This window comes from Aythya marila, assembly GCF_965140915.1.
Source record: "Aythya marila genome assembly, chromosome: 6".
NCBI classification, from domain to species: Eukaryota; Metazoa; Chordata; class Aves; order Anseriformes; family Anatidae; genus Aythya; species Aythya marila.
Genome location: NC_139047.1, coordinates 32,371,087 through 32,443,175, shown reverse-complemented (window position 1 = coordinate 32,443,175; position 72,089 = coordinate 32,371,087). Strand labels below are relative to the sequence as shown.

The 72,089-nt window shown below is 41.4% G+C and overlaps 1 long non-coding RNA gene across 2 annotated transcripts; it reads right to left on the bottom strand.

The window, feature by feature from the left end:
• Positions 1–17,111: 17,111 nt before the first annotated feature.
• LOC309879360 lies at positions 17,112–58,915 on the bottom strand. 2 transcript variants are annotated; one of them, XR_014317724.1, is made up of 4 exons: positions 58,787–58,915; positions 25,591–25,774; positions 22,466–23,622; positions 17,112–17,141 (listed from the first exon to the last, which is right to left on the bottom strand). It is a non-coding gene; the product is annotated as an uncharacterized lncRNA (long non-coding RNA). The 2 variants fall into 2 exon arrangements; XR_014317725.1 differs by lacking the exon at positions 17,112–17,141 and adding an exon at positions 21,316–21,730.
• Between the last annotated feature and the right edge of the window lie 13,174 nt (positions 58,916–72,089).

Below are 72,089 nucleotides of genomic sequence, written 5' to 3'. Positions count from 1 at the left end.
GCTTAGCTCTAGTAAAGCTGATCCCAGAGGGCCCTGTCCATTGCATCAGCTTGCTGCTTGCTTACTTTCTGCTTCCACGTTTTTGCTTGCTTGCAGGCAGTCACCCAAGAGCAAAGTCAAACAAACTAGGCTACCAGAAGGCCAGCCAGAGGCTGTTCTTGCAAAAGAAGCTTCACCCATCTTACCCAGAAAAGGGTGGGGAAAAAAACAAATTCTCCATTGAACTGCTGGCAACAGGGCACCATGAATATTCCCAACTCCCTTATGAAAACAAACTAAAAATCATTTGTGGTGGGTGGGGAGACCTGTTATAGATGCAAAGGTTTTGCTTCTAGTTTCAATCTAGATTTCAGCCTCCAGTGTTTCAGGGCTATGAAACAGCCAAAGCTGGAGGCTTTTTTTTTTTTTTTTTTAAAGGTAACAGGAAAGCAGCAAAATGAACCTTTCATGAATTAAGGAAAGCCAGATGTAAAAATGTCCTGCTCAAGCACGGTTCAGTGTTTTTAATGAATTCTCACAACCTTCATATAATGATCACAAATTGTCTTAATTGTATTTCTCTCATGTGAAGGAGCCTACTCCTCTTCTGGTCCGTGTAGGTATTAGCAGGAGAATAAATGGAGCATAGGAGAGACTGTCTACCTGCCATGAAGTGCCACAGTGGTCCCCAGCAGCCTGTGCAGGAAAGCCCTGCTCAGCTGATGTCTTGCAAATCAGAAGCATGCAGAATGCATCTGTGAAGCAAGGGGATCAGAGCATGTTTATTGTATGCTGAACTGCCTGAAAACATTAGCTGCCAAACACTAGCAAGTCTTCTATTGAGTCTGTGGTTTTTTTGAAGTTTACAACTTGACCACATTTATATAGGTTTTTGTTTTTATGTTGACGGTGCAAGTGCCATCTTTGAGAGTAGGGCAATTGTTCTGTCAAATTTTACATTCCTATTCTAAGCAAAGGCATTTTCAAGGTTTTTCAATGGAACTGTTATTTCTTTTTTCACTTGGGCAAAAGGATGCCTTTGTCACTTTGGAACTGTTCTAGCAGAAACTTCAAAGGAAATTATTCTGAAGCAGATGCTGTATAATGGAAAATTTCAGGTTGAGCCATTTTAGTGTGGTAGCTTTAAAACCAGTGGTAAAGCAGAGGCCTCTGCAAGAGGAAAAGAAGTTGGATGCAGTCTGTGTTGCCTGCATGTTCAGGAAAATGAGTTGATAAGGCTTTCCAGGAAGCTGCATTCAAATATTCTCCCTTTCTTTGTGGGAGCAACACCAATTTCACCCCAAATCTGAACTCGTATGCAAAGTTGAGAGCTCAAGGACCCTGGAGCACGTTTAAATGAAGATTTGCTGCCTGCAAATGTGGATTTAAAAAAAAAAAAAAAAAAAAGTCTTGTCTTTGTATTCCACTCCTGGGAGGGACCAAAGGTTGTTAAGGATGAGAAGACCCAGAGACTCTTTCCAGCTTGGCTGTGGCTTGGTGACTGCTGGCAAGTCCCATGAAAACAGCCTGAGCATGCACCATCAGCAGCCCACAGCTCTGCTCTGTCCTGTCATCTCTGTTTGGGAATCTCTGGTGGCTTTGCTTCCTCAGCAACATTAAAAGCTCCACAGAGACTGCAACTTCAATGGCTCCAGCCAACAACCCTCCAGTGCTCCTCTGGGTTCCCGAACACATGGCTGATTGAGGCAGAAAATGAAACTGAGCTTTCCTACATGTATATGAAAAAGGAAGGACGTGCATTTGAGGCAAGCCGGAGATGTTTTTGCCTTTTATTGCCTCTGACTGCTTGAATCAAACCCTTTAGACTAACATTATTCTTTCCAATATATTTGAGTATGCTACTGCCGTGAGTCATTTGTGACAACGGGCGCTCGTGAGGGCCACGTGCATGAGAGCCCTTCGCTGACTGGCTCCCCATGGCCCAGCCCGAAGAAAGAGCCATGATTTTCTTTGTCTTTATTCTCATGGAAACAGAAAGTGGATTTGAGGTGAAACATCTGGTTTGTTTTGGGGAAATTTTATTTATCTGTTCTTTTCCCTTTGGCTTTTTAATGTTTTATTCTGTTTTCTAAACTCTTCCCCCTTTCTGGAATAAGGGCCTTATTTGAAGCCCATTGGATTTTTCCATCAATGCCAGCAAGGCCTTGGATTGGACCCTAAATACAGATATGGATTTCTTTCCATGCTTTTGTATCTGTCCTCTTGTGATCCCCAGTGCAAATGCCTTCTGCATTTGCTGCAGAGTTTGGCATATCCCTGTATGCTACATTTGAAGGTGTTTCCTGTTTCATTGTTAATGTGTTCCCTTCATGCCAACAGCCTCATAAGTATTATACAGACAATCTGGGGAGCTGGGAAAGGAGGTGAAGTCTTTTCCTTGGTGAACAAAGACAAAATCATGGTGGACTGAGGTATGAGAGCTACAGTGATTCAAACACATTGCAGCAATGCCAGGGACATTTCATTTGCATGCAGGAAATAAAAATGAGCCTGCATTTTATTAAAATCCCTACCAGACCATTACGAGCTCAAAGTATGTGAGAAATTCTCTTCCAAGTCTGCATGTGATCTACTGCTTGAACGAGTTCCCAAAGGAAGTGCTAATGGTCCAAGTGACCAGGACACCAGTGTTACAGACTGAGCTTCTTCCTTCCTAAACAGCAGGCCTTGGACAGAAGTTTTAGGGTTTAATACCAGCACTACTGGCTGACAGTCTCTGGCACACAATGTGCCTACAGACCTAGGACTGAAGAAATTTCTCTTTTGCTGCATACAATGACATCCTACATGTATTAGCAGAAATAAATCATACGCATCTTATTCAGAAAGGCTTCCTACCTCCACTAACTCCATGGAAAGATGCTGATTCGATTCAGACACTAGCCTCTAGCCAAATTTGGATTAAATTTGCATTTAACCAATTTAATGGATGGTCTTATACACTTATCACTGACCATATATGTATTTCTTTAGGAAAGAGTGTGTAATATTCAAGGGTTTCACTGGATGTGTCTGGAACCCAATGTTGCTAAGCTTGTTTTGCATCTTACTCAAGTTTTCCATCAGCTCCTATGCCCCATGTTCTAACACCTCATCGTGCCTGCTTTGAGGCAGGGTCTGCAGCTGAGCAGTTCACCTCTTCCCTCTCTTCTTTCCTTCTGAACTTACGGAACTGCAGAACAGTCAGTGTTAAAGACTTGCTACTTACTATTTGACTTTAATTATGCTGTTTCTCTCACTACCTAAGAATTGAGCTTAGGCTGAAACCTAGCATTTACACAAATTACTGTTACCACAGGTGAAGTGAAAACAGTAAGTTTTCTGTGTTCTCCTATAGGTCTGGTTCTCGTTGTCTCTACCTGAACACCTAAACCATGTGTCCATACAGTTTTTTTTCCTCCTCCCTACCTTTAAAACAGACCTGTGGGAAATCTAATTTAGTAGAACTGGCTGTCAAAATCAGACGGTTTCTAAATCGATTGTTAAAATTCACTTCCATGTGGTTATGCACTCTATTTCAGTCATGTGAGTTCAGTCATGTGGTCTCCTTTCCTACTTAATAAGAGTAGTTCTGAAGCCTTGAGCTCCACTCCACCAGCTCCAGCTTTTAGCCTTGTTCTAATATCCCACCCTCTCCTTGTGAGCTAGTAGGTCCTCTGCTGACATTGGAGATGCATCTAGATTCTCCTCACCCATCTGTGTAGTGCCTATTTTTTGTACCCAAGGAAACTTTTACCTGTGCTAGCTTTCTTTCAAAGGTCCAGCTTACATGGCTTCTCTGGAGGTTCATGTGTAATCAGAACAGTCCCATGTAGCCTTTAAAAAAAAAAAAAAATTGTTGATCTTAATTATTCTTTTTTTTGCATATGCATTCCTGAAAACAGCAGTGGGACAAATAGTAGGACTTGTAGCTTTTGCTACTGTTTTCCTCTATTGCCAGGCTACTGGTGTACAAAGAAACAAAATGAACTTCTTCAAAGCAAATTAATCTGGTGGGAATAAATACTTGCAGAGTATTCTGTTGACTTGACTGTCACTTGACTGTCACCATAACAGATGCCTGGAGAAAATTTCTAAAGCACATGGAAATCTAGCCATCAGGTCTATGTGGAAAGATGAAATACATTTTCACATCAGTTCCTGGTTTATTCACAATTTTTTTTGTGTAGTCTGCAGTTTCCCCACCTTCCTTGATTTTGACCCTGGTAGAGCAGATGACAGTACTTCAGCTCTGCATTGTGAAATCTCATAAACTACTGTGGAAGGTTATCGACAGAAAGCAACAGCTGGAGCTGCCTTGCAAGATGCAATGATACGAAAGCCCTTTCCATGGGTGATGCTACTTGGTTGCCAGGAACCAAGGCACTGTAGCCCTACAGCCCCTGAGGTGGAACATCTTCAGGAGTACTTATGAGAATCTGTTTTTAGGAAATTTGCAATTTCCATCTTGTTGCTGTTAACCATGACACGTATTTTAAACAACTCCTAGGCTTTCAGCCTCTCTGCTTTTGTTTCCTACATTCATAGGATCCTTATAGCAAGAACTGGGTGGTCATCCAGCTAGAAATACCAACGTGCTCTCACACCATCTGGCTGTTGCCTCAGAGCCTCCTGAGCTTATTGCCCAGAAGTGACCTCCAGAATGCTTATGTGCTAGTAGGGATTAAATGTTCAGACAAAGCGTGTCAGCAACAGACAAGACTGTACTGTATGAAACTGTTCTCCGAGGACATTCTTCCACTTGTCCCTTGAACAAGACCTGAAACAACATCTGGATGAGGATTTGTTATTGTCACATGACTTTAAATATGCTGACATTTTACTTCACTGACATGTTCTGATGCCCTTTCAAAAAGAAGTACCTACCAAATGAGGATTTAATTTAGATTTAAGATTGTATTTGTCCATTAATAAAGTACTATGTAATAACTCAAACCACATTTATTGAGGCTGTTGTGATTATGTAACAGGCTATTATGTTTCTAATAATTAGCTGGCACTATTCAATTACATATTAAAGAAGTTGTCTAGTTTACTTAAGAGCCAGGAGTTCTGAACATGGTTTTGTTGTCACCTCAGGCTCAGGAGGTGAGATCTATATTAGGTGATAGATGCCCACATTTTTGCTTTGTCTTCATTCCTGACATGTAATGATCATCCTGAAAAGGGGAGACCAGGTAATCTAGAGATCAGAGATTCAGGAATAGGGAGCTGAGCCACTGGCCCACATTAACACAGCAGGAAGTCTGAGATGGACCAGTGTGGCTATCCTGAACTTACTTCTCTCATTTTATGTAGCCTGGAACTACAGGTGGAAATCCTGCCTCAATGCTATTTTGTGGCCCAGGAGAATCTCCTAAGCACTTGGTTAGCATACCCCTGTAGTATGGGAGTCTGTCTTTCAAAAAAATTAAATAAAATCTATAACCTTGAAAGATTTTTTCCATCATAAGGTGGAAGGGGAACACTTATGAAATCTCAGTTATGTGGGATGGGAAAATTGTTTTTCTCTTTGCTCTAGAGCAGATTGATAAAAGACTCATGATAGCGATTGAATGCTGGGGAGATTTTTGATCCGTGCAGCTGTGCATAATCCTTATTATTTTTACAAGTCACTGGAGGCATTTGATAGGGTCAACATGGTAAGAAATCTGGACCTGAAAGTGAAACAAAGCCTCTGTCAGAGGGGCCAGCTTTTAATTGGAAACTAAATTTAATTTTAGAGGAAGAGGAAAATACCACACTTCTAATGAGATCCAGGGCACTTCAGAGAGCAGTCTGCAAAGAATATTTAAATAGAAAAGTCCTGTTCAGAAAGACCTGTAGTAAATGTCTTCTTGATATTTTAGGTGGATAAATACACTTGAGCTCATGCTTCACAACTGAGAAACCATATATGAAACATGCTGATGACTTAAAGTAAGACTTTTAGACTAATCCTAACTTTGACCAGAAGTTGATCTTTTTTTGTTTGAGCTGTTCAAGGAAATTAAGAAAATTGATTTTCTTTATAAAATGTTTGGAAGGGGATTTTTTTTATGTGAATTCAAGGACCAAACTTCATTTTAAGTGAAAACCTACAGTTTTCAAGAGTTACTTTTAATTTAAAGACAAATTGGGGGTGAGGTTAAATTCTGCACCTTGAAGTTGTTCAGCTTGTGCAAGACAGTGCAAATGCATGTACTTATAAACTTTGAGAGATGATAGTGATGTTTTTTTGTAGATAGTCTGACCAAATGATATGAAAATTTGCACTCAGATTTTGACCCTTAAATAGCAATTTGAGGAGGAATTAGTTTCCACACTTTATGCTTTCCTCACAGCCAGAAGATGAGATGAGTGGAGGAAAGGATTGTGGGTTCATGTCTCTTCCAGTATCTATGGCCCCTGGGACAATTCTGGGAGATGAGGAGGGGGATGCAATGACCCCAAACAGACCAAAGTTATGTTTTACTCTCACAAGGCCAAAGAGAAGCAGAGAAGAGGAGTTTTCCTGTTTCACTAAGTTTACTTACATTTTTTAAAGCTGATTTTTTTTTTTTTTTTTGGAAGACAAAGGAGGATATTATGATGCTCCTTCCCCCCTCATTGTCTTTTATTCTTAACCAATAATCTTAACCTGTTTACTCAACATGGCAGAGTCTTGAATTTGGGCACCTCATTAGAAAAATGATGGCACATGGAAGGTTGCAGGCTTCTCTGGAGTGTTTTTGTGTGGTAAATAAATTAAGTCAGGGCCAAAGAGACCCTTAACCAAGTATAAGAGGGAAAATTAGGTAACAAACATAAGAAAAAATCTCTTTTTTCTTGGGCTGTAAATGCAAGGGTGAATAAAACAGCCAAATCAGATGAAATCAGATATTTCAAGCCAGAGACCAGATCCCTAGGAAATAAGGGTAGTACCTGTCTCTATACCATACATCAGACCCTATTTTTTTATTTTTTTTAAACTGGAGTGTCCTTGAGTCTAATTTGAAGGGATTATCTCCATGTGAAGGAGCATGGTACAACCACAAACACTTAACAGAATTGTAGTCACATTTTTTGCAGCAGGGCTGACTTTCCCCCAGCTCTGAGCATAGAGGGAGAAGGTTAAATCTGGGGAAGGAGTGAGAAGGAAATGATAAATGATACACGAATAAACCTTTTTTTTTTTTTTTTTTTTTTCCTTCTTTCCATCATATATCAGTGGATAATTAACTTTTTTCAACTGATTAGATGCCCCATTGGTTGGAAAACTTGGAAGTAATCACACAATTATATCACAAAACCTCAGTCATGTGCATTCAGCCAAGTAGAGAAACCAAACTATTAGCAAAAATAAAGAGAAGAAAAGAGGGGGGGGGGGGGGGAATAAAGACTATTTATATTGCAATACTGGTCCTGAAAAATGGAAAGAAAAAACACAATGGAAAAATTTCTGCAAACAATTAAAGGAGGAGGAGAAAAACTCAGGATGGGGCTAGTGTTGCAGGATAAATATAGAATTTATAGCATAGTAAGAGCTGTTTTTGGTGGGTTTTAATTGAAACTACATTGGTTACCCCTGTGCTGCTGAGCCCAAGTGCTACACTCCGTGAGAAAAAGAGGGACTGAGTGATTTTCCTAGGAAGGGACTGATGCATCTCTGAACAAAACAATGATTGGCAATGCTCATTGCGAGCATTTGGGGCACTTCTGTAAACAGGGGTATGGACTTGTGCTCTGCTCCACGCCACAGTGTCTGGGCTCCTGACAGACCGTGTTCAGCCCCCATCTGCTCCAGAAGCCAGCAGACACAGAAGTAGTTTTGCTAAATGAAGCCACTTGCTTGAACTAATACTTTTCGTTCCTTTTTCTAATAGGAGGGTTTCTCATGTCTCTTGGTGACAGAGTGGAGGAAGCATTGTTTCTGTGTACCCCTAAACCATCCAGATAAAGACTTGGAAGCACAATGTTTTCATTGGTATGAAGATGGAGCAGTTTTGGTGTGAAATCTAGTCCCGCTGAAGCCTTAGTGGCATCTTTTTGATCTTGGAGGTTGAGGTTAGGGCTTGACCTCCAAGTTAGCAGCCTCTCTAGGCTCAGGGTCATCTGCAAGTGAAGATGGCAGTTATCTGTACAATATCTTCTATAATGAGCTGAGGACCACATCAGCTTCCTAGAATCCAGGATTTTGGCATAACTTATTAGAGAGCGGTGGAGCAAGTCACAGATGCAGATCTGAGAGGCAGATACAAATCCAAGTTACCTTTTTGTTTTTTTTTTTTCCCCCTTTAAATGGACTTCAAATGAATTTTAACTCCTGTTCCACTGAGGGACAAGTAGGAAGTGGTGGCCAGGAGGTGGAGCAGAGAAGTTAAATAGTAGCATATTATTGGCACACATGAATAGTGTAAAAAAGAAAGCAATAACAACAGAATACACTAATGTGACCCAGAGCATAAACTGAGTCTGAGCTAGCCATTTATCTAATTGCTTTGCCTTGTCCCAATTTTGATTGTGATGACTGGCCTCTTCCCAGAGAGGGACTCCATCCCACCCTTCCTTTTTGGATTTGAGATGCTCTAGTTTTGGTGTCTTAGTACCTTGCTATTAATGGAAGCAAAGTATCCTTTCCATCCCCTTGGCATCACAGATGTGAAATTCACTAAACTAGAAATATTTCTATTTATTTTTTTCCAAGACAAAAAGAAAATATTTGGCAATGCCATGCTTGTTTGGTGCTGAGGCTTGATTTTGTTCCCCAGAAAAGTGGGAGCTGTTCTTTGGACTCTGCAAAACCTCCTGGGGTGAGGGGAAATTGGTGGCTCTTTGGGAGCTTCCTGGAATGTGAAATGCCATTTAACACTGGCTTTGTCTTCAGATGCTTGGGATCTCTGAGTCTCAAAGACCCTGTGAGTGCCAGTGTAGAATGGATGATTAGATGGGGTTAAGAAAGGGAATTTATTAGGGGCAAATTCAGAGCAGAAACTGCAAAGGAACGGTTACATTCTTTGCCTTATTCTTTACATAAATTCTAAGAGACAGTGGAAAACAGTTACAAGGCTGGATCCAGGCCAGAGTCAAGGTTATGTTTTTGTTTTGCTTTCCACAAAACACCCAATGCCCCAATTTTCTGTTCTCTTGGGGAAGTGGGGGTTCAGTAAAGAGCTCTTCATTCATCCACTAGCTCAGTGCTCACTGTCCTACTGAGCCTCCTACAAATCTTAGGTGCCAACAGGAGCAGAGCTTTTTCATGAGAATTATCTGACCTGGTCTCTGGATGCTTGTAGGCCAAATCTGTCCCATGACATGGAGCATCAATGCTGATCTCTAATCTGCTCAGTCTGAGGAACTGGGACTCTTACCAGACAATTGATCTTACAATTGACTGGTAGAGAGCAAGGTGCACTGTGGGAATAATTAAGTGAAAACCTGATCTCAAGTACTCTAACTGCAAGATACAATGATGGCAATAGTCTTCAAGACTGAACAAGTTTTCCAGAGACATCAAAATGTCAGTGCTCTTCCCATATTTTGAATGCCCTGTCATTAACCTGTGCAACACTGTGAGACCAACTTCAAAATGATCTGTTGCAAGAAAAGGGAAAATGATAATTATCAAGACTTTCAGCCCAATACAATTCTTTAGTGGAAAGTGTACACCTTTCTTGAGTACCTCTCCTATCCCATGAAAATACCAGAAGGCTTCCAGGTTTGACAGGAATTTTTATGTACAAAATTGCATCATTTTTTATAGGAAAGGGAAGGAGGGTTTCTTTTTTGTCCACGTCTGTTGTGTTGAACTTGTCCTGTATTTCCTGTAGGCTGGTCATTAGCTTTGTCCCCCTAAGATCTGAAGGATCATCTTGAGATAAATTCTATCCAGGGAACTCATGAAAATCAATGAGGCATATTTTTTTACTTGCATTATAAACTTTGGCCTCCTCTTTTTTGGTCTAAAAGAGTTTCACCCCTGTGCAGAGATCTGTGTGCCATTCTAAAGAAAAAAATATAGGCTTCCTTATTGCCTTTTTCAAAATGGCAAGTATCCCTCAAAATTTGGTATTTTCACATTTCATCCAGAATAATCCTCCTTTAAAGGAGGCTGTCCTCCAATTCCTAGAAAAAAGGTATATAACATAAAGGACTGGAGGGACAGCGGTCTGATTCTGCCAGTGTGAGTGCTTATGACTTCACCCCTTTGTCCTCAGCATCTTCTAAGCTCTGATTGATATCATATCCAAAACCCAGGCTGGCAAATGAAGAGTCCTGTGAGAGAACTGGTAATCTTTATTGTCATATTTTACTAATCTCTCAATAGTCCAATTCTGCTGGCATCATTTAAATAGTTGATTTAAGTTTGAGGGCAGAGCAGCTCCTGAGGCTTTAGAAGTCCTTTAAGTTCACTTGCAGAAAAGGAACTTCCCAAGGGTAAATCATCCACAGTTAGTAATTTGTGCCCATTGTTGTATCTCTGAAAGTCTTCAGAGGGTTGATCTGAAATCAAGGTTATTTCACATAAATCCAGATTTGACAATGGAACAGATTAGTTTGGGGGATTCAAACTGATAATAAGCAGGATGAGAACTAGTTCTTGAGCTTGTTAGAATTCTCTGGAGTCTTTTTGGTGATCAAAATGGTCACTTCTGCAATATGGAAACAGATCTGTTGAGAGAAAAAATAATGCCTACAAAAAAGAACAAAAACCCCACAGCACTGCACACAATGTTGTTATTTTTCTTTACATATCCCAAATCTAGCTATGAAACCAGTCTGAACTGAAAATTTTGCACAAGAAGCCTGTACCACTAATCATTTGCAGCATAAAGCTAAAAAAAGGTTGTAGAGGAGTCCAAATTCTGCTCTGTTACAGACTTCGGTGGTTCTTTCATCCATTTACATTGCTTTTGGTGGGATCACTGCAGCACAACTGAGAACACTTCCTTTGACCTATACAATTTATATTAAAAAAAAAAAAAAAAGGTTATAAAACCAAACTGAGCACAATTCCACTTTTAAGAATTAAATCCTTCAATTACCCATGTACAAATCCTCAGTAAAGGTTTTGGCTTTACTGCTCAAGCCTTTATAACCCACAGAGGAGAGCCTTCACATAAAAAAAAAAAAAAAAAAAAAAAGAAAAAAAAAAAAGAAAAAAAAAGAACATTAATGAATGTGGACTTGCAGCAGTGAGAAAGTTGGAATTCCTACTCTTTGGGAACTTCCAGCGTGTCAAAGCTTATTATTCTAAGCTGAAGCAAGTACTTCCAAAGTAATAAATTTGCACAAAAACTGAAATTTCTTTTAATTCCTGCTCAGAAATGCCAATGTTTTCATTGTTCTTAAATAGAAATGGGAATGGAGAATTACCTATATTGAAATATAGGTAATAGGTTTCCTTTTTTTTATTAGGTTTGCCAAACATGCTCAATTTGCCTGAAATATAGTTAATACCAATCTTCACTTTTTGTGAGGGTCCATCTTCTGGCTTTGTAGATAAAAGGGCAGAACCCCCAGATTTTCATAATGGTTAAATTTTTCTGTCCAAGCTACACTTTCCATACAGCACTAGAATCACATGAGTATCCAGCGCAGCACAGAATTCAGGCCACATTAAATGCATGTTATTTCTTGGGAGCTGCAGTCCCCTAAATGACCACGCAGGGAACAGAGTTGTGAATTATAAGTCCCACAAAGCAATGCACAAACAAGGAAATGAAATTGAATGTCATGGTGAATTAAGACAAAAAAAAAAATTAATTATATTTTTTTATTTAAAAGAAAGGAAAACCAAGCCTTTCTGAACTTGAATTGCATTTCATTTAGATTGCAACACTTCATTTTGCATCATCTCTATTGTGATTTTGAAAATCCTTCACTTTGGGAAATTATTTTGGTGGACACTGCTAATCCCATTGGAAACCCGAAACAGTGGAAATCTCTTGATCACCTCTGCTGTTGGTAGATACCTTCTCTGCTGTGGCAAGAACAAGCACAACCCAGCAATTCTGGTGAATCAACATAGGTGAAAAGGAGCCAAAGGAAATTACATGTAGCTGTTATAGCCATCTTCACCAGTAAAAGTATTTAGGGCTGTTAGATTCTTAACGCATCTACCATAACTCTCACCTGCCAGCCTTGTGACTCTTCTGCTGACAAATAACTGCTATCCTAAACTTCTCTTACTCTACAGCACGTTATCAGGAGTTACACTGGCGTAAGGGGGTTTGCTCTCATTTAAAGGGGGAAGGGGCTAAAAACAAAAAGAGATTTCTGAGAAACAACATAACTTCCCAGTATACTTGCTCTGTTATAATGAGCTGCACTTCCAGTAGACATATTGCTATTTTACCCAGAATTTAAGCTTCGTGTTGCAGTTCAGTGAAGATCCTGGAGCCAGATTCTCAGCTGGTACAAAACAGAGTAGCTCCTGCTGGTTGTACTGTTTGAAATTAGGTAAGAGTACCCCCTTCCAAGGCATTCATTGCAGTTATGCATCGCACCCTCAAAGCACCTGATGTTGTCTTGAACACCAACCATAAGCTTCCTGTCCTGATCCAGCCCGCAAAGTCAAGAGCTCAGGAAGCAAATAAAACTGACTGCATTAAATGCATTTTGTAGGCCACGGGAAAGAAAAAAAAGTGTTCACGGAGCACATTTTATTTTCCATTGGTGCTTCTGGCAACCTCCTTCTACACATCATCATCATTGGAGAGACAAAACCCAGGCTCCCTGTTGCATACACAAGAAAGGGAGACTTCCCCCGTGCTCTGCTGCACTGTGAGCTGTAAATTTTTGAAGAGCTCTGCTATAATCTTTTACAGTCTGCAATCCCACCCTTCAGCTTAATGAAATGGAATGGTACAAATGCTCTCTGGACATTTCACTGCTGACAGTTACCCAAAGTTTGCTTCAGCTGTTACAATAAGGGTATTTTATTGTCTTTTCTTTTTTTCTCTTGTACAATTTCATGACTAACTATGTGTAAAATGGAAGGAATTTGACTATCCTTTCTTCATCCAGTTGGACACAAACTGGACTGGTTCCTTTAACTCACTTTTCAGCTGGCAGGAGCTTGCTTTCTGTTTTCTTTTAAATGTCAGAAAAGGTTAAATAGACTCTTCAAATCTGCAATAGATTTTGAAGACCTCTGGGGGTGTAACCTTCATGAGAGAAACAGTTTATATTAGTTCAAACAACGAAGTTAAGTTCAAAACCTGGAAGGCAAGAAAAACAAACCTAAAATGTGTCTCACGTAAAATATGGGGGGGGGGGAAGAGAGGGGGGTTGGTTGTTTTGTTTTGTTTTAAAACTGATCTGGTATAAGGAAAGAGGAGTGTTTGACTCTATAGCTTTCTTGATTTTGATTTTTATTTTTTAATTTGATTTATATTCAGTTACAGCTTGGAAATACATGCAAGACATGCGGATCAAGGAGGTAGGTATCAGCAAGTGATTCCCATCATTTTCCAGTGTTTGCTTAATATGCTACTTTACTGTAGGATTTTCAAAGGGACTGAGAACCTAGCTAGCCTGTCACATCTCTCCCCACTTGAAACAGAAAACAAATGCAAACACTGGGTCTAAAAAGCTTAAAGGAAAATTGGCAAGGACTTCAGCTTTCACAACTTGCTGAAAAATTCAGCATTCTTCATACCAGCGAAACTAGCTACCATCCCAACTCAGAGTTTGTTTGGCAGATATAATCTTTAATTTGGTAGAAGGGCAGGAGAGGAGAGTATAGAGAAGTGCTTGGATCCATATCTCAAGTTCCTTTTGCCTTGAAATCTGTAGATGGTACCTTGTAGAGGAGTGAATGAGGATATGCATAGGTTTTGAACAGTGGTGAGTATTACATGACTAAGGCCTTAGCTTTCGAACTCCAAACATAGTCCAAGCTACCATGCAAATACACTAATACCAAATGCCTTCAGATTGAAAAATAGCTTGCCTTTTATTACTGCCAGCTACATGCAAGGATCTTACAAATACAGGGTGACCATGTTTTTAAGCTTGTTTGAATGCATCTTCTCTTTTCCACTGACAATATTGTCCATAGGGAAAACAGAAAATTTTGTCTAGTGATGTGGAACATCCCAAGCCATTCTGTGGGATGCCAGTCAAATAATCAGAAGTCTTGTATTTTAGATATAAAGATAAGACACGACTTACGAGCAGGAGTGCTTTGAAAATGCATTCGTGCTGCTTCCAGGTCACAACTGGACTATCACCCAGTGCTGAGCTCAAGTGCCCAAATGCAGCTGGTCACCTCTCTGTTCCTCAGGAGGGACCTCATTCCCACGAGCCCCACACTTATGTTGCTCCATGCTTGCTCCTGCCTGTGCTGTCCTTAAAGAAGAGAAGCCCACACTGAGCTCCCAACAGACATTTGGGTAGAGAGCAGTGGAGGGGAGTGAGGAAGCATCTGAGCAGACAGAGATCACGTTACAGCAGCACTAAGCCCCTCACCTCAGCACTGTTTCTGGTGCCAGGATCCTTTCCCAGTGCTTCCTTGCCTTAAGAAAAATATGAAAAGTGGTTTAATTGGCCTCAGGCCTGTTATCATTTATGACAGCAGTGATCAGAAACAGGGTCCTTTAACAGCCCAGTATTTAACGCATGCATTCACTTATGAGTAGAATGCTCCCTGTCTGTATGATTAATGTCATCTCAACATGTTCTATTAACAAAAAATATGAAGCACTTTGATTTTTTTCTCCTGTGTGACTGACAACATAAACACATTGTCAAAAGCACTGAACAGATGGTTAGGTGCTTAGGAAAGTCTGCTAGATTTAAAGTCGCTGGCCTTCAGTGAGTACTTAAACCACCACAGGCAGTAACTGAATGAAGGCTGTCCTTCATTTCCTCAGAGAGGGATGGAGTGAAACAGGGTGACACCTTGCAGCTTTCATACAGAAGTAATTCTGCATTTGTATCATAGTCTCTAGTGACAAGTCAGCCTCTTATCTGAAGCTGATGGTCTAACATCTGTAGAGAATGGCACAAGGAACAGAGATGGCTATCTGGTGTGGCTTGGCAGCATGCAGAGAACAGAGCTCCACTACGTACAGGAAGGATTCTTGCAGAGTGCCAGTATTTGCTCTTGAATCATACAGAGCAGCCTTCTCCATTGTACTTTGCTGGGAAGGATGTTCTGCTTGTGTCTCCCTTTTGTCCACACAACAAGCTTTAAGTGATCACCTGCCACTATCCTTGGGGCTGTCTGTCTTGGCAATCAAAACACTTTCTCATCATTTCCTAGAGATCATCACAGTTTCATCCTCCCCAGTGTCTTGTTTCACTTTTGGGTCTTTCAACAGCTTGAGTAATGAGTGTTGATCATCAGCTTCACTCCCACAACATGAATGAATTATTTGTGCAGAGATCTCTTAGCATGATGACAAATCTGCAGGGGCCTTAGTCTTCCTTTCTGCTACCTGAGGGAGGTTTGGTTCTTCTTGTTCACAGATTCCGATGGCATAGATCATCTTGTGCTCTCTCCAGCAGCTGGTATGGGTTTCATTATATACAGGGCTAAAAGCTGGTAGAACTAGCATTATATTCAGGCTACAAACAGAAAAGGAATAAAATACCGGAAGGAACCTGCAACCTTCCTTTTCCCTCTTCTGTTCTTTACTATGTAAACCAAACTATCTTCATTTCTCAAGCTCTACAGTCACTTCATGAATTCACACATCCAAAAGGCAGTTTGCTCAGTTTCTTCTGAATGTTTTCCTGCAAATATTCTTGTCAGTTTCTCAGATTTTTAATTATAATTATTTTTTAATCTTGAATATCAAATGTCTGAGATCTTTCAGTGCTAATCCATTACCATCATTTGATTTATTGATCCTTTTTTTTTTTTTTTACAGTGAACCTTTCACCCCTAATGAGAAAATGTGGTAGCCTTTCATAGAGTGACTTGAATACTGTAGCATCTCTTCAGGTCCAGGCACCGTCTTAATGTCTCTCTTCCTTTGAACTCACTTCTGATGAACCAACAGAACCTATTTCAACATTTTTTTTTGCCCTCGTAGGGCTATTAATTTACCAAATTGGTATCAGTGATAAAAATAAATAAATAAATAAATAATTGGTATGTAAGATAGCTTGATTACAGAATTGTGGAAGAAATATCCTAAAAGCAAACCATTTTGGACAAAGGTCTCATCAAACAACCTCGATGTCTTTCTGTAGGGTACCCTACTGTTTAAGTCTGACTCCAAGGAATGAGATAAGTCAGCAGGAAAACTAGTACTGTTCCCAGTTGATCTCACACTGCCATCCAACATCCTCTGTTAGAACAAGGTGGTAAAGATTTGTGATATAATATTTGATACTTGACACAGCTGAGAACCAGGCATGGCTATGAAGAATTTGGTGTGGGCCCTCCAAACACAGGGATATTGATGTAAAAAAAACTTCCCCATCACAGAAAAGTGGTTGTGTCCCCAGTGAGAAGACAGAAATCCTTTAAAATCTTAAGCAAAACTTCTAAGTATGGTTTCTGAAAATGGCAATCACAATCTAGTTACTGTATAACAGTGTTAATTAAACACGGCTCATTAGAGAGCTCATTGGAGATGTTGTATGTTTGGATTACTGTCATTAGTTTTACTGAATTGTTAGTGCTCCATATTTTGATTTAAAACAAATGAGTATTGAACAATATATGCAGAAGGAACAAATTAAAAATTGACTGACAGATCTCAAAATTTCAATCCATGGGAAAAGACTTAATGACTGAATTTTTAGTGCTGCTCTTCTAGGACGAGGCTCATTTCAGATATGTAATTTCATCACTGATTTAGTAATAGATGTAAAATCCTTGCTGATGAAGGATACTGGGTGACACAAACATAGCTAGAGCAATGATTTATAGTGAAATTAATCACTTGGTATATTCAAATGAAAATATTTCAGTAAAAGTTTCTGCCTTAGGGAAAGCCAGTAAGTACATCATGCCTACAGAAAGACTATCCATCGGGACAAATGTTTTAGCTTAAGATAGAATTTAGCAAAAGGCTGTTCGCTCTGATTATGAAAACAAGTTAAACAGGGTGGTTGAGGTCATAGGGTATGTTGAAAGAGAAGTAATATGGTAACAGATGATATTACCTCTTCAGATGACATTTACTGATGCCAGCTTGTTGCATTCAGTTCTGAATCCACACCTGAGAAAGGACACAAAAAACAAGACTTTGCAGAATGAAACCACATGATTATTTTAGGTCTGGAGAAATCCCTGCACCATGGGAGAGTTAAGGAAATCAATCTGTTTAACTAATCATGAAGGCAACTGGGGAGATGAGAGGTGACTTGATTACTCTATAATTACCTTCCCAAGGAAAAAATAGCAGTTGCTAAAGAGGTCTTTAATTCAACAGAGAAATGCAGAACAAGAATCAGTAGCTTGGAGTTGAATTAAAAGTTGGCATATTATTTAATAGTGAGGGGGAAGGGAGAAATATAGTCTATTTGGAGTAATCTGCCTCCAGAAACAGTGAACCCTCTCTCATGCCTTGTCTTCTCCAAATAAGACTTGAGCATCTTTCTAGAAAACAGTTTCACTGAGCAGTATTAATGGATGTTACTAGATAGTGACTGGGGAAAAAAATGTAACTTGTATTCATGAAATATACAGGCAGTCAAATCAGATAGCTCTAATGGTCTGGCCTAGATTCAGAGAATGTAAAACTAAGAACTGCCTGGTACTGAACAGGACTATGTGAGATGTTTTAGTTTCACAGTAGTACAGTAACCTTCTGAATAAATTATATTTGACCTCTGCATCCTGGCTGTGGTTAATCCTCTTGGGAAAAATGCCTTAAAAGACAGTCATTGAAAGTTTAGCTGCCAGGGTATTGATTGACTTACTGGTAGTTGAATAGGCTAAGACAAACCTTACAAAGTGATCTAGCACGGCTAATGCTTATTTATATGATTTATTTATTTGTTTGTTTGTTTACTTATTTATTTCCTTCTTTCTTTCTTTTTTTATTTCCTTATTTCCAGGTGGAAGAAAATCTGAAATGAAAAGCTCAGCTGATTCTTCTGTAAGTCAGCGGGGCTCTGACATTCTGGATTGCAGATATTGCTTGATGCAAACTGAAGCTTTAATGACAGTAGTTAATAATGTCTTTATCTGCTGCTAATAAATCCAATCTCTTATAGAAATTACTTTTGTTGTTGTTGATCTATCTTCCTGTTTTTGTGACTGTGTGCTGGGCTGAGGAAAGCCAAGAGCAAATAACTGGCTATTTCAATAGTATCTATCCAGAGTATACTTTTGGGCTATCTTTGTTTTTTAGCTAAGTTTTTGGCTATAAATGTCTAAGATTTATCTTGCATGGAAAAAAAAAAAATGTAGAAAGTGAATGGCCTTCTCAATACTCTTGCAGTATCATGTTAGCCTGGCCCATGCTTTGTTGCTTTCCACAGATACCCCTTTTTCCAACATGCTACTGTCTTTAGAGAAGCCACATTTTAGATGCACTTTGTATTGAAAATGTTTTTACATTCTCTGAAAGTTCTTGGTGCTCATACCAAGATATGTGTGCACATCTCATCCCTAAAATCCACAAAGCGTTATTCATGACCTACTACTTTCCAAGGCATATGGGAGAAATAAAATGACTGGTTTCACTGATGTTGTTCCTTCCTAATCCATTCAGAACATTTTGAATTTGAGAGAGTTGTTGTTTTCTTGAGCAATTTAGTTTTTTCTGGTTGTTTTCCAAAAGCTAGGCAATTTTGGATAATCATCCATTTTCCAAACACACTAGTGCATGGTCAGACTGTGACCCGTCTCTCTGGAATAACTTGCAGGATGCGTTCTACTATTTTATCCAGCAGATGTGACACTGAGACATGTCTTCCATTTGCACTTGTTTATGCACTGTGATACACAGATAGAACTAGCCAACCAAATCTCTTTGTTTTAACTAGTCATAACAGTCATGAATGGATGGCTGGGCTACTAAGCACTTCTTACTTCAGGAGGCTTAGAGCTACGAACACTTTTAATACAAAAGTAAAAAGGTTTGTGATTTTTGAAAGTCTGATAGCTTACTGCCAAGGAGCATACTCCTGAACATCTGATTCCTTTTGTGACTGTCTAAACTTGTGATTCAGAGATGGACAAGATGAAGCCTGTTGATCCCTTCCTGTGTGATATTCATCCTGTCAAAGTTGTTTGAAAGTACAGTACATTCTATATACACTAGGAATTTACTCAACTCATGCATCTTTCGCTGTTGACAATACTATCCCCACCCAGCTCTTAAAATTAAATGATCTTTTGAAAAAGTGTTGTAGATCTTGGCATTCTTCTAAACAGACCACATCCAATTTTTGGCCAACTTCTTGTAATTATCATTGGCTCTTTTGTTTTTGTTTGGTACTTTAGATTTCTGGAGAATTTCCACAGTAATACAGAAAACATTTTTAGATTTATTTCTCTAGAAGGGTCAATGAGCCAAGGTAAAATAGGTGTAGTTGGTTTGTAAAGCAACTGAGAGATTTTGGCCCTGAAAGGCTGAGCAAGACTGAAAACACAACAGAAGTCTGCAGCATCAGGTTTAAAAAAATAAGAGCAGTCCATTGCGCTATTAAAGAATTTGGTGCCATGCTTTAAAAGGTAAAATCAAAGAATTCTGTGTGCCATATAAAGTTGAAAGGGAAGCAGTATCCAAAAGGGTTGGGTGACCAGTTTTGAAACACTGTTTGAATAAGATGGATGGATTGGAGCTTGCCGTACTTGGTTTGAGGCCAGGAATAATCTTTTCAAAGCTAGAAGTGCTTTTGATCTCTGCCTACTCCTCCTCATCGTTGTGAATCTCCAGGGATACAACCCTACCATGCAATACAAGGGAAAGAAAATGTGCTTCAGAGGAGGGAGAGGAAAAAGGAGAAGGAAGCCAAAGAAATAGTATCTGAGAACAACACCGCTGCCTGTAATGACACTGACCCGCTGGTGCCAGTGGAAGAGTTTTGTAATATTTTTCCAGGTCTGCTCTTGTTTTTGATACTGGACTGTGGAGCTGGCTCAGTGATTGTGTACCACCCTCCACCCACTTCCAAGGATTTTGAGAATTGTTTCAGTTTGTATGGACCTGTGACTTGGAAGTAGACACAAAATGTTTTATGGAGCAAAAGTCCCATCAGGAAAAACGGAGCCAAATTGATGGGAGAATTGGCTCCATAGACAAATTGAGGAGTGGGGTCATTTTGTCACTATCTTTATTTCAGCTAGGAGATAGCTATCTTGGAGGTGTAAAGCAACCTACAAACCTTGGAGGTTTGTAGAGTGCAACAGTCCCAGTGAGTGATTTGGGAAGAAACAAAGGGGAATAATCCATAAAATGATTACAATAGAGGGCTCAGGAGGCACATGGTATTGTTTATAATGGAATTTATGCAGCTTAGTTGGAATGACATCTCAACTCTTGTTTTAAAAAAAATAAGTATCTTGTCTTTCAAGGACCACATTAGACCTCTTCACTGCACAGTGCTTCTGAAACTACCCTAGCATTAATTTTGGGTCAGACTTAACTTGGAGAGAGTGCTGTATCCATGAGATTACTAAGACCACATCTCCAAGGCAGACCTCTCCGTGGAGGTCTGTCGTAGCCTGCAAAAGCGAGGAAATTAGAAGGCCTTTCTGGGAGCATACAGTCATACCTGGACACCTCTTCTCTACAATTCACTTGCCACTAAGACTGGGACAGAATCATGGCCTCCTGTTGGGTGGCATATCTTATGATGCATGGGAGATTTTAATAAGCTTTTTCTGTGAGTAATATAATCTCCTGGGACTGTGGATACAGGCTCAAGCCATGGAATAAATGTGGCTTTTTAGGCTTACAGTTGTCCTGAGCAACATTCTCCACTCAAAACCCCACCCTGCGCTTGCTGGCGGGAGAGTATAAACAGTCAGTTGGAAACTTCCTCTGGTTTCTTCCCATCCAATTCAGAAATTCCCAGTGTGGAGGTACCCAACAGCACCTCTGGCTGTGGCCACCACACAAATCACTTCTGAAAGGCACCATGGTCATGGCTACAAAGAAGCCTGCAGACCACTTCAGTCCCTGAAGCCCTACAAGGGAGCCAGCACCTCAGGGGCTATGGTGCCGAGCAAATTGCATAGATGCAGATTATCTGTGCTGACTGAGGTGGGTCTCTGCTTTCTGAATCGTTGAAGGGCTAGCCATGCCCCTGTCAGATCTCACATTCACATCTTGTTTCATTTGAAAGGCTATGCTCCTTTGTTCAGCACCCTGCTTTGCACACGCACTTACGTTGTATACATGAATTGCCTGCTGTTTCTTCTCTGGTCCTCTGCACACATCTAGCCTCAATTCCTGTCAATTCACCTTCACTTGCTGATTGTCACAACATTATTAATTCTCCAGAAATGCTGTACTCTGCTGTTTGACTTCCTTTTGTGTCCAGAAAAATATGCTAATCTTCTCTAGGGGAAAAAAAAAAAAAAAAAAAAGAGAGACAGAGAGGATAAGGAAGGGAAAGGAAAGGAAAGGAAAGGAAAGGAAAGGAAAGGAAAGGAAAGGAAAGGAAAGGAAAGGAAAGGAAAGGAAAGGAAAGGAAAGGAAAGGAAAGGAAAGGAAAGGAAAGGAAAGGAAAGGAAAGGAAAGGAAAGGAAAGGAAAGGAAAGGAAAGGAAAGGAAAGGAAAGGAAAGGAAAGGAAAGGAAAGGAAAGGAAAGGAAAGGAATTTGTTGATTTTTTGAGGGGAAGAAAGGATTTCTTGAAGGGAAGGGGGGGAGGGGGGAGAGAGAAAAGATTAAAGAAACCTTGTATTTGCCCTTGAAGGCTTTTCCCTTAAAGGTTTTATTAATTTGCTGACAATGTTAATTTACCAGCATCTCCATCAACACTCCACCCGCTCCACAGATCCTTTAGCCAACATTTAAAACCAAACTGAATTCTAGAGAAAACTCACAAGATGTATGGGGAAAAAAAATTCAGCTTGTCAAACTTTATACTGATCAGTGGTGGTACAAAACAAAATGTCAGAAAACAATCTTCCCTCTCACTTTTCTTGTCAAAAAACACACCCTCCTGCCCTGCTCCCACCACCACCACCACTCGCACCTTAAAAATAAATGCAATAAAAAGCAAAAGAAAATAAACCCCTTTTGGACCACTTTGGAGAATGAAAGCTTTGAAAGCAAAACAATTCCATAAAATGATCCAACAGCAATTCAAAATAAGCTGGTCACACAGAATAAGCTGGGTTACAGCATTTGGAAAAACCACTGCATACGTTCCTACCCAAGGTCTGGTAAAGGGCAGCCGCAAATTGTCTGATCACAAAGAAGGAATTTCTCCCTCATTGGTTTGTGGCAAGTGTACGTGAGGCTACGAGTGATGTTCAAATGAGACAATCTGAGCTAGGCTCTACTAAGTGATCCTGTTGCAGTCTCTAGATTTAGTAGCAGTGAAAATGGAGTATGGAGAAAGAAGGAGACAGTACTATACCTGAAGTGAGACAGGAGCCAGTGTAGACAGAAGATGCTCAGGGTCAGCATTGAGCAGTAGGAAAGTCCTAACAGATGTTTTTAAGTATCCTGATAATGTTGGATAGGAAGAGGATGCTCAGAAGTTAGCGTGGAGAGGTTTCCAATCCCCTACAGCTCTGAAGAACTAAGTCAATGGAAGAATTCATGAGAATTAACATTCTCCTTTTTGTGGGACCACTTGGGCTCAGTTATCGAAGGCACGGGGTATCTTCAATCCTCACTAACAATTCATCATGTCAAGGGAAGCTCAGTAGCAAACAGGAGACCCTCAGGTTCTTGCTGAAGTCACTGATATTGGCAGCATTCATTCTTTCAGGTTCATTCTCCAGGTGTAAAACAGTAAGAGAATTCTCCATGCTTTCTTACACATCTATGTGCAACCCTTAAAGCTTTCGTGAGCTTGTGTAAGATCAACTTATAAAGCAGAAATGGAATTAAGTGAAGCAAAAGCTGTGGAGCAGCATCTTCTGCATTGCATTTGGAATCCTCCACTGTTTTGACTGCTAAATGGGAGGAGGTGCTGTGATTAATCTGTGATTATGTGACTCACCATAATTATGTCTTGTTGAAATTGAATTTATTGAAGCATGAATCATTTCACCCAAAGTGGAATTTAATTGCTCTAGTGCAGTAGAAGCCATTTCGAGTTTAGAGAAGAGGTCGTTATATTGGGTGAAACCTTCACCTCCATTCAAACAACAAAAAGATTTTGCATTGTGTCTTACAAGATGGTGAAACATGTCTCTGAAATGGGAAGAGAAGCCGTCAACCCTTAAAGTTCTGTTTGAAGAGCTGGGAAATGTTCTACCAACCTGATGATGAAAAGCTGCTTTAGGCTAAGAAGGTATGTAAATATCGATTTGAGTCTGCGAGGCTGCCGTCGCTATTTGAATGCTGTATCATTCCCCTCAGCCACAGACCTCCCACTGCTTCACTGTTATTTCTGGGCACATGCTCGCCAGGGCTGGTGTATGCCCACAATAAACCTGTAATTTCATCAGTAAGAGTAGACTAGAGAAATACAGCAAAGATGAGCCTGGCATTCCTGCTTTGGACAACACATCCAGGAGGTTGGAGTATGTGGTAGTCCTGTGGCGTGTCTCTCAACCAGAAGCCCTGTATAACACAGAGAAACCTAAGGTCAACTTGGATTATTTCCCCCGTTTTAAAGGAAGAGATCCACAGTTTGTATTCAGTTGTTTGGATTTTTGGATGGAGAAGGCTTTTTTCAAATGGTAATTTTTATGGGTAGACTTTTTGTTCCTTTTTTTTTTTTTTTTTAACAGAAAGCCACATTTATTGAAACAGTCTTTGTATTCAGTTTGAGGAAAAAATTTACATATTCTCCTCTGATGTAAAATGGACCCTTTTTCCTAAGCAGATTTTAGTATAATTATTGCTAGCATACATGAAGAAGGATAAACAATGGTTCTCTGGGGTAAGGAGTTTTTTTACAGTTGTTAAATTTCCTGCTCTATTTTTAAAATTCCTGCTGCTGCTGTTGTCTATAGCACAGCAGTAGCAAAGACCCACAATAGCAGTTAAGGTTGAAATGGGGATGAAAATTGCTATTGAAAACAAAACCAAAGCTAGGAAATACTTTGCAGTCCATAATGGCCAACCAGACAGAAGAATTATATAGGGCAAAAAATGGGGAAAATTTGCTCCTAGATTTCCCACTACATGTCTATTCAGAGATTTGTCACTAGCTTCTGGAAAAAAAAAAAAAAAAAAGGAAAGAATCCTTCTTCATATCACTCGACCTCAGTGCTCTATGTTGGTACTATTGTTTCCCCCCAACTATATTTAGTCAATGGGAAAGTGATGAAGGAGTCCCATCTGGTACATCAGAGGATGCCTTTTTGTTGGGATCACATCTGGTTTACGTTCACACTGAGTCTTGGAAGGGAGATGTGGAGCCAGGGTATTTGCTTGGCTATTACAAAATTGTTACTTATTTCTAGCAAGGCACCCTTGAAAGCAAATATTCAGTGCAAAAGAGCTGGGCTTTACAGACATTGAAAGGGAAAGAGATTGGGGGGTGGGGGGGGAAGGACACAACACTCTGAATGTGTCTGTCATATGTGATGAATTAGTTATCAAAAAGGTTTCCTGTTCAAGAGGAGAGGCTGTGTAAGGTATTAGCATCAGAATGCTAATCTTCTCTTCAGAAACTGCCTCTCTAGAGAGGGCTTTTATTGACCCTGTCAAACAACTTTCCAGTTTTCAGTTTGTTACTGGAAACACTGGTTCTTGTGTTGGTCATACACAATCCTTTCATTTTTTCAAAGACTCAGCCTGTTGACATCTATGACAATCATTTTAACCCCAGACTTCCTGCAATCTGGAGATTTGTCCCATCATGGTTTCTGGCAGAGACTTTTCTTTCATCTACTCTCGGGTTTTTTTTGGAGAGAGGGAGACACTTCAAGTTTTTTCATTGCCAAAAATAGGTTTTCAGGACACAATATATGGCACTTTATGCATGCAGAGATGACAAGAGAAAACCTTTTGTCTAGAATTCCAACTTCAAACCATTGTCAACCACTATCTGTATTTTCTGAGGTCCATCCATGCACAGCCAGAATGGTACAAAAAACTTTTGAAATTAATCTCAATCATGCTGCTAGATCAGTCCTCTTCCCACCCTTGTGTTCATTTCTGGTTTGACATTGCTGCATATCTTATATTTCAGGGAGGGTGTACAATCAACCATGCTCCAGGAGGACACACGATTTCAGATCTGGGGCTCAGAAACCAGTCTCTGCATTCCCCTGTCCACTGAGTAGCACACAGTCCCTGTGCGAGTGGACAACCATGGCTTGCAAGAGGATGCAATAGATATGAGTCCCCAAGACTGGGATAAGCACCTGTTCTTTATCTTAGCACAATATTTGATTTTTTTTTTCTGGTTCTCTGCACCTGCCAGGTGGAGTTGAGAGCTGCAGAGAGGCTGTACAGATGCACAGGGAATAGAAGTGCTAGCAGCATTGTGGACCAAAGAGTCAGAGAGACAAAGATGGTAGTAAAGGAGAACTTCTAAAGTCATTGTACTACTTCATCACCAAGCAGAGCTGTGGATACCTTTACGTAGTAGGAGGAATGGAGAAAACAATGACATTTCAGGATCAAGATAGTAAATCACTTTTCATATAATGATCTGGCATTTCTCAAAGATGTTTTGGCCCTTCTTGGGTCAGCAGTCAGGCACTGTAGCTGCTGAGGGAGCTTACTATTCTGGAGGATGGCTTCTGCAGCTCTTTCCAGGCTGTACAAAAAAAAAAAAAAAACAAAAAACAAACAAAAAAAAAAAAACATAAGGCAAATCCTTTTTGAATAATTCTATTCTTCGTGTTTGGATGACTTTTTAGTTTTAAATATCTTAAAGTTATATAACTTGTTATAAATTTATATCTATCTATCCATTTATCTATTTGTCCATCTGTATTTGTTGAGAAACATACAAACCTTACCATCAATGTTTTGCTGTTATTATCCTGCTTTCCTTTCTTCTTTTTACCACACTAACAAAAAACATTTTAGAAAGCCCTCAGGAAAAGTCCCTCCAGAAGACATTTAAAGAAAGAAAAAGCAAGTTTATTTTCTTTTTAACCCTCCCATTATTTTTCTGAAAGTTGCTACTCTCCTCTCCATCACCCCTGCAGATGTCTCCACCAAATCAAAACTTTTACTCTAGAGTGGCTTCCTCAGGAAACTGGGTTTAATGTGATCATGTTGTTTATGTGTCAGCCCATACAACCTCCAGCTAACAGCTTTGTAACCTGACAGGCAGGGGAGAACGCCTAAAAATATTGTGCCTATCATATTTCATCAAAATAAGCAAGTGGAGAAAGGAGAGAGACTCTTTTGCTTGGGGATCACACCTTTTATTGAACACTGGAGAATCCATGCAAGTCAGAGCTTTTGGAAACGAGCTTTCATTTCTTCCTCTGCTTATGGAACTACTTTGTCTGTGGGCTGTCACTGCTCTCCCTAATTACAGTCCCTTCCCCTGGGCTGTATCGCTTTTTCAGCAAGTGTGAAATATTGCCTTGGAATCCATCATCTCACGATTCACCTTGGGTCTGGCCTGGAGGATTGTGCAATTTCTGCGGTCTGCTCCAGTGCAAACAGGAAAAAGAATCCGAGCCTTGGTTTTTACAATGTGCAGCTTGCGTGCAGGAAACGGATCGACTCAGCAGCATCTCTGGGACATTTATTGCTCTCTGCTCTCTCGCCAGCAAGGCCTGGGCCATTAGCTCTGCTGGCGGACAGCTCTGAGCCATTGGCGTTCGTTGGGCCTCTGGTGGCCCATCATCCTGCTGGAGGTCAGCTGGAACAGGGCTGGAGGAGTCTGCAGGCGCTGCTTGGGAAATAGGGGATGGCTTCTTCCTCTTCCAGAGAGGCAATGTGAACAAGTGTGATGCTCCTGCTTCTCCTTCACATCATCCTGACCTGCTCCAAGTTACAAGCTCGATCCATTCGTTTGTTTTTGATGGCAGCCCTAAATCAAGCGCTAATGGCACAGCCAGCTGCACTCTAGTGAAGATCATTGGATCATCCATCCTTACTCAAAGGACCTGCTTTCCTCACCCACCTGCTACATTTTCCACCCAGATCAGCTGCAACTTTCTGCTTTGGTCTTGCACCTTCTGAGGATGACATTTCCTTCTGTGGACAGAGGTAGAGCCTTGGCGCACTAGGTTGAAGTCTTCAGCTTTTTTATTAAGGCACTTACACTCAGATGGGATGAATCCCCATCCTGCCTGCAGTTGTGTTTCTATAGTCATTGATACTATACAAATCAATCCTACAGCTCACTAGTGAGCAGCTCATGCCAGGTAAAACATGCAATCTTTAAAAAAGTCTTTCTCCCACACTTTTCTTGCTGTCCAAATCCAGCAAGGAATAGTTTCTTTTTCTGAATTAATCTTAGTTTCCACTGACATGTTTTCTTCTCAGTTAACTTTACTCAGAGAGGAAATGGTTTAATCCTTGCTATATTCTGAAGGCGAGGAATTTGCCCAGTAATCTGACCCACCATGCAGATGTGCAATGATGGGACATCTGGTGGGACACATGGAGATGCAGCACTGATATTTTGGGATTCCCCCTTCTGGCTTTCTAGACTCCGTCCTCTGGCACTGAGTTGCTGAACTGGGTCGCTCCTTCCCAATAAGTCCCTTTCTCCCTCTCTAGATGTTGGTTTCTCTGCATTTTATTAACTGCATTGAGGTTACTAGCCCACAGGAGAATATATCGCCTGGGACTGCAATTCCCAGAAGGCAATGCATTGGTGAAGCATGACAGGAAGTCTTGGTAGGACCTCAGAGGAAGGGATCCTATACAGGCAGTCTCAGGACTGAAGTGTTTTCGTTGTTTACATGTTAAATGTCAAAGCAGGATATTTTGACATTTACAAATAATAATAAAAAATAGCTTTTGACATTTCCACAGAATAAGAATTATGGATCTATTTTTTTTTCTTTAACCTCATGTTTTGGAACCTAAAGCAAATTTGAAAATGTCAGACTTTCCCAAGGGTTGGAGATTCAGAATTTTTTCTCAGCTGTAGTTGTGATGCTTGGGATTACCTCTGGTAGCCAAGGGATCCACAGCCCGAACACTGCAGCACTCTGCAGGCTCAGGCAGAGAAGAAGAATTTCCTCTCTTTGTTCTGTATTTTGAAAGACCTCGTTTTTAAATCCATTCCTCCATTATCTGTTACAGTTTTGCAAACTAGGCAATTCCATCTAATAGCTTTTTTTCTTTACTACGGAGCAGTCCGACTGCTTAACCCTGTCTAAAACCAGGAGTGTAAACTTTATTTCTTAAGGAAATAAAAGTTAAAAATAATAATAATAATAAATAAATAAAAAGAGAGAGAGAGATTAGTGCTCCAGCTGGGACCAGCTATGATATTTCTCCTTCTACAGTTCAGACTGAGGTTGTGTCTACCCTGTGACCACCCCTGGCTGGGGCACAAAGATCTGAATTCTGAAAGATGGACAACATTTTTCCTGGATATTTCATATCCGACCTCACTAAAGGAACAGTTTTTGATGCCAGCTTCTGCCCTGTCAGCAGAAAGTGTGTTACACTAAGGAAAAACTGAAAAGCAATGAGAATTGGCAGACTATTAAACAGAAACCAAACATGAGAGACACAAGTCATTATCCAGAGAATCTGCTAATACATTCACGTGTCAAGTTTTTATTAAACAAGATTTGGATTTGATACTGCAGGCCCAAGGGAGCTTCTCTCTGACAAAACTTTCTGCTTTTCAAGAAAAAGGAAAGTAGATGGGGGAATAGGAAATGTCACTGAGACAACTTTAAAAAGAGGCTGTGAATACGTTCCCTTGCACTAGCAGGCCGGAGCACTAAGCTGATTGCCTTTGGACTTGGTAGTGTAAGGAAAACATGTCTGAGACTTGTGATCCTGACCTGTGGGGGACTGTTGAAGTTCAGCCATGTGCCACTGCAAACAGGCTGTCCTCTGAGATGTGCCACATCAAGGTCTAATGCATTCAGTTATGGCTTTAGCCTTGAACAGGAAGTCTGGCAGGCTGCACAGCCCCACACCAAAAAGCTCTTGATCCTGAGGCCTGGTCTGTCTGGTGATGTTGACCAGTGACAGCTGCTCCGAGATAAGCGCAAGAAACCTCATGAACAAAAGCCACAGGTTATGGGGAGACTTTTGATAGTCAGAATGGTTTTCGCCCCACAGCTGTAGGACGTATTTCATTTTTGTTTTAAGATTCACTGTTGCAATCCCAGATGCTTAAGCTCTTACTGAAGATGACAAAACTTTGGTTGACAACCATGCCTCTGTGACGGTGAGATACACAGACTCAAGTTCTACAGATAGCCTAGGAAAAGCCAGTACAGCATATATATATATCCAAAAGAAAAAGTAAGTAAGGTGACACAATCTAATGGGAATCATCAGAAAGGTCAATAAAGGCACAAGGGTTACCACCATCTACCCTTAGGGAATAACAATGGCTGCAAACAAGAATCTGACATGATCTTGCCGACTACTTGATAATTTACTAGTGCTGGCTCCAGACCACATTCCTCGCAGGGTGTAAGTAAGCAGGAAAGGATATCGCATGTTGTTGAACTTCAGCAGACTGTCAGAAGCTCCTGGAACAGCTTTGCCTACACAGAGGCATGCAGAATGGTTCACCTGAATTAACTAGTGGGTTGAATTTAAAGTTGGTGGTTAAACTGCATTGAACCCCTGGATAGACTATCTCATTTGGAATTAATGTGGCTTCCATCTGATTTACCTTAATTCACTTTGGAACTGAAGTTAATGACTTAAATCTTAGGAGAAAGAAAAAAAAAAAAAAAAAAAAAAAAAAAAGAAAAGAAAAGAAAAAAAAAGTGCCTGTAAGATGGTATTTTAATGATCTTGGGAACAAATGGACTTGTCAAAGTTATTTTGAGTTAAATAATCTGTTTGAAAAAAAAAAAAAAAAGCTAATACAGATTCATTTTTTCTTGAATGTCTCTTTGCAAATAAATCTGTTCAGATAATGGCTTTCTCATTCTGTGAAACTTTCTGAGACTTCAAAAATTTTTTCATGTCCCACCACAAGATAAACCCAAACCCTTTTGTAGTGGTTTTTGTTCATTTAGTTGAGATTTTTGGGGTTTTCTCTCTCTCTTCCCTCCCTCCCTCTGAACAAACAAACAAAAACAGTCTCTCCTCTCTGGAAAAGAGTCAGCTGACTAAAATAGCAAAGAGATCAGCTGGGGCGGGAACCATTACCCCTGTGAAGTCAACAGAGGCTTAAGATGATCTTTCAACTGTTTATAATTATGAATGAGGTGGTAAGACCCCAAAATATCATCCTCCTAGTCTGAGACTTGGTCACGCTTATTCCAAGACATATGCCCTCTGTATCAACAACTATTCTGAATGGAGAGCATCTAGATTTGATCAGAAATTCCATCATCATGAGAAACCTGCCCTTATTGAATGTTTGGGTTTGTTTTATTTTACAATAATGCTTTCTTGCAAAAAGATGTGAGGGAAGAGGGTTGAAACAGCAACATTTTCTAATGACAACATATTTAGTCAACAATCCTGGCTGTCTGCAAAATACCATTTCTTGCACTGTGACCTTTATATGTTTCTACTGGCTACCTCAAGGGCTGCACTTACATGTCTGCTTTTTTTGGTCCCTCTTGTTGCACAGCCTAAACAATCCCACTCTCTGGGAGATTTAGAAATGAATTTATCCATCATCCAGATTGAACCAAGGGGCTGTCCTGTCACATGCTTCAAATGACCTGGACCTGAAGCAAGAATGTAACAAGAGTAAGGAAACCCAAGATAATGGGCTAAGTGATGTCAAGTGAGTCTAGACAAAGTGAAGTCTAGACATTTGAATCCTTAGGCTTGTTAAAGATTGTTAGGTTTAGGATTTAAATAATCTCATTCCTAATTTGCCACTGATTTCTGAAAGACTGATGCACCCAGAAATGTTTGGGGGATTCTTTTTCTGATAGCTAAGTTATCCCTGTTAGGGCCCATATAGCCAAAATAAATGAAATGCTGATTCCTTAGCATGAAGTTTAGACCATAAATGAAGAGAACTCATATGGAGTCTAACAATCAAACTTATTTCACAAACTACAGTGATGAAGGAGAAGAAGTTATGAGCATTTGAATTCAGAACTTGGATCTGAGAGCAACAGTAGTACAAGGAACATAACCATTAAAATTCAAGGCAACTCATACCAGCTGCTGATGTATCCTGGTGAATGAAGTTGTAGAAATTCATCTTCTCTTCCCAACATGCATAACGAATCAAGGGTGTAAGCAAGCAAGTCTGAGAAGTAGCTTCTCAGTGAAAATCACCAAGGAAAGCAGCTTGCCAAAAACACCTGGCTTGCGAAAGCCAATAGCTTGAAGTCAGATGAAGACAAACAGCATCACCTCCACAGGTCCATGATTTTGGGTTATTTCAGTTGTATTGAAGGAGTTTTGCTGCATCCTCACTACCGAGAACTGGTGGGTCTTTGTTGATGGGTTTGAGCAATACCTAATCACTGCTCTGCAACTAGCTTGGTGACAGCTACAAATGGTCCTAGAAAAGGAAATCAGTCAGAAATTTGATCAGCTCACACTTCTGCCTGTTTTGAGGAAGGTAACATCTTGTATCTAGCAACATCCCAACACTGTTGACTAGGACCCTGACTTTTGGGGGAGAGATGATATTTGCAGAACAACAGGGATTTAATGAGGCACCTTCACGCTGTTGCTCTAATAGAGTCCAGCTGCAGCTTCCCCAAGGAGTAACACCTGTGTGGTGTATCTTTACATAGTACACCTTGGTAGTTTGGGATAAAGCCTTTTCTGTGTCCTGAGCTCTGAGAATATGGGCCCCAGAAGACCAAGAAAGTTATGCAAATGTGGTTTAACCAAAAGGCACCTATATCCATGGTGAGAGGTTCACCCTGCCAGGTCTTTTCAGGGATGCAAACACATGTTATGTCACATTGTACCATGTCCTCACTCAGTTATCCTCTACATTAGCCTATGACTCCATCCAGCTGTGTGTTTTTCCATGAATTTTTCACTGGAAAAGGAGTCTTTGGGTCACTGAAATTAAAACTAGAATAGTGCATGAGAGCGCCTGTACTTGGGGGAGACCCATAAACTCCCAGCAGGGGTTGAGAATGGGGGAACTTGTTTGGATAGCTGGGGCAATTGCTTATTCAATGCATTCCTCTGTGTCCATGGCCAGTTTACAGTATTCTTTAAAACCTCCGGTAAACTTGATGAGGAAGCAGGAATAGAAACAAGACTGGAATTCCCAAGCAGGTTGGGGAGGGTAAAATTTCAATCTGCTGCATTATTGGAGAACACATGAAGGAACAGGTCAATGTTCGTGAGACAGAACTAGCAAGTTACAAGCTAAATTAATACACATTTTTTTGAGAGAAAGAATGAGAGAGAGAGAGAGAAGGAGAGAAAGAGAGAGGAAGGAAGGAAGGAAGGAAGGAAGAAAGGAAGGAAGGAAGGAAGGAAGGAAGGAAGGAAGGAAGGAAGGAAGGAAGGAAGGAAGGAAGGAAGGAAGGAAGGAAGGAAAGAAAGAAAGAAAGAAAGAAAGAAAGAAAGAAAGAAAGAAAGAAAGAAAGAAAGAAAGAAAGAAAGAAAGAAAGAAAGAAAGAAAGAAAGAAAGAAAGAAAGAAAGAAAGAAAGAAAGAAAGAAAGAAAGAAAGAAAGAAAGAAAGAAAATATTCAGAGCCAAACTTTTAGGAAAGACCACAGAGAATTAACCTTGCAAGTCTTGCTAATAAGAGTCTGGAGACGCTTCCATATGTACTCTCATCTTCTCCCCCCAGTCTGTGCTGAAAACCTACCCTCTGAGGGTTATCTGAATGCTGCTAACAGGAAGGCAGCTAAACATTTGTCTTGAAGCAAGGACAGAAAGAAAAATGAACCAGGGTTTTTCTTCTCCTCCCCATAAAACTTGAGCACTTATATTCAGAGTGAATACAGACAGCCCTGGGACCTGTATAAAGGAGTAGCAACTGGCTGTAAGCACCATAACTTGCAGCACATCCCACACTAAAATGAGGATAGCTAGGGAATAACAAAAATAGACTAATAGAATGAGCCTGGTCTAGCAAATTCCCAACACCCAGCTCGGGGAGATGTGAAAAGTAAAGGGAATTAATTGAAGAGGATGGAATGAGATCTCTGTGGCCAGATGAGGGAGAAAAAATGTAAGGGGAGAATGGGAGTGCATAAAAGCATTTGATGTCTTCCAGTAAATCTTGCAACATTTGCTCATCAGGAGCAGTTCAATTCTACACAGACTGCTGTTGTCTGTAACTTGCCCCTTTCTCTTGATGCTTCCTCCTAGGGATGCTCACTGAATGAGCGCTTTTGTTTTCCATTGGCTTACGCTCAGGAAGGAAAGAGGACATATCCTCCTTGTATTCAGTTATTGTGGTGGGGAAGGAAAGCAAGAGGAGCATTTGAATCTGTGAGGCAAAAGTAGCACATTTCAAATAATCTGACTGGCTCGGATGAGACCTCTTCTGGGTGTAAAATATTTGCCCAGGCTTACTTTACATCTCAGGTGTTTGCCAGTTCCCTGTACAACTCTTTGTGTGCCTCTTCAAGCACAACTGAGTGACCTTTGAAGCGCAGTCATGAATCTTAGCTCTCTGCAATTTGAGCCCATGGAAATTGAAACCCACGGGAGTCCATAGTGCAAACCATTGCACATACAACTTGAGGGCATCAGATCCAAACTTCTCTGAATTTCTAGCGGGAAGGTTTGGATGTAAGGCTGTGGAAGAGCAACTATACCTTATGAAGATCATGTACATAAAGATCTCAAAGATGTTGATATCAAGTGGGTGATTTTTCATTCTCCTAATATGTCACTGAGCTTGGAGAAGAGAGTCAGATTTCCCAGATTCTGTGGAAATTTTGCTATAAATTGGAGAAAATATGCACAAATTCTGACTAACCAAAATTTCTGCCTGGCAGATATTCCAAAACAGTTCTTAGTTATTTTTTATTATTACTGTTCAATGAAAATTTGATTATTGATTTTTGCCTTGCTCTGAATGTGTATTAACCTGAAGAGCTTAAATACTATGTTCCCTGCTAGGTATTACCTCTAATGACTGCACAGTCCTACAAAGGAGGCTGTCTGTGCCTGTTGAATGTGTTCCCAACACTGTTTTCCCAGCATTGTTTATAGGTTCTTTTCTTTAACAGAAACAAACAAACAAAAAAGCCATTTGTTTAATAAGAGAAACAAAGAGAAGTCCTCAAGCTCTGTTATTTGCTAAATAAGAGCAATTAAAGATATGACCATATATTTTGCTTGTTCCCTGTCCTTTCATAAATAAAAATACTTCAAACCAGGTTCTTACAGGAAAGTTACAATATAAACCTATGCACCCTGCAGTCAGAGACAATGCACACAAGTTTGATCTCTCAGGCTATCATCACCTCCAACTAAAATGATTTCCAATTTACTCAAAGGCAATGCTAGCTGGAAAGACAAAAAGAGAAGAGTTTATTTTTGTCTTTTGCTTTTTTTTTTCTTATTTAAGCTTTTTCAAAGAATAAATCTTCATTTTGGGGGTGGAAATTCCTCCTGGCACTTGGTTCAGAGGACATAAAGGGGAAAAAAATACACCCTGTCTATTTTTATTTTTAAATAATTAATGTGGTTTAATTGGTCACTTCACAGGAATGCTTCGGCCTGTTTGGTGCTGATGGAATTGTGGTGAGGTTAAAGAAAAGAGGAGGTTCAGCGTGTACACAAACTGTCCAGTTTATGAGGCATCTGGTGCTGGTATGAAAAATAAAATATGGCCATCATGCATGATGTGCCGCAGCTTTACTGATGTGAATCCAGACACTATAAACCACACATGCGAATCGTCCTGAAAGCTACTTAAGCACGATTTGGTGAGCCCAAAATCAATGAAGAAAACCATGACCTTGTGATAGCAGGAGACAGGTGAATCTCCCATTGTCGTTTTTCAGTTTATTGAGAAAGGGCTGGTGTTGGGGATTTCATTGGACAATAAGAGGACAAGATATTGCGTAAACGTGTGAAAATGCAACTTTTTCTGTCACACGTAGCTTGAGAATAGCATCAAAAGTGACAGCCATAAAGTCATTGAAGACTGAGGGAAAACACGCGAAAGGTGTACCTAGCACAGCCAGGTTGCAAGGTGGTGGGTCTGACAGACTGGTGTCCAGATGTGAGACGTGAGCCTTCTTCTCATGGGGGTGTGATGCAGCTGTGCACCATTAGACTTGCCTGTGAATGCGTGCCCAAAGCCAGGAACACTTATACCCGAGAAGCAGAGTCTGGTAGTTGAACACCTCCAGATGGATCATTTCACTAAATTCCTTCCAGTTGAGACTTGACCTAGGCCAGGTTTTAAGCACTTTCTTGCGTAAGCACAGTTTGCAAGCACAAATGTGTGTTTTGGGCATACTGTGTTGGATGCACATGCTCTCTGCTTGAACACATGGGATTTTGCAGGGCAAGACCTTTTAATTGCTCTATTTCCTTCTAATGGGTCTGTTGCTCTGCAAGTAGCATTTGCATCTGTCCTGCAAACTCTCGGCTAGAGTCCTGTTCTGAAACAACGCGCTTATACACGGGCTAGAGTCTCTTTTCAGACAATAAGCCAACAAGTCTTACAATACAAGTATATTTTAGACTGTGCCAAGTGTATTTTAGACTGTGTACCATTCCACATCAAAAGATGACTGATGCCTTCACAGTCTGTGAGGTGATCTACTGAGCTGGAAGACAAAAATAGATGCAATCTGAAGCTTTTCCATAAGGAAGCCAAGTATTTGAAATGGATGACATTGTCTCTCTGGTTGCTCTCTGGTCTACTGAATGAGAGCTGTATAGATGTAGCCAAAACAGGGTGGGGGACAATCCCAAACTGAAAGCTGCCTATGCCCAGTGTGAATGAGAAGTTACCTAAAATATCAAGATGGGGTATCAGCATCCCCATTAGCACCAAGAAAAGCTGAAACAGACCTCAAACTATCATCTGTCTATCCAAATGAAAACTTGAGTATGTGAACTTGCAGAATGCTCTTCAGAGTCATTTCAGGCTGTTATTCCTGATCTCAGCATCTTTTTTTTTTTTTTTTATTTGGCCTTTTCCTTTATAATATCAGCAATAAAATCTAGTCACAGCAGTATCCTTTCATCCTGCTAGGATATCCTGAAAGGCTTATCCAGTTTAAGTAGGTAATAAATTGAAGTGATATTCAAAGGTAACTTTTCATCAGTAATATCTTTTTTTCCTCACCTTTGTGTCTCACATTTTTGCCATCGGTATTTCCCAGTTTTGCTGTAATCATGAGTGACTTACTTATATTCTTTATTGTTGGGTAGATGTGTGGATCTGGCTGGAAGAAGTTCCTATTTTCCAGGCAAGGCCAAGATCCATCAAATTCCGCAATGGTGCTTTTGGGTTCTCAGGTAAAAGCTGTTAGTCCTCAACTTTCTAATTCCCCAGTTTGTTTGTATTTTAGAGAGTAAACAACCAAGCCAGCAAACAAAAATAACCAACAGAGACAACCTTCCCAGTGATATTCCTGGAGATGAATAGCATCCAACTCTCTAGTCCTCCAGCCTGTGTCTAAGACTACATAAGGCTCAAACCACAGTTGTCAGCTTTACTCTGCTGCATTGACAGCTCCAGGTTTTCATGTGGCATCGTATTTCTTGTAGATGATTCCTGGAGAGTAGACCTGAGCTCCTGCAAGAAATTACTGGATTGTGTGCTTGCCATGCTTCAGAGATGGCTATCTCCATGGGAGTGATCCATGACCAGACGTGCACCTGTGCCCAGAGTCCCTGGTTGGTAGCCAGTTGTCTCCTTGTTCCAGAAGACGATAGCTGGATGCCTCCATGCAGGCCACACTCTGTGCCTATAAACTAAGAGACATTTACCTCAATTTAAAGGCAGGTGTTACTGACTTTCTGGCACGGCTCATGCACGCGCAGAGTTCCACGTGGCTGGCACCTTGCCCAGCTGCTGCTGACCAGCCATGAAATGTGAGCTGTGTGGGCTCTTCAGCACTGCCTTTGGCCATGGGTGATCCCAGCCAGCCACGTGCTTGGGGTATGCCTCTCTTCTCATAATTCTGAGGATAACAGGCCCTTGCAACAAAGGTGCTCGAAACCTGGCTTATGTCTTCTGAAAGGCTAGGAAGGCAAACAGCCATGCTGGCTCAGCCGACAGCTGGTAGCTCTGCTCCGTGAATACAGCCCAAAAGCACCATTTTGCAGAACAGTTTTCATTCATGGGATCCTTTCAGGACTGTGTTGGAGTTTGGCTGTTTTGATGTATATGCTATGAACAGAGCCCATCCCTGTTCCAAAAAGAGCCTGCTTTTATGCTGTGGTACAAAAGGATTGTTTTCTTCCTGCAGCCTGATTCAATTTTAAACCCAATTTTTATAGCTCCTATCTGTATAGACTTCCAGTAAGACTATTCTCATCTGAGCAAAAATTGGTTTGAGGAAGTTTTACCACAAACCCTTAAATACTTTGATATGACAGTATCCATTGCACTGACAAAGTCAAGGTTAAAAATAGAGTTTACAGGCTTAAGTTTGGCATTCAAGTTGACTGCAATATTGCAAAATGATTTAAAGTCAGCAAAATAATGTTTAACATGTCCCGGATCCCAGATCTCCTTGGAGGAACAGGAGAAAAAGAAGCAAAAAAGCTAAACAACCACAATATCAGGTCAGATGGTAATTTACTGCTGCCAAGCCTCCTCCATACAAAATCATTGCAGATGCTTCTTGGTCAGTGGCAGTCTAAACAAGCAGTGAAACATTTACAGCTGTAAGCCTGCATGCCTCTTTCCCTTCTGGAAGGGAAGGTGCATGGTTTCAGAGAGGACCCTGATCAAGTGAGGATCCTGTGGCAGGATCAGGGCAGTTCTGGAGCTAAAAGAAAGATTTTGATGGGGAGATGCCTGGGTGGTTTCTGTGTTCCTGCAAGGGAGGGTGAGAGGGTTTTGTTGCCAAATCACTGATCCTTTTTGCACTGTTGTGTATGGAGGACGTAAGGGACTCACATTAGCTACACAGAAGGAAAAGGAACATTTTGTTTCCCATGACACATAGTTACTAATTCTATCTCTTTTTACCCATTTATTTCTCCTGGTACTTTGGGGCTGAGGTTCAGCTAGAGACAGGTTATGAGGCAAACATCCCAGTACTGATGGAGGTAGTGAGAATATCTTCTGGAGTGCAGCAGGTATGAGTACTCATAACCTCCAGATTAAACCCATTGCTAGATTTGGCATTGGGAATGATTTATATTTTTTTTCCATTGCTCAGGTCTGGTGCAGATTAGTTTGGAGAGATCTTGTTTTTCTTCATAAAGTAGGATTATAATTTGTTCTTTAGGACTCCCACCATGACAAACTCCTTCCAAAAGTGAAGGAACCAGGAGAACAGTCTGTGCTAGCTCTCATCCAAAGTTCATGACAGTCCTTGTACCCTTTTAGCTTTATATAACAGATCCCAAGCTTCAAAAGGGTGTATATGAATGTTGTTGGGGGACAAGAAGCAGTTCTGAATATGTTTTTTTCACTACAGGTTTATACATGTAGACCTGAAACTATCAAAATGGGGTTTATTTCCTGCCACACGATGTACTTTTTTCTGTCCATAGTGTGTTGTAGTTTGGAATGACTTGCATTGCACCATCACTGAAAAACCTCAGCAAAAAATCAGGGTGTTGTGCTAGGAACTCAGTCACTTTATTACAGGCTGACTGATTTGCAAGGCTCCCCAGTGCCTCCTATTATAACACATGCTGCTTTCAGTTGTTTATGGTTTTGCCAAAGCTGAATGTTTGGGTTCAGGCTGTCTATGCTGGATATATGCCTTCAAGCTGAATTGTTTTTCATTGTTCATTTTCCACCCTCCAAATACCTAACAGGTCTATCTTGACCTAACAAATATCTAAAGTAAGTCATACAGTCACCATTTTCCAGGCCTGGGTTTAAGCAATACTGAGGAGAGTCTGTCAATAAGCAATGACCCACAGAAGGAATGAAAGCACTAGGAAAAGGTCAGGAAGTTCTTGGAGAAGCCAAGAACTGCAACCAGGTTTCCCAAGGTCATGGACTGTGTTTTAACTCTCAGACCATTCTTGTCTCCTACTGATAAGACAAGTCTGGAGTTCAAAGAAGTCAGAAGCTTTGGATCAGTTCGGTTTGGGGATCTTTATTCTACAAATAGTTTTCCTTGTACACTTTGTGTCAGATATGTCTCATTCTACAGTATCTCTGAATAATAGTCCAGTTGCAGCCCTACAGGCATCTGTGGTAACTACAGACTGCTGAATTTCCCAGAGATGAAGCCAGATCCTGTCCAAACAAGAAGTAATGAAGCCCTTCCATAGGGAAGATGACTTGGTAGCAGGTAGGGGGCAAAAATAGAAAAAATGAACGTGGGGTGAGAACAGGAGAGCAGAGCTAACATGCAGCACCTGACTTTTCCATGAAGACGTCCAAGATATCTGTCAGTGCTGCCCAATGGTAATCAGTCTAGGTCAGGAAAGCCGGTGATAGATCCCACAGTTGGCCCTGCTTTCTACTTCTCCCACCTCTGTGGATGGCCAGCTTGGTCCTGGCCTCATCATTACTGAAGAAGTCATCCTTTGACTCCCTGAGAATGGACAGAGGAAGAAAACACTACCAGAACCTCAATGGAAGGTCCCAGGGAGCTTCAGAGAACCTACAAATTCCTTCTTGGGATACAGCTACAGCCTCAGCTACCTTCATGTCTACATGGGGAGGGTTTTGGTCACGGCAAACCAGTTGCTGGAAAGAAATCCTGAAACCTTGGGGGTTTCAGGAGAGAACACTGTGAAGTGTGAGGAAAATGCTGCCATGAAAGGTTTTTTCAATGGGAAAGTTGAGTGAAGCTGGTTGCTTCCTTTCCCAAACCAACAATAAACACACCAGGTGCAGTTCACCCTAGAAATGTGCAAGAGCTCACCATCCTTTGAAACCAAAGCTGATGGCAGCACAAACTTGCAAAAAAATAATTTGGAATATTTTTGGAGGGACAAAATAGTATTAAACAAGTTATTTGAGGTTCAAAAAGATCTGATATCATTGTCTCTCTCTCATGGTGACCACACATGACCACAGTGTCATGGACCTAGACAGCGCTTCTAGGGAAAGGTTTGGCCTAGTTCACCCTGGTGTAGTTCACCCTGAGTCATGGTAGTAGTCAGAGACAGACACATCTCTGTGACATGCTCTGGCTCCAGAACACTACACTTCTGTGAAATTTCCTTATTTTGAAAATACACCAATGAGCTCTAGTTTAAATTTTAAGTAATACATAAATCACGTCAGATTTTGGCTTAAAACACAATGCCTTTAAGGAAAAAAAAAAAAAAAAGAAAAAAAAAAAAGTATATATATGTTCACTAATCCAGCCAAGAGCTGTAATAAACTGTCAACATCAGTCTTGTTCACTTCATTTTGGGGTCTTGCTAGTCCTCACACAAATGTTCTTCAGCTAAGATCTCCAGGCTGGTGGTCTGTGGAGATTTTTCTGTTCCCGTGATTCTGTTTTTTCTATCTGAATCTGATAAACCTCATTAAAGGAAGCCAATACCCCATGGGATGGAATGTCAGGCCTGAAATATTGTGCTCTGAATTGACCCCACACCAACCAGCTCCATGTGGCAAGAAGTGCAGTCATTTTAGTGCATTGCAGAGCCCAGCTAATAAGAGCTTGTGAGAAGCATGCTATATTAGTTGTCACTCAGCACCTTGTGATTGCATTTCCATAGCTGTTGGACCAGTTTGCAGTGTGGGCAAAAAATGTCCTGCCTGCTTGCAAAAGCCTGTGTGGAGCTATGTGCATGTATGTTTAATCGCACAAATTAATTCTGTAGCTGACATGAAAATCCTTGCCCAGCATACAGGAAGGATATATGAAGCAGTATCATCCTTGCTGCCTTTGAAAAGAAATTTGAACATGGGAAATTTTCCCGAGAGAAGGCAGGGACAAATTAGGGTATTGCAGTTACACAATGACATAAAACAGCAGGAGAGCCATAAAGATTTATGTACGGGGTTCTCTGTTCCCAGGTAAAGGAAAACAAGTACTTCCATAAGAAGAGGAGGAGGCAGGCAAAAAGTGTAATTCTTGCTGTAAAATCTCTTAAATTAGAAGTGCAATATAAAGACAGCCCTTACGGCAGCTCAGCTTAGTTTTCACAGTCCCATACCTTGTTTGTTTGGTTTTGCTTCTTTTACTAAGATGCTATCCTCTCCTGAGCCATCCATGCCCTAATCACCCCTGTGTGGTGGTGTTTGCTGTCTTAATCAGTAGTTGCCATGCCACATATTTGTGCCTGCTTCCTTCACCCTGTGCCAACTCTGCCTTGGTTTTTCTGCAGCAGGGTTTCAGCCTTCACTCAGCTACACCAGCTTTTGCCAGTACAACTTGTCATCAGCTCTAAGGTCAGTTCCTCTCTGACATCCCATTCACACGTCATCAGGCAGCCATGGGCTCTGTGCTAAATCCAACCCTACAAAAGAGAGGGCTTAGCAGCGCTATAAAAATTAAAGAGGTGCCTTTGTCTGTGTTCGTCACCTCCCAGGTGACACTCTATTGAGACCAGCAGTTCCTGGTCTGAGGCTTGTGCCTGTCGTGAGCACTACGTGGCAGGCAGATCTAGTCCAGGAGGCAATCAGCATGGAGCAGCAAGTCCACACTGGCAGCTGCTGTTGTAAAAGACAACTTTTGTTGTTGGTTTTTGTTTTTTTCTTTTCTTTTCTTACAGAAGGCTGTGTCCATCCTGTGACATTTCATCTACCAGTTCCTAATGGTCTTGGACGCATTTTCAGACAGGTTCAGCTGGCTGCCAAAGAAGACACCAAAGCAGTTTCCCCGATCAAGGTTTGACTCCATCCCAGCAGACACAAAGTGCTGCCCATAGGTTTGTTTTCCATTCCCAGTGACAAGGGACTGTGACAACCCCCAGGCCAATCTCTGACTTGCAACAGTCTAAGAGGAGGTAGTGATGGTAAATAAAGATAAGCACAAGTTTTGCTCACTGTCGTCAGACTCTAGGATGTATTTTACTGGGTGAGGGAGTCTACAGTGATGTTTTCTTCCTGCTCATTCCTTTGGGAAAATATCTAAATAGGCATTCAGATGAACACAGCACTGAAGGATTTCAAGTACTTTGAGACAGCAAATGGATTTTACCTACAGAACACTCTTCTTAGGGTAGAGGAACACTCATTTCACCATGCAGATAGGAAACCCAGGACTGTCACACTGAGATTTTGGATACAGATTAGGAGCTAAACTGAGATCCCTCAAGGCGTTGATCTTCCATCACCCCAGGACCCACTATCCACATGTTTTCCCTGGTTAGCTGTGAGGTGCCCAACCCTTGCTGCTATACACACAGGTCTGGCAGACTGTGAATTCCTAGCAGCAGCACCTTGCAGGTGTGGCTGAAACAAGCACCAGGGGCCCATGGAGAGCCCGTGGGAGTAACAGAGCCACTGTTCCTTTTTCTGCCTCTTTCCTCCAGCCCCAGGTAACACTCGGGCTCCTGCAGGGCCCTTCAGCTGAAGCCATGAAGAATTCCTGTCTCCTCTCCTGCATGTTTGTGACATGTGTTACCAGGGGTGGGAATAGTTCCCTCTGGCACCAACCAATGTCTTTTGTTATAATATCATTGTGCTCCTTACAGCTTAATTAAACCTCAGATGTGACATCAGCCCTAGAGAGATGAGGCTTCCTTTCTCAGAGCTAAAGGCTAGAGACTTTGGCTATGTGCCACTCTGAAAGCAGTGTGTGCTCCTGGCCATGCTGTCAGTCTGCATAGATGACCTCCTGCCAGCTGGGGAGGGCTCACCAAGCTCTGTTTTCAAATGCTGTGCGTGTTTTTGTCATGCAGGCCCATGCATCCAAGAAGGACCTCTCCAGCTGAGCTTGCAGGGTGGAAATAAGCAGTTCTGAGTTTCTGAGAGGCCCAGAGGTCACATATAGTGATGCTTTGTACCACAGGTGGTTTATGGGCTCTTGACCAAGTCACCTTAATCTCATCTGGAAGATAGGGAGCAAATACATCTCTCATTTCCAGGGTTGTTTGGGAATGGCATATACCTGAAAAACTGCGGCTTTGAAAACTGCTGTAGTCTGAACAAAATATAGTGCCCCAGAACATGAAGTAAATGTGCCCTGGTTAATCAATCCTCTCTTCCATTCTCTACAGAATGGGGTGGCCTTTTACTCCTAGCCTACAAGCACCAGTCCTCCTTAATGCAAGGGGGCTGTTGCTTCTGTATGTAGTTGTCTGTCACTGCTGGGCTCTCTGTGGGAGTGTGGCTGTAAACGTGCTGAAAAGCCAGCTTGTACTCAGGAAGCACAGGAATGCCTGCAGAATAAATAACAATGTAAATTAGACAGGACTGGAGCTCACCAGCCTCAGCAGGAGTTATCCCCTTGTCCAAACATCCAGCCAGCAGCTGATGAGCTTCCTTGTGTGCTCAGCAGTGCTCCTGCCAAGCTGAAAAGATTAAGAAGGAAAACTTGCCCCAGCTGAACAAATAGCTCAAAGGTCTGCCTGAGGCTCAGTAGATGACTGGGGCAGCACTGTTAGGCATTAGTTTCTGTAGCCTGAGAGACAAATTCAACTGCCATCACACCCAGCAACCACTGCCACAATACCCTGCAGGACCTGCAACACACCTGAAATTGTGCCCCCTGGAAATGGTCTTCACACTGCAGTCAAGAGTTCAGTTCTTCAGTTGTGGGTCCAAAGACACAAGTTGGTTTAGTAGGGGGATGGTTGGACCAGATGATCTTGGAGGTCTTTTCCAACCTTAATAATTCTATGGAATTCAGGTACCTTTCACTCTCAGTCATGTTGTCCTTTTAACCACAGAAAGAGGTACCTGGGGAACCAAATGCCTCCTGCCCTCCTTCTCCTTGCCCAAACACACAACTAATTTGCAAAATAGACATCATCTCTTCCAGAAATGTTGACAGTCCTGCATGTTTCATCACTGCTGCTGAGCCCAGGAGTCAAGTTCTTCTTGGTTTATCTCCCCTACGATGGTTGATGGCTCAGCAGGGACTGCAAATCTATGGCTTCCAGCTAGTGAAGCACCACTCAAAAACATCTTCTAATTTACAGCCAAACATTTATGCAAACACTGTAAATCCAGAGATGATCCACAGGGACTAGTGTAATCATACATTAAGAATAACACAGCATTATGAAACACTCATGACAGATTCAACCCCACCTGCTTTAAATCACCTTTAATGGCTTTGGCCCCATCTCAGTCCCCAACTGAAATTAAACCTGCTGTCACACTACCTTTTCTGACATGCCTGCTGCACCTGAACTCATCACCAGAGACTGACAGCAGGGAAGAGAGGGGGCTGGAGACCCCAGTGAATGTTATCATCACATGGGGAACTTTTAATAGGTTTTCCATCATAGCCATAAACTGAATGATCCACGAACTTTTATGATGATCACCCTACGGTGTCCCAAAGGATAGAAAATAAAACACATTTTTATTACACCTCTTGAAAGATATAACCACTCATTTTTTCTCTGACGGAACCCCACAGATGCAAGACTTAACAACTACTTCGCTTTCTGAATGTAAAATAGTCTTTTGGGTGGTCAAACTGAAAGTAACTCTCACAGCTTAACACCAGGACACCCCCAAAACAATGCAGACATGGTTTGTCACCGCCTAGACCCTCCAATGTCTGTTTTGGGGTATCCTGGAGTTAAGCTATGACTTTAAGAAAAGTTGGAGTGGTCATTCCTGTTATCCCTGAGAAAGGAATGAGAAATGTGTAGCTTTTTCCTTTCTGACAGCATTTGTCACATTTACCTGCTTCCCTCTGCAACTCTGCTTTCACCAGAAGTTGCTCGCACCACTATGCCACTTATGTGACTATCTGCACCCACTCAGTGCAGATGGAGATTAAAATTAGACATAAGTATAATTCCTCTGAAAACACTGCGTCTGGAGGGATAGTCAAGTTTTCTATTGAACAAGTAGATACCACCGATTTTTTGTTCAGTACCAAACCCTTGGGAATGATACATGACAGGAAGCCAGTGAAGGTAGTGTTGGGTCTCTAGGAAGACTTTTTGGGTCTCTAGGAAGACTGCCTTCAAAGGAGGGAGAGAAATCCAAAGTCTGGAGGGGAAAACTCCTAATACAAGACAGAAAGTGACTCGGCTGACCTTTTTGGGTGCAGGTTTAGGAAAAGGAAACAAACAAAAGTCTAATTTCTGTAAACCATTTCATGAACCTGGATTCAGACTGTCATTTCTAAGATGCTTAAAACCTAGGTTCCCATGTTATGAGTGTTATCCAACAGGGATCCCTACGTAGACTGTCGAGTGACATTAACATTTCAAAATTGAGTCTATTTTATATATATATCCCTTAGGAAATATCCCTCTTTAGCTCGCTAATACATTTATGGAGTGTTTGTAGTGACTGTTCCTGGTGTGAGCACCCAGAACAAGAGGAGGTTTAATTTGGACACTTAACCATGTCTCCCTATCCCCAGCCTTGAAGAGTTTCCATCAGAGTGTCTACAACCCGTCTTAACAGTCTTGCCGAAATCAGTGGCCTGATGTGAGAAAAAATAAAAACATTATCCATAGAAAACCAGGAGATTTACAGTTGCAGAATGCAGAAAGCAGGACAGTGGTTATGCAGCTGAATATATAGCACCCAAGGACAGGAGCTGATTTAAAGTGACCTATAAATATCCAAGCACTTGTCACTGAGGGTGGCTTAAATGTGTCGCCTCTGACACCTTCAACAAATCACACGAATAGGGAGGTCACACAAACAAAAGTAAATGAAAAAAGTAAATGAAAAAGTGTTTTATCAATCAGATACTGTGAAGGGGCCTCTGACATGGCAGAAAGTTGAAACACCAAAGTTTGAAAATATTAACTTGGCAAAAAGAGAAAAAAAATGGTGCTTTTCTCCCACTGTTTCTTTGTCCTGGCATCAGGCCACAAGCTGCATAAATTGTTGGAAGTGCCTCCTAGTACACACATGGCTTCAGGATTGAGATTGGTGTCAGTGCATCTTAAATAACAAATTTGCCCGCTCTAAATGGTACAGCAGAGAAGTGTCAGCTACAGGAACGGAGTACGGGAGGGAATGACTCCACAGCAGTAACCTGTGCCCAGCAGCTCCCTGTGTGAAGGCTGACGTGCACGTGCCTTACCTGTATCACTTCTCACAGATACCTGTCAAATTTGTCCTTACAAACCTTCAGCAATGGAGACACCCCAGCTTATCAGGCAGGCAGTTCGGAGCTTCGCTGTCTTTTCTATTTTCCCATCGCAAAGCTGATATTTTCCTTGCCTGGTTAAGCCTGCAGTTTCTCTTCTTGCTCTCCACAGACCCCAGGAACCATTTATCATCTTCGTCTATATGCATTCCTCTTTAAAACATGAAGACAGAGAGTGTGTTGAACACCATAATGTTTTCAGTCTTTAGAGTTTTCCAGAACCTTGATCAGCTGCTTCTTTTTCCTCTGGATCTCACTAGAGGTTTTGTCCTCTTTTTGAAGTGTGATGTCTATAAAAATACATGGTACTTCAGCTAAGACTTTATTGATGGTGAGTCAGAAATTATTGTTTTAGACACCTTGCAAGGTGATGTTCCTCTTTATGTGTCCATTTTCCATAGCATCCTGAAGTCCTGTCTCCCATTTGGTTGGAATCCCCAAACTAACACTGGGGAATACAAAACTTTTGCTTTGCTATTTATTCTCCATCTTATGTATTCCCCATGTGAGCCACTGCATATCCCTTCATAAGCGGAGAATTATGCCTGTCTTTGAGGAAAGAAATCATGTTTATTTCAGCCCGCTGCTCCAACTGGGAAAAACCTCTGCAAATTCCTGTCCCAGTCTCTGATATTCTGTCCTAGTAGCTCATTTCGGATAGAGTTCTCAGATCCTGAAAGTTCAGACTAAACTCCTTTTTAACATTTAACCTTTTGACCATTGGAAGAGATGTTTGAATGTCATGCTCTGTTCACCAGCTGTCTTCCCGTAGACTTAAAAAACATGGCACATTCCCACCATTAGGCACGTCCTTGACTTCTGTGGGATTAATGTGATACTAAGTTTGTTCATATCAGTCCCTTATCATTAAGAAAATAATAATTTAAAAGATTCTCTGTGTCTGTTATTGAACCACACTGGACAATTTCTTTTCCTATTCTTAAGAGCAAATTGATATTTAAAGACTATTCTCTTACTTCCAGTATCTTGTGTTATTATGGTCTGTAGATCAGACATATTGATTCCTAATAAATACCTTACAAAAGTTCTCCTGGATGCTTACAAAGGAGAAATAAAATTGCCAGGCAAAGGTATCTGGCAGGAATTGCTTTGGTTCCCGACCTCATTACTCATGCATCTGCATACAGCTGCCTCTCAGCCCCACCAAAAGCAAACCCCAGAGGCCTGGGAGATGATTGTATGTACTTCAATGTGCCAAATTCCCAGTAGAATAGCACCCCACACACACCACATCAGAGTGCTTTACCCATGCTTTGAAGGAATTACTTCCTTAAAATGCCTCCGGTTTAAAATGAAAGATGAATTCACCCTTGTGGCCCTGTCCTGGCCCTCATTCTCTGCTGAGGCTTCCATTTTATAAACAAACTAATGTCTTCTAAAGGCTATGAGGACTGCAGAAACTTCTCTGATTGCCCTCCACTTCATGTCCACGTGCACTCACTCACCTACAGAGCCAAGTTCTGCCACATTCCTTCTTAAGGTACTTCTAAACCAAATTATTTGGGGTCCACTGACCCCCTGAGACAAGATAGTATTTTTTATTAAAGCCCAATGATAGATTTTACTCCTGGGAATTCATCTAGATATTTTTTGAACTCCAGTAAACTTTCTACAACCACAGTAATGTACAGCAAGATGTTCCATAGCTGAACTGCAAAATGTGTGAGAAAGCATCTTATCCACTTCCTTTTGTTCTGCCACTTATTTAGTTTCTTCTGATGTCCTTTAGCTCTTGAATGGGGCAAGACAGCAGAAAATTAGTCCCTGTCCATCCTTTCAAAGGTATTCATAAATCTGCACCTCTTTTCCAAGGACCTCATTAGCTTCCTACAGATAGGCAAATTGCTCCCTTCCTACTTCTTGCATCACAGCAATTTCTGTGATGAATGCACGTACTCCAGAAATGGACTGAGAGCCATCTGCCTCATTATGTGTCTTCAAATGGTCACTTCAGTCCACGTGTGCTGGATTTGAACTATCTCCTTTGATCAGTACACTGTTAAACACCTGTAGGAGAATGTCACTGCCAAGCATCAGTTGTTACCCATTCTGACCAGGGTTGTGAGTTACCATGTCTCTCCTCAGTAGGAGCAACTGCCTTCTCTTTTTCCGTGGCAAACGTGCAGTGATACATTTTAGCTTATTCTGAAGTGTTAAATTAAATTATTCTGCATTTGCCCAGGGATGAATTGACTCAGCATTTAGGTTAAGCATTTGCTGTAAGGTTTGCATCCAGACAATTACCTCAGTTTAGCTGATGCTTAGTAACTTGTTAAGCCACAGTATCTTAATTACAAGTCTGAGACCTAAGGCTTTCATAAAGCAGACTGGAATTTTAAGATAACTTTGGCTTCTATTTTGGAAGGTTGGAATAAATTCCAGGGCAAAACTATTCTAAAACAAATCCTGCATTACAGTCTCACATGTAGTCAGAGGGGTTTTGTATATAAAACAGGATTTGCAGTCATTTTTTTCTCTAATCCAAACTGTCCACCAAATACAGAAATAAGATGAAAAATTACCCTTGGCATAGCTAATTGCAATTAGAGACTTTTGAAAATTCAAGCGCTCATTCCCCACTTTAAATACAATTCAGCAAAGTGTTTAAGCTCTGACTTGAATGAGATGACTTAAGTGATTACAGTTAACCACGTGCTGAAGCATTTTGCTCAACCAAGACCTAAGGGGGAGAAAAATGTCTTAAAACTATGGCAATTCTTCAGCTGAAACAACACAGAAAACCCTTGCTCTGGGTACCAGAACTGTGGTTCTTAGGCATTTTTGATCTCCAGAAACAAAAGCTTGCTTTATTGTGGCCTGTTCTGCAAACTATGTCTAGTCTGGCCCTTTGCAAGCTGCAAAATATCTTCTTTGAGCAAATGTCTCCCCGCAGGAGTTAAGAGATAGGGTATTACCTTTGATGGCTCTACCAAAACCAACAACAATTTAAGCCAGGTATTTTGCAATTTGGTTTAACATGTTCCTAAAAGTGGGTGCACAGCAAAAAAAAAATGAAATTATTTTTTGTCCTTTGCTTACTAGGATCAGGAACATAAACATCAGCATAATCAGCGTATCTTCATCACTTGCTCTAGACTGACACGATGTGATTTAGAGTATCTATTAGCTCAGTAAAACTCAGATTACTTAGACACAAAAGTGATTCACATTATTACCAAGATACATTCCTGTACATTTTCACTGAACTTGTTAATATTCTGTACTTAAGCACTGCACAAATACATGGAATTAGCCTTTAATTTGTTCAAATCAGTCCTTGTGGCTCAGGCATGATGTTTTGGTGGGGTAACATCAGAGAATATGCTTGTTCTTCCCCAACTATTCACCACACATAACATGTACATCCATGATTTTTATGACCTAACAAATTCTTCTCTCACTCATTTACCATGGTAAATGGCATTCATTTACCATGGTAAATGGGTCTGTAATACCAAGGAAAGCAACTGGGAAGACTGCAGTACAAATTCAGACCTTGTAAATATTCCAGCCATTCATGTTAGGCATCAGCTGTGGTTGAGATGTGGGCATTTGGTTTTGTTGTTGTTGTTCTTGTTATGTTAGACGATTGCTGTTTGAGATAATTACTGAAGCATGGCCTTGAGGGGAATGCCTTTATTCTGGATCTTGGAGAACACCCTTGCTAGTTTCTGTCCATTGGTTTAAGAGTAACACAGAGTCCTGCTTTTGAGAAATTGGTGAGGGGAACATTTTCTTCTCAACCAAATCTTCTGGTTTTTGTGCTCTGTAGTAAGGGCAAGTCTGGCTTCCACAATCGTTCTAGTTCAGTCTTTCTACTGCAATCTCTTCGTGGTCCTCTTATAAGCAATGAATTCATTTGGGACAATAATCCATTTGAAGATAAAAATGAAACCCCAATAGCACATAAGGTGAGAGGCAGACCTCATGTATCCTGTGTCAAGCTCATTAGTCTGTGTTAAGCTACCACGTAACTAACAGCATGCTATCTAATCTTAACTTAGGCATCAAGCAAAAGAAAACCCAGGCCGTTCCTAGATAAACTGTTCCAGTGTTAAAAAATGTGCAGTTTATTTCTGCCCTCAATTTGTCACTGAGCTTTCAGCGCTTGGATTATGTTCACTAGATCCGAGTCTTGTATTAATAAAAGACTTTAACAAACGAAGACAGAATAAACTCCAAGAAATCCTCTAGCTCATCTCCCTGCCCCAAGGTAAGACCCACTCACTCTGCCTGTGCTGATTCTAAGACCTTCTGCAGTGGTGACTGCACAATCTCCCAAGGCCTGTGAGCAAGATCTCTCCTTACTACATCAATCATAATCCTTCCATGTGTTTTATGTGTTTCAGCTATTTTGGTGGTGTGGTGGCTCTTTATGGAGGAAGCCCTGCCTTAGATGGTGCAGCAGCACTGTGATTTGTTGGGCATCTGTCTTGGGTGCCCAAAGTAGTGAGGTTCCTTCTTGATGGTTTTGGGGTGGTTGTTTGTTCACCTTCTCACAGAGATGCCTCTTCAAGAACCATACTTCAAATTGGCACCAGTAGACACCTACGTACAAAGTGTTTTGTAACCAGCAGCTCATAACCCCCACTGCCAGCAAGTGGGTCTCTGACTCCCGTGGGGATTCCAGTGGTTTTGCCCTGGGTATTGAACTCCAAAAACTGCTTCATTTTCACAGGAGCTGAAAATGCCTGGCACATCTAGCCTTTGCGCACGAGGTCTGGCAAATGCTGCAGACGATGAGGTTTCTCACTCTAAGGAAAACGCTGCAATTAACAACACATTAATTAACAGAAGAAAAAGCAAGTTGCTTTCGGAAGTAAATGCCTGCTCACTCAGAAGCATCTAGGAGACCCATTGAGCCCTTCTGTTAACAAAGTCACATTAGCCTCCAGACTAATCAGCCCAGAGATATAGAAACGGGCTACACTCTGTGCAGATCCAGATTTCAAGAATCCATTTTCTGGGGATGAATTTTTTTTTTTTTTTTCCCTAAGCCAAAATTCTGCTGGCATGGAAAAGGAAACCCTGGGATGCCAGTAGAAGCAGCAGCTAAAAAGTAGCAGGCACTGCCTTGCTTTTTATAATTCTGCTGTCATAGGATAGAAGAAGCAAGGGTTCAGAGTGTGCTTGGCTGAGAGATCTAAGCCTGCTTTTAGAAATCCATACTCGGCTCTTTTTGGACTGATAAAGCCTCTTTGAAGCACAAAAAAGAAAAAAAAAAAAAAAAAAAAAAAAAAAAAGTGTTTACAGAACCTGGCTTGTCTAATTTGCCAGTGTTAGGAGAGGCAGGGCTCAGTCTGATGTCACTTTTCACATCCAGATAAGAGGAGCATGCCAGGTTAGCTTTCTAGTTCTCTGTGTTCAGTGGCATGGTAAGCTCTTAAGGAGGTTTCCTTTGGGAAAGAGATATATAATATACAAACGTAAACCATGGGATAATTGATTATAGTGGAGAGAATTTAACTATAAGCTGAAAATAAAAAGGCAAAACCCAGAACTGCTGCTAACTGGTTAAGTTTAATCAGGGCTGCTTAGAAAGCTGGTTCAGGTGGTGTTTTAATGATTTAATGACCTTTGTGTAGGCTTATCAAAGCACAAGTCAGCAGCCATGGTCATGTTACATTCACGTACTGGTTGCACAAAGCCAGATAACTGCTGTTCATTAGCCTCAGTGTGGCTGTTGTCTTACAGGCCATGTTCTGGGTATTGCTGACTCTGAGTAGCTCTGGGGACTCAGCAAAGGAATAAATTATTGCTCATCATTGAGAACTGGGGAGGAATTTTCCGATGGAAGTGTTTGTTGTCGGAAAATGTGGGTTCATTGACAGCTGCACACGTGGCAAGGGTGGAATGACTTCAGTGACACCTTTTTTTTTTTTTTTCTTTTGACAAGAACAGTTTTCAGGTCCAGCATGGAATTTTTAGTCAAAAACAGAGCAGAAAACAGCAAATCCAGAGTGCTCATTTCTCGAGTGATTAGCATGTGAACTTGGAGATGAAAAGTGTGGGTTTAAGTCCCTGTCGTATCTGATTTGACTTTTACATCCCTATGTCTCTAGCAGATCCCCTCACTCTGGAGGTGGTTATGTGAGGAGAAGAACATGATCTCTCTTGCTGGGAAGGGCTGTCTCCTTCTTTGTTTTGCTTTGTTTGTTTGTTAAGAATACAGCATTATTTCATGCAGCAAGAGAAAAAGAAAAACAAAGTTCTTGAAATCTCAAATGATGCCAGGACATATTTTCTACCCAGCTACTTGCCATAAATAAAACTGACATTTTATATCTTGGCCTTTACAGCTAAATGACTGCCATGATTTTTTTTTTCTTAATAAAATAGAGGCCGTGCTAGCACACACTCTCTACCAGAGAATTTGGGCTTGTTTCTGTTGGTGCAAAACAGAGATACTGAAATATCAATTTGGAAAGATACTCAAGGGTCTTTTTTTTTTTTTCCCCTGCCAAGCTTAATTTTCTATTTGGGTGAATTGTCTGCAATCCAGATGGTATCTCTGAAGGGGAATGTAGTCAGGAAACTTTTTTTTTTCTTTTTCATCCAGAAATCACACCACAAATGAATTTGAAAAGGCTGCCATTTAGAAAAGACCTGTTTCAGGAGATCACAATTTGAATGTTGCAAAGGTGACAAGCAGAGCTTTTTTTTTTTTTTTTTTTCTTTTTTTTTTTTTTATGCAGTTCTTTTAATTTTTTTAAGTCCTCGAGTGGACATTGAATGACTCACCAGAAAACTGCTTTTAGAACATTTTATTTTGGCTGAAACATTTCTCACTGTGCCCTTCAGCAATGATTTTTATGCTGCAATTCTGTCAAAAAAATTGCATGAGGATCTATAAGATTAAGAAAAAAATGCATATGACTCAATCTATAAATGCCTAGCTGTGCATATTTGGAGAATACCTGGGGGTAGGGTCTTTCCCTTTCCTGGCACAGGTCTGAGTTTGATCCTATGCTTCCATTGCATTGCACTTTTTAGAGCATTTCTCTGCATTGTCAGACAGTAATTTTTTAGAGTCAATAACATCAACAATGAATAGCTCAGAATGTCAAGCTCTTGAACTCAGAATTGAGTTGCACAGGGAACAGTAGAGTTCAGTGTCTCAAGATGAAAATAACAGGCTTGTATCCGACAGAACTGAGTTAAATTCCTGCCATGGACATTTTTAATCTTTGTGATGGTTCTGGAGCTAAGATTGAGGTTTGCACACATATACAAACATACTCAATGGTATATTGCTTGTAGTAAGACCCTTTCATTTCCTCTGAGTCCTGGACTCAGTTCATGCAATGACTCATGAGCAAACAGCTTTGCAGAATGTATCCTTTGATTTGTAATGCTCCCTGCTGTGCCTCTGCAAAGTCTTTTATTTCTTTGCAAAGTTTGGACAGAACACTTTCATAACTATAATCTCCCAAAAGCTGAAATCAATGGGATCTGTATCCATTACACTAGGGATGAATTTGTCTTGCACTTTCAAACTTTGAGAATTGGAAGCTTTAAAACATTTATATTTGAAGGCAAGAACACATACTATCACTTAGGAGCCCAAATCCCATTAGTTTTTAGTAGACATTAGGCACTAACAGCAGATTCTTAAGTAATGTTTTTCAGATATCTAGCAGCAGTCCAAGGTTCTTAAGGCTCCTTTTTAAATCCATGCTCCTTGTCTATGTCTGTGTGGAATCCAGTAGATGTACTTGAGTTCAGAGCAAGCCAAAGGCCTTGAGATGGTGGCACCCGTTTTTACAGGTTTGGACAGTTTTCACCACCTCAGAAATGCATTCAACTGGATGAAGAGACATTCAGCTCAGAAGTCAGACCTGGCCCTGCTCTTTGGTGGGAACCATGGACAAGTGAAAGAGGCTGACAAACCCCCATCATAATCCCATCACAACCCAGCCCCTCCAAACATAGCAGGGTGAAGGGAAATGGCTTACCTACCATGTCAGGTAGTAGGTAGCCTTATGTGCTTTCTATAACGTCCATCCATCTTTTCTCCCTATCTGCCATTTCAGTGACATTTCTACATCAAACTCCCCCCAGCTGCCCTAGGCAATCCTGGTAGCTGCAAACAGCACTGTCAGCAGCACATTTGCTTCCATCCCACCCAACGACATCTGAACACTTCATAAATTCTGAGGGATTTGGGCTTTATAATAGCTCTGCTGAGAGCAGGCTCATGCTACTTGCTTTTATTGATAGATGAAGAGATGAATGATGCAATTATTTAGAAAAGATTATCACAAAAGTCTCCATTTAAATAGGGTTGATATAAATTATTATATATTTTCTTGGTAGTCCCTCTCCTTCTCCCTCTGGTCCCAATGTTGAGGGACGATTAAAATATTGACTGGACAGTGAGAGCTAAATGAAAAATTTTGTCACAGTCATCTTTTGTTCTCTCTTCTTACAGGACATTTTATCGTGTTGGGGACTTCAAAGGACGGCACCAGATAAGCAGCAGAGAAACACAGATTAGCTGAGACATCAACAATTGTTGGATGAGGTCAATTAAAAGCCAAATTAAACAAATGGAGCTTTCAACTGTGATCCAGACAGGAAGAAGCAGTTGAGTTGCAAGGGTTGGAGATTAAAAGAATTCCAAAGGGCTGATGCAGAACAGGAGCATGGGGGTGGGAAGGGCAGGGGGAGGCAGGGGGAAAGATATCTTCCACCTATTGTCTTCAGACAGGACCAGAACTCATCTGGATCCGTCCTACCTGGAAGAACTGGAAGGGAAGAGCCCAGGCCAAGCAAAGAACCACTTTGGTGCCTTAAAAAAAAAAAAAATAATAATAAAAAAATGACAGCAAAGCAGACTCCTGGAGGAAGGGACAGGGTGAGGGAGGGTGAGCGTGAGCTGACCTGCAGCTGGCAGAGCCGTGGCCTAGCAGTGAGAACAGGCAGGTTTTGTGCCAAGTCGATTCTGGGTCACGTAACCAGAGCTGAGCTGCTGAGTCACTCTGCAGAGCCTTCCAAAAGCACTTCGTACACCTCTGACTGCCACAGTCAAACCCATCTTGAAGCAGGGGTCAGGACAGGAGGGAACCTTGCTGTGAAAACAAGGTGCTGTCTGAATGACCCACGGGTCGCAGTGTAAAGTGTTCGGTGCTGAGCCCACAGTAAGGACCTCTGAGTCAATGGCAGAGTACACCTGAAACTGGTATAAAAAAGACTGGTTTTGTTTCTTGGGGAAGATTTTTCAGAAAATCACGGTATTATGCTTTGCACATCCAATCCACTAACTTGTATGCAGCATCCCTCAGTTTTGGTCTAAGTTTGTCTTGTGTCTTCTAGGTCTTCTGCTCTGTTTCTACTACATCAGAGCACTATTTGCTGTGCAATATAGTCCTTATACAGGTATTTGAAAGTCATGAGTCATGTTTGCTGTTTTATGGATCACCAAAGCAGACAGCATCTGTCTGCTCTCTCACTTAAAGCAAGCTTCTTAGATTTTGATTCTGAAAGCTGAGGTTTTCTTAACTCCTTTCTGTTCTTCAAGGTGCTTTTTGAAGTGTGGACAACCAAAGCAAATGCTGTCCCACTAGCAATGATAGATAAGCGTGATTTATGAGCAAGTCAAACCCTCCCCCTAGGCTGCCTTGATGTTATTTTTTAACATCTCCAGGGTTTGGTCCCTTGAGTATTAAAAATAAATGAATAAAAACCGATCATATTCAAATGACTGTTCCAAACACCTTCACAGAATCATTGTTTTCCTTGCTTTGGCCTCCCAAGTTTGCCCTAAACTCGTAGCTTTGATTTCTAAATGGAAATAATATTGACGATCTCAAAATGAATGTCTTCAAGCCTATGCTTCTATTTGGGCCATTTGACTCAATCAAGAAGCTTCAAACAGTGGAGTATAATCCCAGAGAGATTATGATAATGGCAGATTAGAGGAGCTAGATGGCAGATTCATGATTTCTTGCCCAGAGAAAAGCTACAGCATGATCTCAGCAATTATCTATTGTGCTTGGCCAGAAGGACCAGAGTTTGGAACCAGCCACGGGTATGCAACCACTTACTGAGATCTAGGAACAGGAGAGAAGATAAGGAAAGGGTTGCAGAATGTGGGAACGTGGCAAATATTCCTAGAATATACAAAGAAGAGAGAAGATTGCTGCATGGGAGGGAGTGAAAGGGTGATACTGAGCATAAATCCATAGGAGAAAAAAAAAATAAAAAATGACTTTCTGTGACAAGGGGACAGTTTCAAAGAAATCTGGTTCCAATAAGAAGCAAAACATTTCTTGTAGTGCATATCTAATGCGATTGCAAAAATCAGAATTTGGAAGCACATTCGACCATTTCCCTTCAATATCTCAGTTTATCTTTCTTTTCTTCTTAAGAATCACAGAACAAGCCTGATGTCAAACTCTGTGCTTCGGGCTGATTTCCATCACTCCCAGAACTGTGTTCAAACGCACATATAACCCAGTAATTTACACAAACTATCATGAGCTGACATGCACCCCTGTCTGTGTATCAGTATCCTCCACGCCTCCAGAAGATGGATGGATTTAAATAGCAACTTTGAAGACAGCTGAAGCAAGTTAATTAGGGATTGACTAACGCAATAAAGCTATTTTTAGTAGTTAATTTATATCTGGTTACCTTGTTACGGGAAGCTTATGCAATGCTAGTAAATTCTTAACTAAGGAGATAGATTGAACACCAAAATTATTTCACTGTTAACTCTTCAAGAGTCAATTTGGAATAGCTTTAGGACTTCAAAAAGTATTGCATTTGATAGAAGAGATTTACTTTCCTTCTAGTGCCGGAGTTGCAAGGGGGGTTATTTTTTCCCTTCAAGATTTCATCTGAAGCTATGCAGGCTACCAATAAACAAAATGGAAATCCATGGAGAATCACCTGCTTCCAGGAGCAATGCATTGAAATAAACTTCCAGACCTCACAATCCCCAGCAGTGACACAGCAGTACAAGCATTTGAGGGCATGCATGTTTTAAAAGAAATTTGCTTTAGCATACATGTACATGCACAAAATAAACTCTTCTGGAGAGAAAGGAAGCACCAGCATGGTTGCACTGATCTGAGCAGTCCTGGGCTGACAGTCCCAGGAGGTGAATAGCTTTTCTCAGACAGAAAACACTGGGCAAAACAAACTCCCGTTAATCTCCTGCTTCTTTAGGGAGGGAAGGAGGAGAGGAGGCCCAATTCTAGCTCTGTTTTTACCTTTGTAGCTCTGCTGAGGCTGTCCCCTGATCCAAGTATAGACAGAATTTGGCCCACTGACTACTGAGCGGGAGTAGGTGCTGATGCAATTGAAGCCACATGCAGAGGCAGCTGGCCAGTGAGACAAACTGTCTTGGGAGCCAGGGCACGATGCTGCGAAATGCTTGATCCAGCACAGCAAGATGTTTTCCTTTTATGCAAGCCCTAATCTGAGAACAGGGCACACCGAATATATATAGCTCTGGACAGAGGGATTTTGTGTCCTGAAAAATATATATATATATAAATAAATAATTTGCCGGACAAAGGGAGACAGAGCTGCCCAGCTTGGAAGGAATCTCTTTTTTTGGAAGGCTCAAGGGAGGGCAAATGGCACAAAGCCACTTCTAAAAATTGATTCAGAGGGCAAAGCATGTGCAGGTTTCCAAGCAATGAGTAAGCACCGTGACATCAAGGAAAGGTTTTGACAGTGGGAAGAAGAATTCCCACCGGTGACGTGTCTTGGGGTTGCAGAGCCAGGTAAATGGTAGCAGCTACCCAGGGAGCGACTCCTGAAACATGATATCACCTAACCGCAGAAGTTGCCGTTCAGACTTCTCTAGAGAGATAGGCCACATTATTTCATAGGATCACATATAAGGGCAGAACCAAGGTCTGTCTAATGCTGTTTCCTGGTTCAAAGAGTCAGCGGCATCAGCAGAGCCCCAGAAAGGACTAAAATGCTAGAATCTCCCTCGGAGGATAAAACAACCACAGAGCCTAAATTGGATCTTCATCTGATCTTTAATGATCAAAGTTGTCCAGTGCTGTGTGGTATTGGGTCTAACATCCCTTCAAAAATCACAATAATCCATCCTGTAGCCCTGAATTAGCTTGTGCTCAATAGAAAAAGCAGAAACTTTGCTTTCCTTCATCTTTGCTAATTCTTGGGTGGAGATGCATCCCATGGCAGAGAGCTCTGCAGTTTGCCTATATGCTGTGTTTAACAAATACATATAAATTATCCCAGTTCTGAACTTGCATTACTATTTCATGTCACTGAAAGGAATCACTGTTCCCAAGTTCTTAGCTCCTCCGCTCTGTAAAGTGCAGGCGGGGAGACAGGATCAGTCCCGTACCCTTCTATGCCAACGATTACCCTGAAGGAATGGACTCACCTCCCGGTCTCTGGCCTCCAGTTGCAGCCTCCAGCTCTCTTTTCCAGCCCTGCCTGCAGCACCTAGCTAATTGTGCACTGCTGGTGGGTGCAAGGAAGCAACCTGACTCACGCTGCCCGTCAGTGCCGCTAATGCCGGAGGCACAAGGCTTGGCGGTCCTTGTAACTAATTATCTTATCTGCTGGAGCTGATGGATGCTGTTCTTACAAGTGAAGTATCTAATCCTCTTTTATCTCTCCTAAGCACTGGGCCTCTATGTCAGCCTCAGGCAAGCCCAATCCCTGTATTAATTATAGGTTGCAGTTTTTAAAGCCCCTCTTTTTCTTTACTTATTTTTTTTTCAGATTCTGTCACTCCTAAGTGAAATCCTGTCACTCACCCTTCCCTCATAACAGGCTCATATCTCTTTCTGTAGTCTGTCAGTGCTGATTAACAAACTGAACAAACCTTTGTGATGGCATCAGACCACAAGACAAGCTCTCCACCAGCAAACCTCAGCCCCACATCCCCAGACTCACTTCTCACCTGTTTATACTGCTTCACTCCACAACATTGTCTTTATATGTGTGTCCTGGGGCTTGGCATAGAAAAAGGAACAAGAAGAAAAAAAAAAAAAAAAAAAAAGAAGAAGAAAGAAAGAAAAAAAAAAAGTTATATAGTAATGGCTTCAAAAAATAGGCATGGAGAACACCTCCCTGACTCCCCTTTGCTGTTCTGCTCCTGGCACCACCAAAAATGAGAGAGGGTGAGTGCTGTTCGAGTGGTCACAAGCCTGTTAAAAGAATGCCTTGTTGCTTTCTGTGTAGCATAGTGCAGGTGCAAGTAGGAAAACCCCAGGCATGTGCAGCTCTTGATTTCCAAATGTAAATCAAATCTTTGCAATAAGCCCAGGCCTAAGCCTACAGCAGCTCCTACAGTTGCATATCTTCTGCTGTGCTTGCCTCCCTCTGCGTGCACCGTCAGCACACGGGATCCCTCAGCTTTACACCTCCTCCTGAGTGCTTTCCATTGCTTTCCAGCCACCCTTGGCGTAACCTCAGAGAGGTCACATCACAGTGCTCGCTGCAGTAGGGACATTTGTTCCAGATTTGGGGTGGATTCTTGCCCAGTTTCCCCCCACCTGCAGAGCAGGCACCTGGGGGCTGCCTTGCCTGTTCTCAGCTGGAGCCAAATTTCCGAGAGTAACTTTCACATGAAGGCTTTGATCAAAGCAGCTGTGTCACCCCCTTTCCTCTGCTTCCAAGCTGAAGACACTCTGAAAGTTTTGAGGTTCTCAAAAATGTCCCCCACTTCTAGATGAGCAACCCCAACTTTCCTTCCACCACCTCCCATGTGTCCAACAGAGATCAGTGCAGAGAAAGCCCTCCTGGGCAGAGGTGGAAGGTCTGATCCCCCCATCATTTACCCCTGTGGACTCTCTGCTGCTTCTGCTGTTGAAACAGTCTCAACTTCACCTCCCTCCGCTGGCCTGCTCTCACGCTGAGTCACGGCTCTGTGTGCATCCTGGCCCCTTACACATCTGCAGCAAGGTTATGCAAGGAAAAGGAGAGCAGGGCTTGCCCTGCTGCTTTGCCTGGGGGATGCTCTGGCAGCTCCCGGCCGCTGGGTGAGGAACTGGCTGCTCCATGTTGCAACCTGCACTGTTCTGACTCAGTCCCACACAAACCAGTTAGGACAATGTCAGGCTGTTTCCCACCCTCGTGGCACCGACTAGCAACTGCCTCCCGGCTACCTTCTGTAGCCTTCCTCCAGCTGCAGTGGGAGGTATGTGTAGATAGAGCCATATACACACAAACATAAAAGTGAAAATCACCGCTGGTTTCAATCGGAAAGGTCTGCACGCCCAAGCATTTGTCCTAACTTTGATCTGTCCAAGGGCTAGCTTGGCGTTGTCTTTCCCATCCACAAATGCCCCACTGTTAATATGATAATTAAAGAAGACAGGCATCTGCAGCCCTGCAACTGGACTGTCTATCCACTGTCTCCAGAGAAATTCTTAGTGCCATGGTGGAGAGGACAAAGAAGTGGTAGTGTCCAATTCTTTATGACTTTTTACAGAATAACATCAAGAACATGTTGTTAGTCCTTCCCCAAGACTGGCTGCAAGGGAGCAAAACCTTTACTATCCATCAGAAAATGAGGATTCAGAGACTTCATGAGAGTCCCAGACACAAATCAGTCCAACACAAGTGTGCAGTTCCTTAAACAAAAGAGTATTCAAAGAATCTCCTTTACCGAGACTACATGTCCTTGATTGTTAATCAATGTCCCTGAGTTGTTAATTCCACTGCTCAAAACCTATTTAATTTCCTTCAAATCTTTGTTTCATGATTCAGTTCCACTGGGATTGCACTGGTTCTTGAGATGTTAGACCTCAGTTTCAGCCATGTGTGCATGCGCCTTGGGTTTTGGAGAGCAGTGCTGACAGAAGTTCTCAGAATACCCTGGCATTGTACTGAAACAATGCCAATGAAAAGGAAAAAATATCCTCCTCCTCTTTTTTTATTTTTTTTTTCTTCAGATGTTGGGGCCCATGCTGTCTATTCTTAATCTGTAGCACCATCTTTTGAGGGGATGCTGTACTCCCAAGCAAATACACTGAGCTCTTTCCCCAGATGATCCCCATGGGGCTTTGCTGGCCACAGTCAAAGCTGGCTGAAAAAAATGTGACAGAAGCTGTTTTCCATTGGAAAGGGCCATTTCGAGGCGAAATGTTTCTTGGGAATGTGTGATGCTGAGTAAATTTGTGACTGAAGAACATCAGGCTGCTATAACAGCAAGAATGACTTATTTCATTCCAAGTCTCTTAAATCGTTCAGTTCCAACTCCTTTTTGTCCAGCTCACATTTATATTTGATCAGAGAGTGCCATGTGTATTGGTACTTTCTATACAATGTTTGCATTGCTGTATTTAATGTTTTAGTATAGTATTTTGGCATCACTAAACCGTGTCATTTTGGTGTTTTAAAATGGAAGTTTTTATTCGGGGGGAGAGGGGGAAATAGAGAAATGTTGACCTTTTTGGACTGATTCAGGGTGGAACACAAATGTCTAAATGCCAGAGTTTTCTGCAGGGCAGATTTTTTCTTCATTCAAATCAACTTTTCCCCTCAACGGCAGAATATATTCTTCACACATTCTCCCTCCCTGTTGTTAATAGTATCACAGTCTATGCAAAGACAACTTCACTGTCTTGAACCAGTTATGCTTAATAGCAAATAATTGATTTATGCCATGCTTAAGCTCTGAAGAACTTTGCAGGGAAGTGAGTGAACGTCTGTGTGCAGCATGCGCCTCCCTTCACTTCATCCTGGAATTCAACCAATGCTGGGGGAAAAGAGGACACAGCAATATTAATGATGGTGTGTTAGTAACCTGCCATGCCAAGACTGCTGTGCAATTACCAACTCTTCTATCCATGCAGTGCTCTGTGTGGAATATTCACACCCAACAGAAAATGAAGAAACAAGCATAGGGACGGGAGATGAGACTTCTATGCTTGCACTCCATGTGAAACAATGTAAAGAGCCAATATCTTCATCTTTTCCCTTCAAAACTTTGTGAAAAGCCATGGAATTAAAAAGGTCTGTTTCAGGAGAGTCATTCCTCATTCCCAGCTAGGTAGGCACTCACTACCAGCTCACGGGTGCTGGTCTGCACCATCTTGCATCGGAGCAAAATGCTACACAGGCATGTGGAATAGGTGGTCATCTACTGAGCTGCAGGAGATGGGCAAGGTCAATGAAGACATAAATTAAAGTCTCAACTGGTACCCTGTGGCTGCACCCTGAAGAGCAGTTCACCTCAGCAAACTGGTGACTGGGAAATATCACTAGGAAGAAAATATATCACATGACGTGGACTTTTACCATGTCCTAATGTACTTGGGGGACATACTGTTTCCTTCATGATCAAGAGACAGGAAACTGTCACCTGAGTGAGGAAAGCATGGCTTCTGCCAAACTTGCCCCCTTTCCAAAGTAAACTCAATTTGGAATGGCCATATGGTAGTTCACCCTGCAGAAGCCAGGCCACGGGCTGGCATGGTGGAAGCTCATGGATCCCATGGTGCAGATAGTATTGGAAGCATCTTCCAAATGCTAGCCCTGTCTAGAGAGTAATATAAGCTAGGGAAAGATTTCCACTTTCTCTTTATTTTGATTTCAAGCCCTTTTATCTGTCTTGTTTTATAGCTTTACATTGGAAGGAAGCCTATTTCCTGGTACGTACAGCAGCTTGACTGAGCATAGCTTGGCAACACTGCCTGTTGCTTTAGGGAAGAACAGAGCATATTCTCATTGTGCATGTTTTCCCTTGGAAACATTTAATCCTGTCTATATAATTCTATATATGGCTCCCAGCCATGCCACTACAAGCTGCAAAAACATCAGCTCTTATATACTAACGATGTCAGGCCTATTTAATGCCTGAATACAGGGCTGTCAAAAAAAGTACCTATGATTCTGTAGATTGTCTTCTTCAGGGAGATTTATTTTTTTGTTGTCGTTTTTGTTTTTTGGCACAGCATTGACAGGGGAGCAATTTTGTCTTTTTTTTTTTTTTTTGGTGGGGGGGGGAGAGACCTTCAAAATGCTCATCACATGCCTCCTCTCCTGCTTTTCACAGTGGGAAGAAAATTGGTGCCACAACTAAATTCCAGCATTGGCAATTCTTTCAGTTCTCCCTGTTCTGATGAGGCTCTTGCTTCCATCTCAAATGGATCGTGCAGAGTGCCCGAGGCTCTCTCCCACAAACAAACTACTTGCTTCTCTTGGATTGAGCTGGGTTTGCCTGCATTGAAGGATAAGTCCTGGAGTCCTTCTTCAGACCTAATTCAGTCTCAGTCTGCTAACAAGCTGAATGTGAATAAAAGGGAAGGAGTCTTCTTCAGGAGCTGACCAAGAAAGCAGACTCCTTGGAGTCCTGTCTTGGTAAAATGAAAAAAATAAACTCCTTACATGTTCATTTCAGGCTTTGTTTCATGTCTGCCTTAACTTCATGTCAATTTTCCTGTTAATAGCCATGTCAATGTTAAAACAGGAAATAAAAAGTCTGCAGACTTTCTTAGTGCTGAAGTCATAGCAACACTCTCACCCATGTGAGCATGGATTTCATCTGTTGCAACAGCTGCCCGCCTCAGAAAAGCACCGCTTCTCTGACTGCTCTCTGGCCCACATCCTCTGAAGTCTTTTACTGAGCCGAGACCTTTTATTTGGGTTCATTCCTTCAGCTCCCAAGGACAGTAATGGGAACTCCACGCTGCACCAGAGGTGATCTCTGTAGGAGCTGTCAGCACAGGCAAGGACGGCCGTGAACGCAAGGGGGTTGTCGCTGCCAGAAAGGGGCAGCTTTGGCTCCACCTCTGCCCCTGACACCGCAATGCTCGCTTGACTCATGCCATCCTCAGGCACAGCCTCGAACATCTGAGACCTCCTCTCTCTGGCTTCTCTGCTGGGTGGGAGATTGTTTTGTTTCTGAGGTTGGTCAAATTTTTGGTTGCTTTTCGTCTCCTCGACTGATCTGTCTCCCCAGACAGCATGTGCAGCAGAAGCAGGAGGAAGGGCCCCCTCGAACTTTTCCATGATGTGCTCACTGCTGTCTCTTTGGCAGCTCTGCAGATGCCATGCTGTTCTCTAGGACGTGGTGTTTGGCTGGAGAACACCCTGGCGAGAAGGGATGTTGAAAAATAGCAGTAGCAGCAACAGTAGCAACAGATGGGGCTAGCAACCTTTCCCTGGGTGAGTATCAGATCTGTTACTCTTCTCAGCTGTTTGGCGGGTCATTGCTGGGTTACGTATCCAGTGATGTCTGCACTGTGCTCTGGCCGGCAATGTATATGCCAGATTCCTCTGGTTCTCCTCATTGCTTTGCTTTAGAGCAGCAGTAGCATGCTCAAATGCTCAGCAGAGGTTTTGCAGACTCCGAGCTAGAGCAGCCAAAAAATGTAAAGTCCTAACATTTGAAACAACTTGTTCATTTCAGAGACATGTATGCATATATACTGCGTAATATCTCATCATTCAGCTTTGGCTCCTGCTGTCTGTAGCCATCAGAAGCCTCTACTTGAAATCCTGTTTTCTCCTGGGCATCATTGGTTGTTATCTCTGGGGTGACTCATTATCTGCCTGAATTGGTTACCAGAGGGCTTTTTTTTTAGTGTGAAATCTTTCTATAGTGGAGTCATGGACTACAGAGCCAAGAAGGACCATTTTGAATCACCTAAAATAACCTCTGAGCTGTTCATGTATTGAGCTGTGAGTGTTGGCTGGTGACTGTAAGGGTTTTGCATACCTAAGTGGATGCTTGCATTTTCTATGCAAGTTTGCACTTGTCTGCCTTCCCTCAGTAAAACTTCCCATGTTTTTTTGTAGTAAAATGGATCCTAACAATCCTTCAGTGGGCCAATAATTGTGGAGTGGAAGTTATTTTCCCAAATGATCATCAAAGACAGTGAACAATAAGCAATAAAACTGTCATAGACTTCAAAAGCAATTGGTTCTCCCAGAAGACAACTTCAATGAAACAAGCGAAGGACAGGGATACCTCAGCTAGGAACCTCAGATGTGACATCCACATGGCATAAGGCCCTGCAGAAATATTGGCTTTATCCAAGCCTGCTTTACTAACACAGTCACTCCCAAAATACCAAGTCCTGTTTTTCAGTGCATGTCCATCCAAGATTCTGCACCTATTTCTGAATCTGGATTCTTTTATCTTTACCACGATGTGCCACTGCTCAGTGTAGAAATGTCATAGATAATATTCAAAAGCAGATGCTTATGGAAGGACATTAGAACAGAAGTATCATCTGTGCTTCCCTCTCTAGCATTGTAAGCTCCAGCCAGTGGAGATCCCAGTTGATCCCATGGAAGCTCTGGATCCCATGGACCAAATATGACAGCTTTGTATTTAAATACCTTCATGGAGTGTGTTTTTTTTTTCTACAAGAAGTTCAATTACCTCTGATGACCTTGTCCAGTATCCCCATGAATCTACAGGTGTAAACCTTAAGTGTAAACTTTTAGCCTCCTGTGGGAACTAAATGGGTTAACTGATCCATATGGGAAAAACAGATCCAGAGAGGACAGCTTCCTCTTTAGATCATGCAGTGATCCCAACTCACCTGCAAGCAGAGAATTAAAACCAGCAGACCTAGCCCACAGGTGAAAGAAAGTGGTGGAATAAGGTGACAGGACAGGAAAAGTTTTTATCCAGTATTTCACTAGGGATCAATTAAAGCACAATACAAGACTGGAAAGAACAGAAAACAAAGCCCCATCCATGGGACAAACCCTTTTCAGCGTTCCCAAAGGGAGATTTTTGCTTTTGCCCCCACTGTTAAATTGTGTGGCCCCATTGGTGAATTAGACCTTCAAAAAGGTATAGTCTGTGTTAGAAAGAGGAGTGACAACTCTGGAGGATGTTTGCTGCCAAGTCGGAATGATCTAACTGTTTCCTTAACATTTGCGAATTCTATTCTTCACACTAGGGAAATAAAATTACCTTATTCTGAAGAGTGCACAGAAGAGATCTCCCTATATTTTTTTATTTTTGCAAGAGGGAAAAAGAGCAGTGGGTACAAAAGGACACACACAATTTCATCCAGGAACAGCTGAGATATGAAGCCATGTTGCAGCTCTTGCTGTCCTTGACACGTATTCTGCTTCAAGGGTAAGGTGGTTTGTCTTTTCCCAGGATGACTGCCTCAACACCTGAGCTCACCATATCAAGCCTATTTCCATGAACAACACAGTCTTTCCATGGCTCACCACTCTTGCCAAGCCTAATGATGAGCCCTTACAGAGCAGAAATGCCTGTTCAAGGACTCACTGTGCCCTGAACTAAAAGTGTAGTCAGTCCTCACACATCTGGATGCCACACTCCATGGCCAAAAATGCTTCTTTCGACCGTGATTCATCCTTCTTCATTTTTTCACTCTGTAAGCTTCTGTCAGTGACTCAAATCTGACACCCATGGAAAGCCTTTATTTCTTTATAATTCCTGTCAGACCACTAATTAATTTCTGGGTTTGTTCTTTAATACCTGACCAATTAGCATAAGCAAATAACATTGGGAGAACAAGATGGCATGCAGGGCTAATAAAACTGCTGCTCTGTTTTTAATTGCCAGCTTAACACTCTGTGAAGCCTTCAGCACAAAAAGAGGAGAACAAGAAAGAAACAGGCAGTGGCTAAGTGATGATTTACCTCTGTGGGCTACATTTCCAACTTGTGGACTACTTCTAAGTCTACAAATAAAAATTTTTTTTTAAAAATGTAGAAGTACCTTCAACAGATATGAAATCAGGAGGAGAGTTCATGAGTACGGAAAAGTTGAAGAGCAGTTTTTAAGCAAATCACCATAGTCCAGATCCTCAGTCCTAGGATCACCGTACTTCCAGGCAGATTTGCTGTGTCTGCTCTTCGTTTATTTTACTGGCTCCCTATATAAAATTACAGGGTGGAAAGAACAGGAATGTCAAGGGAAACCTTAGATGTCACTGTAACAGCCCTGTTACAGTTCTGAAGCTGTATATATGCATTAACACAGTATTGCTTTCAAACTAAGCCATATCCTGCCTCCTCGCTTGGCTTCTTACCCTAAGCTCTAGTTCAGCAATGACCAGAAAGAAGGAAAGATGTTCTGATTTCTCTGTGTAGAAATGTTCTAAGTGATGGGAAAAAGTAATAACAACATGAGCTACTTGGAGACATTAGAAAAGAGATAGGGTGGGATTTTTGATGAGTTCAGCACGAGACAGAAAAATGGAGGGGCGTAGGTTTGGGTTAATCATCAAATAAAAGGCAGGCCAAACATGAGGATGACGTTCCTCACAGCAAGAGCTATGAAGCCACAGAGCAGGCTTGAGGGAAGCACCATCACTGACTCATTTCAAAATAGCCTGAACAAATTAATAGAGAGAGCAGAGAAACAGGCAAGCCTGGCAACAAGATTGGAGCTGACAATATTGCTTGATCCAAGAAACTGTTGGCCTTTCTCATCTTAAGTTTTCTTTGATTCTGCAGAAGCTTTTAATAATTTTATGGATTTTTGCATAAAACAGCTACAGTGTTGCATAAGGTCTCTATTAGCAGCTCTAGCTCTGAAGACGTGTCAGTCGTTCTAACACTGCTGTGCTCAGAAGGACTGGGGCTTCAGAGGTTGCAAATGACCTGGAGATATCTCCCACCACCACCCTCCTCCGAGGATGGGCACAAAAATGAGATCTGCTCTACTTCTAGTGGTGGTCGCCTCCTGAAGATGTCCTACCTCAACCTTTCTCTACAGGCCATCAGAAAGCAGGCACAGATTTCAGGGATTCTGATTCTTTTATGTTTCTTTTCAGCTCAGAAATTACAGCTGCTACATTGCCTAGCTTACGTCTTGAGATAAAGTTCTCTTGGCCACAATTTTAAAGACCTTGAGAGTAAAGCATTTCAAAGTCTTTAATGCTCTTCAACTTTGCAAGCTAAATCCACCATCTAGCATAGAATTTCCCAGGTATGAATTTGTGGTATTTTCCCTAAGCTGGAAATTACTGAAACTTGCCTTTAGGATGGGTCACTGTGCATTTTCCATGGTCTTACACTCTTCCCTCAGCATGTACTGGTTACTTGTCTACATGGATATTTGGCTGAATATGCATGCCCATACTTAGCTTCCCAAAGAGACCTGGCAACTAAAGGAGCTGACTACTTAAGCAACGCTCAGCAGGCTTTATGTGCTTGTGGGAAGCATCTTGCAGACACACGGTCCCCATGCTTATGTGTACAGAGCTTATGTGAAAGTTTAACATCAGATTTGACCCCTCAGTTATAGGACACAAGAAAGGCTGTTGGAAGCAGCAGGGCAGTTACAAGGAACATTTGGTATGAATTTTCCCCTGTTTTGCAGTTAATGAATCATTCCTGAGCCTGCCCTTCCACTGTTCTCATTATTCCAGTTCAGACTGTTGGGAAAAGTACTCTTTAAGAGACAGAGCAGAGTTCGGTTTTATGTGTTTAATTTGATTGGCCAGGGACAGAAGGAAGACAGACTATGTGTCATTTATTAACTGACTGATGGAGACACCTTCTTGTCCAGCAGAAGTTTAAGCTTATTCTCACGGCAATCCAGAGTTTTATGTCGATATTCATAGGCTACTGTGAATGCAGAAATGTTGCAGGAGTTGCAGAAGGGCTTTACTGTGACCTAGGTACCCCACCTTCACAGGCACCCCGCAAGGAGTTGCATCTGTGGCCATTTCAGACAAGGCATAGTGCACAACATTATTCCCTTTACCTTGTCCTGGGGACTGGTTCCTTTAGCACTGGCCCAGAAATGAATACAAACCAGTTCAAATAAAACTACCTGGTAATATATATATGTTCTGACTAGTGAGTTCAAATAAATAAAATTAAATTAAATTAACAATAAAAATAAATTTTAAAATAACAAATAATAAATAAATAAATAAAAGCAGGCTAAGAACATTGGTACACGACACTTTCTGTGTTGTTACCTCCATCTTGGGTTACTGTGATGGGGATTCAGAGAAAGACTCTGTGGTCACTGTAGCAACTTCAGTGTTCTGCAGGTTTTATTCATCCTGGTTTTAAACATCCTGAGTGCATAACATCAACAGGACAAGTGAAAGAGACTTTCTATTAATTACTTCTTTTTTTTTTTTCCGCAAAGGAAAAATAAAAACATTGACATTTTGTTCAAAAACATCAGCAGAACTTAGCTGACACATGTATGCATACGTTTTAAAGCCAACTGAGGAACACAACCCCACAATCCAGGAAAGAGTTAAATCCAGTGAACTACCAAGCTAGACAGTACCATTTATTCTGGCCTTCTTCTAGGAAATTCTCTGCAAGAGAAAGCTAAAGGCAGAGGACAGTGTGTAGCCATAACCAAACCTTGTTTAGTTTGGCATCTTCTCTATCTATCCCATCTTTACCAATCTGACTTGCTCTGCTGTTATTCTTGGCTGCATCACTAGAATAGTTATTCTTTAGATATATGTAATGTTTTTATATAGGCAGAGTTAATGCAGTTGCTGTTTTGTCCACCCTCTGTGAAACAAATTTCAGAGAATGATTTTGAGGGCACTGAATGTTTAAGCTTTGCTAAAATTTTGCTCAAGTCACCCAGATATGCACAGCATGGGTTCTTTTAGATGCAGCCTGAGAGAGGAGGGAAGAGCATTTTCCTTTGTCTCAGGTATCTGAACTTTCAGGCAATTGATTGGCACCCCCAAGCCATGAGAGATTTCAATAGAAGAAAATCTGAAAATAGTTTCCTACTTCATGCTGCATAATTGGGTGCATCATGGTGAAGTTATTATAAACAAAAATCCTACCTTATCTATGCATGCATCATCGTCCCAGTAAGACCGAATTGCACATGGCCAAGGCAGTGAAGATCTTTAATGTGTGAAAAGATGGCCCATAGGCAGAAGTCTCACCCAAATGGGCATGACAGTGGTTTTCTCTTGTTAATGGGCAATCTTTATATTTCAATAGCTTTTTTTATTTTCCAGAAGTGACTGCCAAACCCTATAAATAAAAATAATATTCTATACACTAAGGAACTGGATTGACGTTCAATGGTATTTCATAGCATGTACAATTTAATTAAGACATGATGACCCGGATTCAGTGGGTTGACACAAGGGAGCATTAACTCTCCGTTCTAACAGTTCTGTTGCCAAGGACAAATTCTCTGTTGCATCGGTGTGACTCAGTTTAAACAACAAACAGTCTTGAAATTTAAAATCCCTACAGACCCTGGTCAAGTTTCCCCAGTTCTTGGATAACTTCCTCTTTTCTCCTTGATGTTTTTCTTAAAGTGAGATATTCTGTTGCTTTGTACTGATTTTCCAAGTAACGGGTGGGTCTTTATACTCCTGACAATAAAGTTGCCTTCCAAATATTTATCACAACAAATAACATACTTTTCCATGTTATTAATCCTGGAGAATCTCCATCTTTCCATTTGGTGAATTATGTTGACTATTGTGGACAGATATTTCCAGAATTAACGCTTCTGGGATTTCACATTTGTAACATACATTGATGAGTGTATTAGGAAAATCAATAGAGTTAAATTCTGTTTTGTTTACTTTTTGTTGTTAACATTCATGTGGATCTGCTCAAGTCAATGGGTGTAACTCGGAGCAGAACTGGACCACAATTGCGTGAAACAGAGTGGTTTAAACTGGAGATGGATGAACCTGCCACAGACAGTCTCCTGACAGACAGAAGTGAACTTCTTATGAATTCTGGCTTGATGGAAGGACTATCCATTGAAATCCATCATGCAGGCTCCCATAAGCTCATGTTATCAGTGTGCTTCAGGTGTATTTGTCAAAGTATGGATTTCACTGAGAGGGAAGGAAGGAAGGAAGGAAGGAAGGAAGGAAGGAAGGAAGGAAGGAAGGAAGGAAGGAAGGAAGGAAGGAAGGAAGGAAGGAAGGAAGGAAGGAAGGAAGGAAGGAAGGAAGGAAGGAAGGAAGGAAGGAAGGAAGGAAGGAAGGAAGGAAGGAAGGAAGGAAGGAAGGAAGGAAGGAAGGAAGGAAGGAAGGAAGGAAGGAAGGAAGGAAGGAAGGAAGGAAGGAGGGAAAAAGAGAAGAGAAGAGAAGAGAAGAGAAGAGAAGAGAAGAGAAGAGAAGAGAAGAGAAGAGAAGAGAAGAGAAGAGAAGAGAAGAGAAGAGAAGAGAAGAGAAGAGAAGAGAAGAGAAGAGAAGAGAAGAGAAGAGAAGAGAAGAGAACTCAGATATAGCTGTGCAAGTTTCTCTACTGCAACTCCATGCCACTGAGGCCTGAGCTCAACTCCACAAACATCCCAGTTTATACTGAAATCTGCCTTCACCTTCTCCTTTCAGTCCTTTACTGAAAATAAATTACAAGTAAAGCAAGATAAAGTTCTGTGAAGGACTTGGAGAGCAGTGATGAACTTTTGCAGTTGTCCCAGGTCCTGATGTTAAAACAATCCAGGAAATCAGAATCTTTTCCCCAGCTCTTCTGGCTTCATCATACAAGTCTCCCTTTGGTCAAAATAAATAAATAAACAAATGGAGAGAAAATAAAAACTGAATCAGGACAACAGGGGCCTTTTAACATGTGCAGCTATAGGCAGCTATAGACAGAATGTCCCAAAGAAATGTGAGCAGTTTGGTGACTTAGCTTACAATAGCATGCCTACCCACTTTGCTGAGAAGGAGAGCAGGCATTACATGACACACAAATTACCAGAGACAAGCCACCACCTGTACTGGAAGCCTGGCTTCAGAAACCTGAAGAGTTTTTAGGTTTTG